Source organism: Coffea arabica, chromosome 4c (genome assembly GCF_036785885.1).
Source record: "Coffea arabica cultivar ET-39 chromosome 4c, Coffea Arabica ET-39 HiFi, whole genome shotgun sequence".
NCBI classification, from domain to species: domain Eukaryota; kingdom Viridiplantae; phylum Streptophyta; class Magnoliopsida; order Gentianales; family Rubiaceae; genus Coffea; species Coffea arabica.
Genome location: NC_092316.1, coordinates 28,800,746 through 28,872,834, shown reverse-complemented (window position 1 = coordinate 28,872,834; position 72,089 = coordinate 28,800,746). Strand labels below are relative to the sequence as shown.

The following is a 72,089-nucleotide window of genomic DNA, read 5'->3' as shown; positions in this document are numbered from 1 at the left end:
GTGGTGTACTACTGGACTGGTTACTTTACTTGAAAATTGATAGAGTGTCAACTACTGCTTGATCAAGCTATGGCGGAGTTAGGTTGTAAAAGCAACTGTATCCTTTTACTTGACATGCGACTTAATGATTGGCTATACGAAGTGTTATTGCTCATTTTCTAGACTTCTTATGCTCGCTACATTGATACTTTCACTTTTAAATAGTGGTCAACTTGCTACTTGGGTCTGCATGATGTTTTGGAACCTCACTGAGCTTTAGATCACTCTATTAGTTTTGTTTTCCTTACATGGGGTACGAGCGAGAGCGTGAGGCTGGTACAGGCTAACATTGTCCAGTTTTTAAAATTTTGGCAATTGTACTCAAGCTAGTGCTCGATTAGGGTTGAATATCTGAAACTCATATCTTTTGTTTTGTTTGGGATTGTATGTGACAGCCCCACCTTCCCCTAAGGTGAACCAAAGAGGTTAGCGGACTGCCTGCCCAACTCTCGCCAGGACTAACGGTGCAGTTTAGAGCGATCTATTACATTCCGGAACTTATAACGCGCGTAAACAAGGCAAAAGGGCAAAATAACCCTAAATAATAAAAAAATTTGGAGTCGGCCATGAATAGTAACCGACCCGTCAGAACGCAACCAAATATCAAACAAACATTCGCATCTTGAACTTGAGCAATTACAACCGAAAGTAGCATATAAAAGTTTTCAAAAGTTAATATATACACGGTTTGCCAAATTGAAAGTGAAAACGGCCCTAAAGACACATTTAGGGTTTCACTTCATATACACTATAAAAGAGATATACATCTAGTTCATTCGGCAACCATCTATCAAGATTCATTCCAAAAGAGTCATATTCCTATAAGGAAAACAAAAGGAACGGTGTGAGCTAATTGCCCAGTGAGATACTATCACTTACGCACCCAAGTGCATATAAGCATCAAGCTTTCATTCAATATAGTAAAAATAAGCAAAGGTACACTTCAACTATGGTGATAAAAGGATACAGATGGCTCTCAAGAGCCCTTTCCTCGTTTGCATTTCTTGATCGGACGTCATTGACTCTCCGTCAATGTTCAAAAGTAACCAACCGTAGACTCCACTTCTCTCCCATTCCTTCCACCTAACATCCCCCTACCGGGCCCGCACTCCAAACACTTGCACTGTGGTATTACTCGAGTATACCGGAATCGAGAGTCTCTCATACTACAAGATTCCTTATAACTTTACCCAAGGCTCATTAATTGTCACGACCAAGCCCTTGCCGGCTCGATCCAATCAACTACCAATGGGATTGAGCTCGATGATAACATTTGTAGTCGTTGGATACTCGTCCGATCGACACCAAGTCAAGTACTTTCATTTCATGTAACATTCCAATAACATGACAACAATGATATAAGGCATATAAGTGAGAGTGATAAAGTACACTTTCACTTCAATCAAGTCACATTCAATTCACTTCAAGCAATTTACATTCATAGCCATATAGTAACACACAAGTGAGTAGTACACTCACCAGGGTCAGTGCAGATACCTCCCAAAAGAGAGCTTTAACCACCAAGAAACCCTAAAATAATCTGTGATACCCCAAATTTTAGGATACTATTTTTGTTTAATCTCAAAGAAAGGATTACGGTTTCTTTATTTTATTTTTCTTAAAACATTGTTTTATTTTAATAAAAAACTAGAAACCTTACTTGTACTTTAAAACCCTAGTTTACTTGTGACTAGCAGGTTATGTTTAAATCCCTCATATTTGATTCAAAACCCTAATTTTATTCTATGAAATTGTAAAATTCATCACACTTTTCTTAAAATTCCTTTTATTTGGAAATTATTCATTTAATATGATCCTACTACTCAAGTACTCCACAATAAGTGCAAATGAATCTAGAAAGTAGGGTTTCACTCTTCGTTTTCAAGATTGGAGCAAATTAGGGTTTTCGCGATTTTCCGCCGGATGATTTTTCGGTACGGAGCAAAGATCAAATTTGGTGATTAAAAGTGACTTTTAGGTGAGAAATAATATGTGATTAGATGCAATGATATAGAGTTAGTGAATAGGAAGAAAAAAACCCTAGTACGTGTGTTTTAAGAAAATCGGCCCGAACCGACGGGTACCGTTTGTTACCAAGTGAGTACACCACTTGACCACCACTTTATTACCTTAATCTCCTTGTTTTAGTTGAGCTAATTAGCTCTTAATTAACCCTTAAGCCAGCCACCATTATTGACTAAGGAAAAGAGAGATATTTTGGTGGACATATTTGGGATTAAGCCATGTGTCACAAATCCAACCAAGGTCTTGACCAAGACCTTTGACCAAGACATTTTCCTTCCTTTTTATCTTCTTCTTGGCTCCATTTTCTTCCATTTTTCTTGAGCTTGGCCGAAATTTTAGGGGAGGGAAAAAACAAGAGAGAAACTTTCAACTCCAACTTCAACTTGTGCTTGAATCTTGAGTTCCAATCAAAGTTTGTACCAACTACTCCATAAAACTTGCTCACTAAGGAGATTTAAAGGCTTTGGTGGAGTGATTTTGGAGAGAAAAACTCTATGCTACCATCTTTATTGAGGTATTGGCTGTCCCTTATCTTTGGTGCTTTTATTCTTGCTCAAGTCGCTATATAACTCAAGTTTTGATTAAATTGGTAACTATACAAGTTGTTGTGGTGATTTTTAAGGTGATATATGTAAGTAAGGGTTTGATGATTTCTGCCTATACTTGCTATATGGATGCGATATGTTGTATCTAAGCTTATATAGGAGGTTGGGGTGGTGGATTGAGGCAAGAAATGAAGAAAGTTTCATTGAATCCCAAAATTTCCAGATTTCTGGAAATTTTCATTTCAGTTCTGACCGGTTTTTTTACCCTATGTTAGAGGCCGAATTAGGCTTAGCACAAAACATGAAAGTTGTAGATAATGGTATTTTATAGGTGCCTACAAAAGTTCAGCTCAATCGGAGCAACATAGCCTGTCAAAAGACCGAAATACCCCTGCTGCCCTGTTTCTATCCGAACATGCTAATCAGCTTCTGTAATTGGTTGTTTTGACCAGGAATACTACTGATTTGGTTATTGATGTCTTACTAGGAATTATAGATTTGTATCTTAGCTTTCAAATGGCTTTAGAATCACTTGAATTGGAGTTGTATATTCTGAGATATGACTGAATGAGTCAGGACTGCCATAAGAATCTTCGAATTGGAAAATCTGGAGTTGTTTTGGTAAATTTGACCTAGATATACTGCAAAATGGACTGAGTGACCTTCTTCAACCTTGTAGCCCCCTATCTTAGCTTCAAAATGGTATAAGTTGAACCTCAATCCGATAAGCGTAGCCTCGGATGTACCCATTCCGCAAAACCCGTCAAAACTGTCTTTTGTAATCTTCGTTTCCACACTTGTTGTTAGCTTAAATTTTTGTCCTTGTATTGTCTTGAGCATATTGAGTGGCTGTTTATGTTGTGTTTAATGTTGGGATTGATTGAGGAAAATAATGAAGCCATAAATGGTTGGAAAATAGGTAAATACAAAGGGCGTGCTGCCCAAATTCTCTCTCGAGGACTAATTTTCTATTTGAACTTGTATATTTTCGTTTGGCAAATACTATGACTGTTTTTCCATCTTAAAACATGGTCCTTCTTCAATTGGAAACTCCAAATGTTTGCTTACTCTTGCCAAATAAAGAGAAGTGGTTTAGGGTTTTCTTGGGTACTTTGTTCTCCTTTTTACATGAATTACATTAAGACCTTTAGTTTATAACATCTACTTGAATATGAGATGATTTTGAACCATATAAATGATTCCGAAAACAGTATTTCTTAGCCTATCTAGTTGGATTCCGACTTGTCTTTGGTTCAAGTGTTTTCATTGGAAAATTTTATAATCCTTTTGAGTTTGGTTTTACATGTGGTCTACGAAACCCTAACTATTTTGTCTACGGGTCTAAATGTCCTCGTTTCACTTTAAATACCTAATTGTTTGTGCTAGATGAACTAAAATATTCTGTCTCGTTAACTTTAGGTTTTCTCAGTGACTAAGGATAATATCCGGAAGGATATTTTGCAAGTTGTTTTGCGTACATAGGTGAGTGTTCCTTGTTTGCTATATTTTACTTGACTTTATGACTTGTATTCTTGTTCGATAACGTGTTAAGTGCTTTCAAGGATTTTCAAAAACGAGTTTCTAGGCGAGCGTGTACTTTATCGCGCTCGACCTAAATGAAACGTGAAATTTTCAAGGATTTAATGATTGATACATTAGTTGCGCATGATGTAAGCCTTTTGGGCTGAACTGGCCATTGCCCCTTGTTACCGGTCGTCTCGAGCCAGAAGCGGACTCGGTCGGGCGATTAGGGACCTGGGTGAACGTTCCGGTATACTCGAGTATTACCTTGTAGGTTGGTGGAGCCTGGCCAAAAACCAGGGACGGGGTGAATGAAATGAACAAATGAGAGAATGAACGGGGGTTTTACTTACAAAAATGAAATCTTCAAAAGAATGAAGGAATAAGGGGGAAATGTCAGGAGAACGAACGAACGAACGAACATATGGCTCCCTGCGAGCCCGTATCCTTTTCATGAATGTGTTTATCGCTTTATTTGTACTTGTATCTTGAATTATGGATTATATGAAATGAATGCAATGAACTTCTTGTTTGTCTATGTGTTCGGAACCTCACTGAGCTTTTAGCTCATCCCTTTAGTTTTGTTTTCCTTAGCAGGGGAAGGCGAGCAAGGTCGAGAGCCTGTATAGACTAGCTGGGTCTAGCTCTTGGTTTTCTTTTGTAATGGTTCTCGCCCTAGTGCTTGGCACGGACTGGTTGTATGGTGAATTGAGAACCTCTGTATATCTGACAGTTGTACTTTTTTTTGAGATAGTAATGTATATAAGTTTTGTTTTAAGTTGGACCGTTATTATGATATTCTTATGGTTTTTCGATGGTCGCTTGGAGTGATCGACTGAGTCCCGGCGAGAGCTGGGCAGGCGGTCCGCCGAACCCTCTGGTTCGCCTTAGGGAGAGGTGGGGCTGTCACATAATCCAAGGAAAACAATTGAAGGTTCCACTTTCAAAATTGAGTATACAGAATGCACATGTGAGGCTCGACTACCAGTCGTATGCCTCGCCAAATAATTACTAAAGCAAGGGTGCAAAACATGATTTTTGGTAACGAAAAGGTAACATGAAGACCTAGGCTCAAACAACCCAAAAGCCCTTCGTTCAAATCACAAGTAAATCCAACTAGCCTTCAAGAAAAATTTCGGCAGCATATCCCTTGTTTTTACCTATTTTCCAGCCATCATGGCTTCATTATGTCCTCAAATCAGTCCCAACATCTCGTACAAAAATAATCTCATTCCCAAAAGCCGTTCACTAGGCTTAATGGCATTCAAGTACAAAATTTAGCTAGGAAATAACCGGATATGAAAGTCAAGCCCTAAACTATTCAAATGAACACAATAAGACTCGATTACAAGTCATAAACCAATTCTATATACTACCAAAACAGGGTTCCCTAAGCATACACAAACATTAAAGGAAACCAGAAAATTTGGAAATACAATTAGCTTTGGCCCTGAAAAAAAACAGTTTTTGTCCTCATTTTGCGGTAATGGCACCAATTTCACTATGATTATCGGATGAGGGTGCAAGATCCACCATCTTGTAGATAAAAGTCAGGGTTACAACATCACAGAAGATCACTCAACCCAGTTTTGAGTGCAAATAGGTCAAAAATGCAAGATACTACATCAAAAACGTAAAACAGATTCACCAAAACGCATTCTAGCGGAAACATCATAACTCAGGCTCTCCAAGTCCAAATCCAGAAATTCGAAAACCAGCTGAAAGCTAAGAAACAGGGATAAATTTCATCAGAAGGCCTCAACAACCAATTCGGAAGCAATTCCATCCAAAACAACCAATTACAGGCGCAATTCTTACATTCGGGTAAAACCAGAACAGCAATAGTAATTTCGACTTATCTCATTCTACACTACTCCGATTGACCTGAAATTTTGTAGGAACCTCTAAAATATCATTCCCTACAACTTTCATGTTTTAAGACAAGGCCAATTCGGCCTCTAACTGGGAGCTATAAATTCGGGCAGAATGTTCCTTCATGAACCCTAGGTTTTTCAATTTTCTCCCAAAACAGAAATTACTTGCAATCTTCCACTTTTTCCACCTTCTAGAATCATTATATACCATTTCCAATCATCATATATAGCCACACAATCATGCTTATATGAAAACAGAAAAATCCCCAAAAATAATAAAACTTCATCATTTCAACCACAAATCAAGAATTAATCCATAAACTTGCATCTTATACTACCACTAAGCATGATTTAAGCATCAATTAAAGGAGGAGGGTGGTTCTTCACAACTTACCTTAAAAACAAGAGAGAGAGAGCTATTGATCACCTTAACTTTCCAAATAACTTCACACAACAACTCACAAACACTACTTGAAGAGGTTTTATGGAAGGAATTCAAGATTAAACGGTTAGTTTGTGAGATTGGGCAAGATTGGAGCAAGAAACTTGGAAGCTTTTCTTTCCTTTCTTGTAGGAAGAGGTTCGGCCAAAAGGAAAAGAAGAATGAGGGCTTTTTGGTGAATTTTAAGATATTTAAGTCAATTGGTAAGACCATGAATAGTGGTCTTAAGGTTGGACCACTCAAATGGTGACACTTGTCACCTTTTAATAAATGCTCACCAACCTTGTCTCTCTTATATCAATCCACTTAACACCCTCTACTTATCTCTTAATACTCGGTAAATTAATTCCAGTATTCAAAACTTAATCTAGTTGGCCGAATTTTTCCGAACTTTTCGCACTAGTGGGTCCCACGTCCGGTATACACTCTTCATTTCTCAAAATCTATTCGATATTAGAAAAATCATCTAAAAACTATATTTACTCATAAAAATTATCTAAAAAATTTTCCGGATACAGAAAGTGCAGAAAACAAACCATTGAAGATAAGAAAACCTAGAAATATAATAAAACCTAGAAAATGGAAAAATTACGGGTTCTCACATTGTATGAATGTTTGAGATAGAAATGAATATAAATCTACGTTCGATGTTTGGGAACTATTATTTCATTGACTCTTGAGGTTGTAAACTATTTTACTTGAAGTAAGTGAGCAAATCCTCACGAGAGTTGGGCAAGCAATCCGTTAAACCCTAGGGTACGCCCTAGGGGGGTGGGGTCATCACAGGTGGTATCAGAGCCAAAGTTTGAATTTGTCTGGGTAGATTGAGTGACTTATACATGATATAACTTGTGTATGATTGTCTAAGTGTGAAACCCTAGAGAAAAGGTGTTTAACTTGGTGTTACTTGTTTCAATTGCTTATTTTGTGATGTTACTTGTACTATAGGCAATAGAAGGAAATGGCGAGAAAGGGAATGGCGAGAATGGGAATGTCGAATGACCTCGGTGACTACTTAACTACCTAGAGCATCCCGGAGGGCTTGTATGTCGGTGGGCTCCAAGACGTAGGGTCTGACACTGTGACTACTGGCGGACCTATTCCTACCCCGATAGGGTAGTTCTTGCTATAGCCGACAAGAGGAGACAATTGAGTAGTGCCAATCGTAGATGCCAGACAGAGATTGAGTGTCTGTAGGCTGTATTGAGGATCCAACCGGCTAGGATCGATGAGCTTGAGGTTTTTATTCTTGAGGAGCAAGAGCGAGCTAATGCCTTTCGAGAGCACGGTCAAGAGGCTAATGGTCGCCTTGCTGGAGTGGTAAGGGAAGTAAAAGACCGAACCGTGAGAGAACCCGTAATTTTTCCCATTTTCTAGGGTTTTTCTCGTTAATGTCATGTTTTCTGCATTTTCTTTATTAGGAAAATTTTTCCTGATAATTTTTATGAGTAAATATAGTTTTTAGATGATTTTCCTAGTATCAGTTAGGTTTTGAGAAATTAAGAGCGTATACCGGACGTGGGACCCGCTAGTGCAGAAAGTTCGGAAAAATTCGGCCAACTAGGTTAAGTTTTGGATACTGGGTTTAAATTACGGGGTGTTATGAGATAATTAGAGGTTGTTACATGGATTGGTGTGAGAGGAAACAAAGAGATATGTATGCATTAAATAGGGTGACAAGTGTCACCATATGGTAGGTTGTACTTTATGACCACTATTCATTTTCTTACCAATTGACCAAATAAATCAAAAAATTACCAAAAATTCACCATTTTTCTCCTCATCTTGGCCGGCCACTTCAGGCAAAGAGAAAGGGAAAAGCTCTTCAAATTCTTGCCTCCATCTTGCTCAAATTCAACTAATCAACCATTTGATCTTGCATTTGTTCCATAAAACCTCTTCACTTAGTGTTTGTGAGGTGTTTGGTGAAGTTGTTTGGAAAGCTAAGGTGACTAGTTGCTCTCTCTCTTGTGTTGCTAAGGTGAGTTGTGAAGGAACCTCTCTCCTCCACCTAATGATGTTTAATCCATGATTTGTGGTAGTCTAGGATGTAATTTTGTGGGTTATATCTTGATTTTTGGTTGAATTGGTGAAGTTTTATAATTATTGGTGATTTTTCTGTTTTCATATGATTCTTATTATGTCGTCATGTATGATGATTGGGAATGATAATTAAGGAAACTAGAGGGTGGAAAAAGTGGTTAATTGCAGAAAATTTCTGTTTTGGAAGAAAAATTGAAAGTTAGGGTTTCATTATTTACATTCTGCCCGGCACGGTACCTCATAGTTAGAGGCCGAATTGGCCTTGGGTTAAAACATGAAAGTTGTAGGGAATGATATTTTAGAGATTCCTGAAAATTTCAAGCCAATCGGAGTAGAGTAGCCTGTGAAAAGACCGAAATACCCCGGCTGCCCTGGTTTCACCCGAACTTGAGAATTGCTTCTGTAATTGGTTATTTTGGGTGGGAATACTTCTGATTTGGTTGTGGAGGTCTTCTGAGGAAATGTAGCCTGATGTCTTAGCTTTCGGATGGCTTTGGAATCACTTGATTTGGACTTAGGTAGCCTGAATTATAGTTCGTTAACCAGAATGTGGTTTGTCCACCTATTTTTGCGGTTCTGGTTTAGTATCTTGCATTTTTGACCTAGTTGTGCTATGAACTGGACTGAGTGACCTTCTGTAATATTGTAACCCTATCTCTTAGCTTCAAAACGGTGTATTTTACACCTCCATCCGATAATCGTAGTGCCATTGGTGCCAAAACCGCAAAATGATGTCAAAAACTATTTTTTTGGATTGAAGTTTAATTCCATTTCCGGATTTTCCTGGTTTACTCTAATGCTTATATATTCTTATGGAATCTTATTTTGAGAGTATTTAGAATTGGTTATGACTTGTAATCGAGTCTTATTGTGCTTATTTGACCATGTTAGGACGTGACGGTGGTGCAAGACACTCTTAGGCGGAAGTGCATGAAATATCATTTGCTTGATTGGTGAATGTACTACTCACTTGTTTGTTTACCATGTGGATTTGCTATATGTGAACGTGATGCCTTGAAGGCTTAATTGTCCATTGAAATTGATTGAAATGGGGGTGTACTTGATCGCCCTCACCTCCTTTGATATTATTTATGACTGTCTACTGTTTCACTGTGATACTGGAAATGTTCATGGAAAAACTGGTGTTGGTGTCGTTTGGACGAGTATCCAACGACCTTTACTGTACTACTGAGCTCAACCCCATTGGTAGTCGATTGAATCGAGCCAGCGAGGGCTTGGTCGTGAAGGTCGACGAGCCATGGGAACTGTTATATGGAATCTTGTAGTAGTGAGACTCTTGATTCTGGTATACTCGAGTATTACCAAATTGCTATTGTTTGGAGTTCGGGCCCGGTAGGGGTATGTTGGGTGGAAGGAATGGAAGTAAAGTGGAGCCTACGGTTGGTTACTTTGTAAACATTGACGGAGGGTCAATGAAGTCCAATCAAGTATACGAGCGAGGAAAGGGGCTCTTGAGAGCCGTCCGTATCCTTTTACCATCTTGTTAATGTGTGATCTTGGTTTATTTCTTTCTTGACCGCTTTATGCTTATGTGACTTGGTTGCTTATGTGATAGTATACCACTGGGCGTAAGCTCACTCTGTTCCTTTTATTTTTCTTACAGGAAAATAAATACTTTTGGACTGGATCATTGATTGAAACCCTAAATGTACTTTTGGGTCCGATTTCTCTTTTGATTTGGCAAACCGTATATGTATAAACTTATGGGATAATTTTGTATGCCATTTTGGTTTGTAAATGTTGAATTTCAAGATGTGTATGTTTGCGTGATGTTTGGCCGGATTTTGACGTGGCCGGTACTATTCATGACCGGCTCCAATTTTCATTTTTTTTTTATTTTGTGATTTTGACTGGTTTACGCGCGTTAGTATGTTCCGGAACGTATTAGATCGATGTGAACTGAACCGTTAGTCCTGGCGAGAGCTGGGCAGGCAGTCCGCTAACCCCTTTGGTTCGCCTTAGGGAAAGGTGGGGCTGTCACAAACCGATAATATTTTGACTGAGTGTGGGGCTCTGGTAGGGGAAGTAGTATGGAACTTGGCTGAGGGAGGTCAAGGGAATGCCGCCCCTAGTGATCCTAAGGAAGATCTTGATGAGGACCCTGAGGAGGAGCTGGCTGCACCCAAGGAGGAGGATGAGTCGGTCGGGTCGGTGACTAGCTAGACTAGGGATCTAGGGTTTTGAGGGACAACGTGAGATAGTTAGGGACATAGTTAGGGGTAACACATCATCTTTTGTTTTTGATATTGACGTATTATGTTGATATACATAGCGCTTACTTTTGTTCTATGTCCCTTGGCTGTTATAAGTTTTTGACTGTATGAGGTTGGCATGTACCATGTACAGTATTCTATAACTTGTTATGTGACTTATTTTGATATGTATATAAAGGAAATGTTAATTTAAACGTGTTTTATTGCCTTTAATTTATGATTTAGAAAAGTTTTACTGAACTTTATAGCTACTTTATTTTGCTTATATCTATATAGTCTATTGTTCAATAGAAGCATGGAAGGTAGGAGAAGTCAGGACCGGGGAACTGCTGGAGGACGCGGTTCTAGCTGTGGCCGTGGGGTTAGACAAGTACAAGGACCAGCACAAGAATCGAGAGAGGAGAGAGGTACAACAGTTGAGCCACAACCTAGACCCCAAGCTGAAGGAGGGGATCATATGGCAACGGCGATTCAGCAAATGACCAATATTCTCGCTCGTTTAGTAGAGTAATAGGGTCAAGCCCCTGTAAATCAGCCTAGAGACCCTGAAATAGGAGAAGATAGGGCCCTAGAGCGATTTCAAAAATTTTATCCTCCCAAGTTTCTTGGAGGACCAGATCATGAGATAGCCGAGAAATGGCTAGAGACAATGATTAATATTTTCACTGCCTTAAACTATACGGAGGAAAGGCAAGTGCATTTTGCTGTATTTCAATTTGAGGGACCAGCCAGAGCCTGGTGGAATGTAATTAGGGCCAAGTGGGAGAGAAAGGGGATAGCATGGACCAGATTGAATTTCGTGCAAAAGTTTAACAAGAAATATCTCCCACGATAGTCCAGGAGAAGAGGGGGGACGATTTTATTAAGCTCTATCAAGGAACCCTAAGTGTATCTGAGTATGAGACTCAGTTCACCAAGTTGTCCAAGTTTGCTCCTGAATTAATAGCTACGGAGCAAAGAAAGGTAAGGCGGTTTGTACAGGGACTAAATGTTGAAATACAAGAAGCCTTGGCGGCGGCACAAATTAATACCTTCACGAAGGTTTTGGAGAAAGCCCAAAGGTTAGAAATTTCAAGGGCACATGTGAAGACCTTTCATGCGAAGAAGAGGGGTGCACCTAGTGGGAGTCAGGGGCAGGTACAAGGTGATCGGGGTATGCCACCTCCTAAAATGGGTCGAGGAGCTAGCAGTGGAAGAATGTCAAGGACATCTAGAGGAGTTACTCTAAGAGGAGCCCTAGGTGGAAGGGGACAGGCGAGAGGTGCCTCGCAGGGAGGTCAGACATCCACCCCTCGAGTGTCTTGTGGGTACTGTGGAAAATCCAACCACACTGAGGATAATTGCTGGCAAAAGGCTCGAAAGTGCTTACAGTGTGGAAGTACTGAGCATCAGATTGGCAACTGTCCACTGATTAGTGATGCCCAGCCAGCTGGTAAATCAAACCCTAAACCAACCAATGTAGGAGGGACTAGGCCAAAGGTGCCAGCCAGAGTGTACGCCTTAGACCAGCAATTAGTACCTGAACCATCGGAGGTAGTGGAAGGTACAATTCCTATTTTCCATCGTTTGCCCAAGATTTTGATAGATCTTGGTGCAACCCATTCTTTTGTTAGCCCTACTTTTATGTGTAGAATTGATGTGAAGGTTGAGAGGCTACCATATGACTTAGAAGTAAAAATACCTACGGGTAACCAATCCCTACTTGCTAATATGAGGTGTATAGAAACTGGACATTTGGATTGGTGAGCGAAAATTGGTAGTCGACCTTATAAGTCTAGCCATTAAGGGGTATGACATTATTATAGGGATGGACTGGCTAGCTCGTTATCATGATCGGGTAGATTGTCGCACAAAGGTGGTCAAGTTTTGCATACCCAGTGAGACAACCCAAAAACTAGATGTGAGGGGTATTTTAGCATCATCTACCCTTATTTCAGGAATTAAAGCTAGAAAATTATTAAGTAATAGGACACGGGGGTATCTAGCTTTTCTAGTTAACACCCCAAGAGAAAATGGTAAACTAGAAGAGATGCCGGTGATAAGTGAATATCCAGATGTATTCCTGGACGAATTGGTGTCATTGCCACCCAAGAGAGAAATCGAGTTTAAGATTGATTTAACACCTGGAACTACTCCGATCTCAAAAACCCCGTATCGGATGGTGCCCGCAGAACTTAAGGAGTTGAAATTTCAATTGCAAGACTTGCTAGAACGGGGATTTATACATGAGAGTGAGTCACCTTTGGGCGCTCCAGTGCTTTTTGTCAAGAAGAAGGACAGAAGTTTGAGGTTGTGCATTGATTATCGAGGGTTGAATGCAGTGACCATTAAGAATAAATATCCTTTGCCCCACATTGACCTCGACCAGCTAAAAGGGGCTATGGTATTTTCTAAATTAGATCTTCGACAAGGATATTACCAATTAAGAATTAGGAAGGAGGATGTGCCCAAAACTACCTTTAACACTCGATGTGGGTATTATGAGTTTGCAGTGATGCCTTTTGACTTAATTAATGCCCCAGCTGCATTTATGGATTTAATGCATCGGGTGTTTAAATCTTATTTGGATCGATTTGTGGTGGTGTTTATTGATGATGTTCTGGTGTATTCTAAGACAAAGAGGAGCATGAGCAACACTTGAGAATAGTATTACAAACCCTGACAGAGCACCAGTTGTTTGCCAAGTTTAGTAAGTGCGAATTCTGGCTAGAAAAAGTATCGTTTCTACGCCATATAATCTCAAAAGATGGACTAACTATAGATCTGGCTAAAGTTGAAACTGTTGCCAAATGGAAACGGCCGGAGAATCCTACTGAGGTTCGAAGTTTTTTGGGTCTAGCGGGGTATTATCGCCGGTTTATAAAGAATTTCTCAAGGATTGCGGGACCCCTAACGAACTTGACAAAGAAACAAGGAAATTATATTTGGGATACTAAGTGTAAAACTAGTTTCTAAGAGCTTAAGAAGCGATTGACCATGGCTCCAGTGTTGGCTTTGCCAAATGGAAATAATACAGTATATATCGACGCTTCGAGAGAAGGATTAGGGTGTGTTTTAATGCAAAATAGGTATGTAATTGCCTATGCTTCTCGGAAGTTAAAATCTCATGAGCAGAACTATCCAATCCATGATTTAGAACTTGCGGCCGTTGTGCTTGCTTTAAAGAAATGGCGGCATTATTTGTATGGGGTGACATTTGAGGTATATACAGACCATAAGAGTCTTAAGTACTTATTTTCCTAGAGGGAGCTAAATCTGAGACAACGTTAGTGGGTGGAGTTCTTAGAAGATTATGATTGTACCATTAACTATCATCCAGGAAAGGCCAATGTTGTAGCAGATGCTTTAAGTCAGAAGGCTCAACTAGCAGGTTTAATGGTGGGAGAGTGGAGCCTGTTAGAAAATATTTGTGAATAGAACCCTCGTCTTGAACCGCAGAGAGTTATTTTTGGAAATATTGAAGTGAAGTTGACAATATTGGATCGAATTAAAGAGGGTCAAAAGAAGGAGCCAACAGTACAAAAGTGGGTGAAAAGAGTGCAGAAAGGAGAATTACCCGATTTTAACCTAAGTCCTGATGGAATTCTAAGGTTCCGAAATCGCGTTATTGTACCAAAGGATGAGGAACTGAAAAGGAAGATTTTAAAAAAATCTTACCGCTCTAGGTATACAGTGCATCCAGGCGGTGGTAAGACATACCAGAATTTCAAAAGTCCGTATTGGTGGGACAATATGAAAGCGGAGATTGCTCAGTTTCTACAAAAGTGCCTTACTTGTCAACAAGTGAAAGTTGGGCATCAAAAACCGTCAGGTCTGTTACAGCCTTTAGAGATACCTGAATGGAAATGGGAGCACATAACGATGGATTTTGTATCTGGGTTATCACAAACCCAAAGGGGTCATGATGCGATTTGAGTGATAGTGGACCAATTGACTAACACCGTACAATTTCTGCTAGTGAACATGAAATATTCTTTGGAAAAACTTGCCAAACTTTATATGGACGAAGTTGTGAGTTTACACGGGGTACCAGTGAGCATAGTATTAGACAGAAACCCTAGATTCGTATCCCGATTTTGGCAGAAGCTCCAGGAGGCTCTAGGAACTAAGTTGAACTATAGCACGGCCTGTCATCCTCAAACTGATGGACAGTCAGAGAGAACCATTCAAACTCTTAAGGATATATTAAGAGCTTGTATTATGGATTTTGGAGGGAATTTGAGCCAATATCTGACACTGGTTGAGTTTGCGTTAACAATAGTTATCACTCTTCCATTCAAATGGCTCCATATGAAGCACTTTATGGACAAAGATGCTGATCGCCTATTCATTGGGATGAAGTAGGAGAGAGGAAAATTATAGATCCGACAACAATATCGTGGGTTGAGGAAGCCTATAAAAAGGTAAAAGTGATATGTCAGAGGCTTTAGATGACCCAAAGTCAACAAAAGAGCTATGCTAACCATCGAAGAAAAGATTTCGAGTTTGAAATAGGAGATAAGGTATTTCTTAAGGTTACTCCACTGAAAGGAAAGATCAAGACAGGAAAGGGGAATAAGTTGCAACCAAGATACATAAGACCTTTTAGTATACTCCAATGGATAGGAAAGGTGGCTTATCGACTAGAGTTACCAGCTAGTTTATCTCGAATCCATGATGTTTTCTACATTTCTTTGCTTAAGAAATATCACCGGGATCCAACTCATGTTTTGCCACCAGAAGATATTGAACTTGACGAGTCTTTAACCTACGAGGAATCACCCATTCGAGTACTAGATCGAAAGGTAAAGGACTTGACAAATAAGCAGATTCCACTGGTTAAGGTTCTATGGAAACACCATGAGATGGAGGAAGCAACCTAGGAGCTAGAAGCGGACATGCGAGAGAAGTACCCTGAGCTATTTACAAATAAAGGTATAAATATCGAGGTCAAAATTCTTTTTAGGGGGAAAGAGTGTGAGGACTTGTAAAATTCTCCATATTTTCTTAAAATTTCCTTTTATTTTGAATAAATTGCTTTATAATATCTTTATTACTCATTTACTCCCTCAATAGTTGTAATAAATAATAGAATCGAAAGTTTTACCTTTACTTTAATAGTTAGGGTAAACTAGGGTTTTTGCGTATTTTGATAGTGTGATTAATTGGTGAGGTGTGTATACTAAATTTGGTGGTTAAGAGTGAGTTTTAGATAAAAGGAAGTGTGTGATTAGAAGTGCTATACTAAGTTAGTGAATCATAAGTTAAAACACAAGTACGCGAGAGTTAAGGAAATAGGCTTGAACCAACATGCACCGTTTGCTACCGATCAAATATACCACTTGACCACTAATTTGTTGCCCTAATCCTCTTGTTTGTATTTGAGCTAATCTGCCCTAAAATATCCCCTAAAGCAGCTGAAATTCTTGACTAAAGAAAGGAGAGAAAAGAAAAAAAATAAAAAGCCATCTTGTGGTGCCAAGTGTTGGCAATGTAAAGATGGTTGACCAAGCCAATTTCTTTCCTTCTTATCTTCCATTTTGGCTCATCTTCCTCATTATTTCTACTTGGTGGCTGAGAGCAAGAGAGGAAAAAGAGGGAAGAAAACTTTCAATTTCCAACCTTGATTTTAGCCTTGTTTGAGTTGAATCACAAAAACCAAACCGATTAAATTTGCATCTTGGTGCTTAGGAAGCTTGGAGTGGTGAAAGTTTTGGAAGAAATAGCTTGGTTCCTCACTTTCAAGAAGGTTTGGTAAGGTATAGGTCTAAAACTTCCTTTTATCTTTCTTAATCTTGCTAAATATGCTATAGAAGCTTTGAATCTTGGACTATTATGGATGATTTTCTAGTTTTGGGATGTTTAGTGAAAATTTCAGATAGGGTTTTATATTTTTCAGCTTTGATTGTGTTGTTTACCTAGCAAATGTTGGTATTGATCTTGGATATGGAATTTGTGAGGTGATTAATGGCATGATTGTGACTTTTTAGCATTAAAAGATGAAATTTCAGCTTTGGTGAGAAAATTCCAGCTTTGATAGTGGTTGATTATTTGCTAGAAATGACTTATATGTGGATGGTTTGTAGCCTAGATGAAGAGCTATCTTGATATGTTTATTGATGGTGTTTGAATTGGGATGATTTGAGGAAAATCATGAAGCCTTAAATGGCTGGAAAATTGGACAAATACAAAGGGTATGCTGCGCAAATTTTCATTCGAGGGATAAGTGAGTGAACTTGGGCGGTGATTCAGGGACGAATTGGACTTTGGTTGTCTAGGGTATTCAAGTTTCCTTTAGTAGAGGTATATAAGCTGAAATTTTGCCAAAGCTCGTACACTTTATAGGGCGAAAGTAGCGACCACTCTAAATACGATTTCTTAGTTTTAACAGCAAGTTGCGAACTTATAAGTGTTAATTGCTTCTTTATCAACACCAAAAGAGCGAGCATGAATTTTCTAGGGTTTGATAAGTAACTTAAATAAGTTTCATTTACTTGATTTTCTTTAAGCAAAACCCTTATATTTTGGACCCCTAATTTATTTTAAACAGTTAACTGGAATTTTATCACAAATTTGGACTCCAACCAAGGAGTTGCACCTGAACGTGGTTTTGAAATGCAATAAGCCATTGGTGAGTGCTTCCAAGTGCATGATTGAACTTGATACTTGATTTAAATGCTTTACCAATGTGAACATATAATATTTGATTGGTTTGGTCGGGTAAGGATGCACTTTATCGCACTTGCCCTAATGTGAGATATTATTGTTCATTGGTTGCAATTGACTTAATATACATGCATATGACTTGAGTACTGTTTGGAATTCCAGAACCCTATAGCTAGTTAATCGAGTCGAGTTGGCAAGGGCCTGGTCGATCAGATAATGAACCTTGGGTCTCTAGTTTTGTCGTGTGGAGTGTTATCTCTTCGACTAATTGGTATGCTCAAGTATTACCACCGGTGTTTATTTTAAAGTTCGGGCTCGATAAGAGGTTTGATTGGTGGACGGAGATTTGAGTTAAGTGGTGTACTATTGGACTGGTTACTTTACTTGAAAGTTGACAGAGTGTCAACTACTACTTGATCAAGCTATGGCGGAGTTAGGTTGCAAAAGCGACTGTATCCTTTTACTTGACATGTGAATACTTAATGATTGGCTATACGAAGTATTATTACTCATTTTCTTGACTTCTTATGTTTGCTACATTGATACTTTCACTTTTAAATAGTGGTCAACTTGCTATTTGGGTCTGCATGATGTTTTGGAATCTCACTAAGATTTAGCTCACTTTATTATTTTTGTTTTCCTTACAGCGGGTACGAGCGAGAGTGTGAGGCTGGTATAGGCTAGCATTATCTAGTTTTTGAAATTTTGACAATTGTACTCACACTAGTGCTTGATTAGGGTTGAATGTATCTAGAACTCATATCTTTTGTTTTGCTTGGGATTGTATGAATGTTTGAGATAGAAATGAATATAAATGTACGTTCCAAATTTGGGAACTATTATTTCATTGACTCTTGAGATTATAAACTATTTTACTTGAATTAAGTGAGCGAGTCTTGGCAAGAGTTGGGCAGGCGGTCCGCTAAACCCTAGGGTACATCCAACGGGGAGATGGTGTCGTCACAGTCTTTGGTGGTGGAAGTATGGTAATTTTTTGCTTGATAGTTTGGCATGTTAATTATGAGGTTTAGAGGAGATTCATTGATGTTGATTGCATGGTTTACTTCACACAAGTTTGCAGCTGGCGATCATATTCAGATTGTCATCCCTTGGCTCATTCTATGGTTCATTTGGAAGGGGTGTAATCAGGCTAGATTCTAGGGGGTTTCCTTTTTCTATTGTCAATGTTATTTGTGAGAACCCGTAAATCCCTAATAATTTTCTTAGGGTTTTTCCCATTTAAAGGCACAATTTTTGCATTTTCTGGCTTAGGAAAATTCTCCTGGTAAATTTTATGAGTAATTATAGTTTTTAGATGATTTTTCTAGTATTGGAGAGTTTTTGAAAAATTAAGAGTATATAATGGACGTGGGACCCACTAGTGCGAAAAGTTCGGAAAAATTCGGCCAATTAGGTTAAATTCCGGATACTGTGTGAAATCTATCGGGTGTTAAGAGATAAGTAGAGGATGTGAAGTGATTGATGTGAGAGGAAAAAGAAAAGATAAGATTGCATTTAATGAAGTGACAAGTGTCACTCTTCCATTGGATATGACTTGGTGACAACTATTCATGTTTTTTTGACTTTTGACCCATTGATTAAATATTTCAAAAATTAACCAAAAATCACCATTTCTTACTCCTTGGTGGCCGGCCCTCTCTAGCAAAGAAAGGAAGAAAACCTCTTCAAGTCTTGATTTCCTCTTGCTCCAATTCCATAACTCAACCAACTAAATTAGTTTCTACTCCATAAAATCCCTCCCTTTGGTGCTAGTAAGTGTTTTTGTGGTAGTGTTCAAGGAAGCTAAGGTGTTCTACAACTCCTCTTCTCTTGTTTACTAGGTAAGTGGTGCTTGAACTTTCCCCTACACCTAATGATGCTTAATTTGTGCCTAGTGGAAACTAAAGTGATGATATTTGTGGTTTATTTCTTGGTTTGAGATGAATTGGTGAAGTTTTCAATTTATTGGAGATTTTTCTGGTTTAATGTGTTCATGATGTTGTGGTTATTTATGGTGGTTGGTAATGAGGGGTAATGACTCTAGTAGGTGTGAATTATTGATAATTGCAACCAATTTTGGATTTGGATTGAAATGTGAAAAGTTAGGGTTTCATAACCCCCTTTTCTGTCCGGTTTTATATCTCATGCTTAGAGGCCGAATTGGCCTTTTCTTAAAACATGAAAGTTGTAGGTATTGATGTGCTTGAGGTGTCTGTAAAATTTTAGGTCATTTGGAGTAGTGTAGAGTGAGATATGTCGATTTTACTGTTGCTGTTCTGGGTTGATCAGAATGTGCGAACTGCGCTTGTAATCGTCTGGTTTGACTGGAATTGCTTTGGATTTAGAAGTTGGTGTCTTCTGATGAAATGTAGCTGGATGTCTTGGCTACCGTATGCCTTTGGAATCAATGCATTTGGACCTGTATAGACTGAGTTGGACTAATTACAACATAGTGTGATTTTTAAACCTGCAATTACGGTTCTGGTTTGGTATTCTGCATTTTTGACCTAGTTGTGCTAGGATTTGGACTGAGTGGCCTTCTACATTATTGTAGCCCTGTCTTTTAGCTTCGAGATGGTGGTCTTACACCCTCATCCGATAAGCGTAGCGCATTTTGTGGCATTACCGCATAAGGAGGCCAAAACTGTTTTGTTGTTAGGGCTAATATAGTTACATTTCCTGATTTTCTGGTTTGCTATCATGCTTATATATGCATATGAAACCCTATTGGGGTTGTGATTGGCATGGCTTTATGACTCGTTATCGAGTCTCATGGTATTTGTTTACATGTTCTAGGGCGTGACGTTAGTGCGCGACGTATTTTGGACGGCGGTGCATGAAACCTCACCTACGTGAGTGGTGAGTATACTACTCACTTGGATGTTTATAATGTGGCTTTGCTATATGTGATTGTGATGCCTTGAAGGCTTGTTTGGCTATTGGAAATGATTAGGGTGAGGGTGTACTTGACCGCCCTCATTCCTTTTATTCCTGTGAATGACTGTTTACCGTTTCACTGTATTACTGTACTTGCTATATGAGTTATTGGATTCCATTCATGGGATATTGTTTGGGTGTCGGTTGGACGAGTATCCAACGGCCCTACTATATTACTGAGCTCGACCCCGTTGGTAGTCACTTGAATCGAGCCAACGAGGGCTTGGTCGTGAAAATTGACTAGCCACGGGGACTGAAATGGGAATCTTGTGGTAATGAGACCCTTGGTTCCGGTGTACTCGAGTATCACCTAAAGTTACTGCTTGGAGTGCGGGCCCGGTTGGGGTATGTTGGGTGGAAGGAATGGAAGTAAAGTGAGGTCTACGGTTTGGTACTTTTAACATTGACGGATGGTCAATGAGGTTGGATCAAGAATATAAGCGAGGAAATGGGCTCTTGAGAGCCGTCAGTATCCTTTCACTGATTTGATTTACTTCTTATTTGCATACTTGAACTGAACGGTAATGCTTATGTGATCTTAGTTGCTATTGTGGTAGTAACTCACTGAGCTTTAGCTCACTCCGTTCCATTTGTTTTCCTTACCGGAAAATGATCACTTTTGGGGAAATGTTCATACTTGTCGGTTGCTAAATTGAGCTTTTGTATATGTATCTTTTGAATAGCTTTTGAATGAAACCCTAATGTGTATTGGGTTCACTTTCTTTTGGATTTGCAAACCGAATATGTATATTCATGTTGAATGGTTTTTGTGGCATGCCATTTGGTTGTAAATGTTAAATTTCAATGTATATATGTTGGATTGATGTTTGGTTGAACTCCGGATTCTGACGTGTCCGGCACTGTTCATCATCGGCACGTTTTCTTTTTTTCTTTATTTTGTGATTTTGACTTGTTTGCACGCGTTGGTTTGTTCCGGAACTTATTAGATCGATGTAACTGATCTGTTAGTCCTGGCGAGAGCTGGGCAGGCAGTCCGCTAACCCTTTTTGGTTCGCCTTAGGGGAAGGTGGGGCTGTCACAGGTGGTATCAGAGCCTAGGTTTGAATTAGCCTGGGTGTTATAGGACTGCTTGATTTGAGGATTTGTTGTTTATGGCCTGTAAGCTTATATTTATGGTTAATTGTTCTTGTGGTGTAGGATGGCCGGATAGGGTGACCCTAGTGCTAGTCCTTCGGGAGTGAGACCTCGCAGAGCACTCCCCGTGATCCCATATCAGATACGGCCAGGAGGGGCCGTTATTCGTTGGAGCCCGTCTAACTGTCTCCGACGGTGCGCATGTAAAGAGAAGTATGCCTATCCGAATGCTCTCGTGTTTGCTCTGGACAAGGAGCGTAAGGTGTTGGCTAGAGAGAATGCTCGACTTGAGGTCGAGGCGATCCAGGATAGGGCTACCAATGAGAAGCAAGCTGCACGTATTAAAGAGCTAGAATACGACGTGCTCGAGGTCGAGGACAGAGTTGATGACCTATGCAACCAACTGAGGGAGGCACGAGAGCGCGAGCTCAAGCGAGCTCACAAAGTCAGGGGTCGCGCTGAGGCGATCCTTAATTTGTGTGATGATGGGCTCGAGGAGGATAGCGATGAGGCTTCGTGTGCGGGGGCTGAGGCGGGGGAGGAGTCTACCCCGTCGCCTGGATCCCAGACCCCGGCAACTGACTAGGCCTTGACTTCTAGGTTTCTTTTGGGATAGTTTGGTGGTTTTTGTATGTACATAGGGATAGGGATAGAGCCTTAGCTAATCGTTTTGGTTGTTGGATTAGCTACGTGTAAATTTCTTTTGATAGGCCAATCCTCGGGGGGATCGTTTATGTTCGTACGTGCTTTGGCCGTACTTGACTTGACTGATTGTATATATGTGTGTGGTTTGATCTTGTTTGGCTTGTATATAGATGTTTGTGATCATGTTTGCAATGTATCAATATGTGTTATTGTGAAAGTTTTGCGTATTACTTACATGCCTTGTTACTACTTTGGTTTAGTACTCTTGCCTAGACCAAGTAAAACTTATGGAAGGTACTCGGAGTGGTCGGGGACGTGGGCGCGGAACTAGACAACCCACACCGGTTAGGGGTACGGGGGAAACCTCGACTGGACCCGATCTTGAACCACAAGCCGACCCTAATGTGCAAATAGCTGCTGCTATGCAGCAAATGACAAATCTGCTAGCACAGGTAGTGCAGCAACAAGCCCAGAACCCAAACCCTAATCTTGGAAACCCCGGAAACCCTGGCCATCATATCGAGAGCGAAGATAGAGCTCTCGAACGTTTTCAAAAGTTTGCTCCGCCGAAGTTTGTTGGGGGACACGACCCGGACGTTGCCGAGAGGTGGATTGAAAAGATGGTTGACATATTTGCAGCCCTACACTACCCTGACGAACGGCAGGTGACTTTTGCCGTGTTCCAGCTTGAGGGGGCGGCCCGTTCCTGGTGGAACGCGATCCGACAGAAATGGGAACGGGAGCAGACGCCCAGGACTTGGGTGAACTTTATTCGAGAGTTTAATGCGAAGTTCTTCCCTCCTCTAGTCCAGGAGAGGAAGGAGGACGGGTTTATTAGGATCCACCAAGGGGCTCAAACTGTGGCGGAATATGAGAGTCAATTCACCCGCCTGTCCAAGTTTGCGCCTGAGTTAATCATGACTGAACAACGACGGATTCGGCGCTTTATTCAGGGTTTGAATGTTGAAATTCAGAAAGGCCTCGCGGCGGCTCAAATCACTGCGTTTAGCGAGGCTGTAGAAAAGACCCAACGAGTTGAAAGTGCACGGTTGTAGGTCCGGAACTTCCAAGCGAAGAAGCGTGGCTTTCCTGGGAGTAGTTCTGGACAGGGTGAGAAGAGCACTCCCTCTAAATTTGGACGCGGAATGGGAGGTGGTCGACAATCTGGTTCAGGCAGAGGTACTCCATTCAGGGGTGGTCAAGCTGGGCGAGGACAAAGGGGAAATGCTCAGAGTCGCCGGCTTCAGCACCTCGCGGTCCCTGCGGGCATTGCGGGAAGTCAAACCACAACGAAGATAATTGCTGGAGGAAACAGGGTAAATGTCTGCGATGTGGAAGCGCAGACCACCAATTGGCCACTTGCCCAGTTCTGAAACAAGATGGAAAGGGAAGCCAACCACTGCCGAGGACCAATGCTGGACCGGCAAAGAGAGATGGGTCCAAACCTAAAGTACCGGTTAGGGTGTATTCCTTAAAGCCCCATCAGGTCCCAGAGTTTTCGGAGGTCGTAGAAGGTACGATCCCTATTTTCCACCGCTTTGCCAAAGTTTTAATTGATCCTGGTGCCACTCATTCGTTTGTTAACCCTGATTTCATATGTGGCATCGATATAAAACCTGCTAGTTTACCATATGACCTAGAAGTTAGTACACCTACGGGGAATCAACGTTTGGTGACTAGTATGATTTATAGGGATTGTGATGTATGGGTAGGTGAAAGGAGATTTTTAGGGGACCTGATTAACTTGTCCATTAAGGGGTACGATGTGATTCTGGGTATGGACTGGCTAGCCAAATATAACGCCCAACTAGATTGTAAAACAAAAGTAGTAGAATTTCGCATTCCTGGCGAGGCAACCTTAAGGTTAGATATAAGGGGTAGGTTAGCCTCATCTGCATTAATTTCGGGCATTCGCGTTAGGAAACTGATTAGTAGAGGGGCGTAAGGATTTTTGGCCTTTTTGATTAACACCCCTACGGATAAGTTAAAAGTGGAAGATGTGGCCGTAGTGAGGGAATTTCCGGATATATTCCCTGATGAGTTAGTAGCCTTACCTCCGGAAAGGGAGATAGAATTTCGAATAGACCTGTTATCTGGAACCTCACCTATCTCAAAAACCCCTTACCGAATGGCGCCTGCAGAACTTAAGGAGCTTAAGTTGCAATTACAAGATCTTTTGGAGCGGAGATTCATTCATGAGAGTGGGTCTCCTTGGGGAGCTCCTGTCCTATTTGTGAAGAAAAAGGACGGAACCTTGAGGATGTGTATTGACTACCGGGGCTTGAACAACGTTACGATCAAGAATAAATATCCACTGCCCCACATAGACGAGTTGTTCGACCAGCTGCAAGGAGCAGTGGTCTTCTCAAAGTTGGACCTCCGACAAGGATATTATCAGTTCTTAATTAGGAAGGAGGATATTCCGAAAACTGCTTTCAACTCGAGATACGGGCATTACGAGTTCGCCGTTATGCCCTTTGAACTGACCAATGCTCCCGCCGCCTTTATGGACCTAATGCATAGGGTTTTTAAACCCTATCTTGACCGATTTGTCGTTGTGTTCATTGACGACATTTTGGTCTACTCTAAGACACGCGAGGAGCATGAGGAGCATTTAAGAGTGGTGTTGCAGACTTTACGGGAACATCAACTGTATGCCAAGTTTAGTAAATGCGAGTTCTGGTTGGAGAAAGTAGCATTCCTGGGGCACGTAATCTCCCACGAAGGCATTTCGGTGGACCCGGCGAAGGTAAAGGCCGTGACAAATTGGAAGAGGCCAGAAAATCCCACGGAAATTCGCAGCTTTCTAGGGCTAGTTGGGTACTACCGAAGGTTCATTAAAGATTTTTCCAAACTAGCAGGACCTTTAACTGACCTGACGAAGAAGCATGGTCGATTTATCTGGAACGCCCGATGCGAATCAAGTTTTCAGGAACTAAAGAGAAGATTGACCATGGCTCCAGTACTAGTTCTGCCAAATGGAGTGGACGGGTTTGCGGTGTATGCCGACGCGTCACGAGAAGGATTGGGGTGCATATTGATGCAGAACCGGAATGTGATTTCTTTCGCCTCTAGGAAATTGAAGCTTCACGAGCAGAACTATCCGACTCACGATCTGGAACTAGCCGCAGTTGTCTTTGCACTAAAAAAGTGGAGGCATTACCTATATGGGTTGACCTTCGAAGTGTATTCGGATCACAAAAGTCTTAGGTACTTTTTCTCCTAGAAGGAATTGAACATGAGGCAACGAAGGTGGATGGAATTCCTGGAAGATTACGACTGCACAATCAATTACCATCCGGGAAAGGCAAATGTGGTAGCAGATGCTTTGAGTCGTAAGGTGCAAATAGCAGGGTTGATGATTAAGGAGAGGGATTTATTGGAATCCGTGTGTGAGTAGAGACCCTGTCTTGGGAGTCATAAGGTGATATTTAGCAATGTTAGGGTAACCTCCACTCTACTGGAACGTATTAAAGAGGCGCAAAACGAAGATTTGATGGTACGGAAGTGGGGAGAGAAAGTGAAAAAGGGAGAAACAACGGACTTCAATTTTAGTCCTGAGGGCATTTTGAAGTATCGAAACCGAATAGTGGTACCAAAGGATGAGTCGTTGAAAGCAGAGATTCTGGAGGAAGCTCATCGGTCTAAGTATACAATCCATCCGGGCAGCAGCAAAATGTATCAGGACCTGAAAGGAACCTATTGGTGGGACAATATGAAGAAGGAAATCGCTCAATACGTACAAAAGTGTCTCGTTTGCCAACAGGTGAAAGCCGAACATCAAAAACCATCGGGTCTGTTACAACCCTTGGAGATACTCGAATGGAAGTGGGAAAACATCACAATGGACTTCGTTTCAGGTTTACCGAGGACGCAAAGAGGACATGATGCCGTTTGGGTGATCATGGATCGATTAACCAAATCGGCCCATTTCTTGCCGGTGAACATGAAGTATTCAATGGACAAGTTGGCTCGACTGTACATGGACGAGATAGTAAGACTACACGGTGTTCCTGTGAGCATCGTCTCCGATCGGGATCCACGGTTTGTATCTCGATTTTGGCAGAAGTTTCAAGAAACCCTGGGGACGAAACTCAATTTGAGCATGACCTATCACCCTCAGACGGATGGACAGTCGGAGCGGACAATTCAAACTCTCGAGGACATGCTACGAACTTGCATTCTGGATTTTGGTGGCAACTGGGCAGCACATGACCTTAGTAGAGTTTGCATACAACAACAGTTTCCATTCGTCGATTCAAATGGCTCCGTACGAAGCCCTCTACGGACGCAAGTGCCGGTCGCCGATTTACTGGGACGAAGTTGGTGAAAAGAAAGCACTAGACCCAGCAACTATTCCACGGATGGAAGAGGCTCAAGAGAAGGTCAAGTTGATACGGCAATGAATCCAAACAGCTCAAAGCCGACAAAAGAGCTACGCAGATAATCGAAGAAAAGACTTGGAGTTTGAAGTTGGAGACCACGTATTTCTCAAGATCACACCTTTACGAAGTATCACAGCGGGCAAAGGAAAGAAACTTCAACCACGGTACGTCGGACCCTACAAGATCCTTCAGAGGGTAGGAGCGGTCGCGTATCGATTGGAACTGCCATCCAGTCTCTCTCGAATCCATGATGTGTTTCACGTCTCGATGCTAAAGAAGTATCATCCTGACCCATCCCATGTCTTACAACCGGAGGAGATCGAAGTAGATGAATCGCTTGCCTATGAAGAGAAACCGGTCCAAGTGCTTGATCGGAAAGTCAAAGAGCTCCGAAACAAGAAAATTCCATTAGTGAAAGTGCTATGGAGGAACCATGGGGTAGAGGAAGCTACCTGGGAAGTGGAAGAGGAAATGCGAAAGAAGTATCCAAACCTTTTCGGGAATTAAGGTGAGAAATTTCGAGAACGAAATTCTTTTAAAGAGGAGAGAGTGTGAGAACCCGTAAATCCCTAATAATTTTCTTAGGGTTTTTCCCATTTAAAGGCACAATTTTTGCATTTTCTGGCTTAGGAAAATTCTCCTGGTAAATTTTATGAGTAATTATAGTTTTTAGATGATTTTTCTAGTATTGGAGAGTTTTTGAAAAATTAAGAGTATATAATGGACGTGGGACCCACTAGTGCGAAAAGTTCGGAAAAATTCGGCCAATTAGGTTAAATTCCGGATACTGTGTGAAATCTATCGGGTGTTACGAGATAAGTAGAGGATGTGAAGTGATTGATGTGAGAGGAAAAAGAAAAGATAAGATTGCATTTAATGAAGTGACAAGTGTCACTCTTCCATTGGATATGACTTGGTGACAACTATTCATGTTTTTTTGACTTTTGACCCATTGATTAAATATTTCAAAAATTAACCAAAAATCACCATTTCTTACTCCTTGGTGGCCGGCCCTCTCTAGCAAAGAAAGGAAGAAAACCTCTTCAAGTCTTGATTTCCTCTTGCTCCAATTCCATAACTCAACCAACTAAATTAGTTTCTACTCCATAAAATCCCTCCCTTTGGTGCTAGTAAGTATTTTTGTGGAAGTGTTCAAGGAAGCTAAGGTGTTCTACAACTCCTCTTCTCTTGTTTACTAGGTAAGTGGTGCTTGAACTTTCCCCTACACCTAATGATGCTTAATTTGTGCCTAGTGGAAGCTAAAGTGATGATATTTGTGGTTTGAGATGAATTGGTGAAGTTTTCAATTTATTGGAGATTTTTCTGGTTTAATGTGTTCATGATGTTGTGCTTATTTATGGTGGTTGGTAATGAGGGGTAATGACTCTAGTAGGTGTGAATTATTGATAATTGCAACCAATTTTGGATTTGGATTGAAATGTGAAAAGTTAGGGTTTCATAACCCCCTTTTCTGTCCGGTTTTGTATCTCATGCTTAGAGGCCGAATTGGCCTTTTCTTAAAACATGAAAGTTGTAGGTATTGATGTGTTTGAGGTGCCTGTAACATTTCAGGTCATTTGGAGTAGTGTAGAGTGAGATATGTCTATTTTACTGTTGCTGTTCTGGGTTGATCAGAATGTACGAACTGCGCTTGTAATCGTCTGTTTTGACTGGAATTGCTTTGGATTTGGAAGTTGGTGTCTTCTGATGAAATGTATCTGGATGTCTTGGCTACCGCATTCCTTTGGAATCAATGCATTTGGACCTGTATAGACTGAGTTGGACTAATTACAACATAGTGTGATTTGTAAACCTGCAATTACGGTTCTGGTTTGGTATTCTGCATTTTTGACCTAGTTGTGCTAGGATTTGGACTGAGTGGCCTTCTACATTATTGTAGCCCTGTCTTTTAGCTTCGAGATGGTGGTCTTACACCCTCATCCGATAAGCGTAGCGCATTTTGTGGCATTACCGCATAAGGAGGCCAAAACTGTTTTGTTGTTAGGGCTAATATAGTTACATTTCCTGATTTTCTGGTTTGCTATCATGCTTATATATGCATATGAAACCCTATTGGGGTTGTGATTGGCATGGCTTTATGACTCGTTATCGAGTCTCATGGTATTTGTTTACATGTTCTAGGGCGTGACGTTAGTGCACGATGTATTTTGGACGGCGGTGCATGAAACCTCACCTACATGAGTGGTGAGTATACTACTCACTTGAATGTTTATAATGTGGCTTTGCTATATGTGATTGTGATGCCTTGAAGGCTTGTTTGGCTATTGGAAATGATTAGGGTGAGGGTGTACTTGACCGCCCTCATTCCTTTTATTCCTGTGAATGACTGTTTACCGTTTCACTGTATTACTGTACTTGTTATATGAGTTATTGGATTCCATTCATGGGATATTGTTTGGGTGTCGGTTGGACGAGTATCCAACGGCCCTACTATATTACTGAGCTCGACCCCGTTGGTAGTCACTTGAATCGAGCCAACGAGGGCTTGGTCGTGAAAATTGACTAGCCACGGGGACTAAAATGGGAATCTTGTGGTAATGAGACCCTTGTTTCCGGTGTACTCGAGTATCACCTAAAGTTACTGCTTGGAGTGCGGGCCCGGTTGGGGTATGTTGGGTGGAATGAATGGAAGTAAAGTGAGGTCTACGGTTTGGTACTTTTAACATTGACGGATGGTCAATGAGGTTGGATCAAGAATATAAGCGAGGAAATGGGCTCTTGAGAGCCGTCAGTATCCTTTCACTGATTTGATTTACTTCTTATTTGCATACTTGAACTGAACGGTAATGCTTATGTGATCTTAGTTGCTATTGTGGTAGTAACTCACTGAGCTTTAGCTCACTCCATTCCATTTGTTTTCCTTACCGGAAAATGATCACTTTTGGGGAAAAGTTCATACTTGTCGGTTGCTAAATTGAGCTTTTGTATATGTATCTTTTGAATAGCTTTTGAATGAAACCCTAATGTGTATTGGGTTCACTTTCTTTTGGATTGGCAAACCGAATATGTATATTCATGATGAATGGTTTTTGTGCCATGCCATTTGGTTGTAAATGTTAAATTTCAATGTATATATGTTGGATTGATGTTTGGTTGAACTCTGGATTCTGACGTGTCTGGCACTGTTCATCATCGGCGCGTTTTCGTTTTTTTCTTTATTTTGTGATTTTGACTTGTTTGCACGCGTTGGTTTGTTCCGGAACTTATTAGATCGACGTAACTGATCCGTTAGTCCTGGCGAGAGCTGGGCAGGCAGTCTGCTAACCCTTTTGGTTCGCCTTAGGGGAAGGTGGGGCTGTCACATTACTGATCAGGTGGATCATTTTATTAGACAAATGGGAGTGGCTAGGTGTCTTCGCTTAGAGCATTTTAGAAGAGATTGTGACCATCCTTGGAGTCAGTTGGCTTTTACCATTCAGAAAGGAACATAGGTTGGATGTTGTAGTTTGGACTAAACCATTACGGAATTCTTTCAACCTGAATACAAATGCTATTGTGGTTTTTGTAGGAGCTTTTGGGAAAGGACTTTTGCACAATTATGAAGGCAAATTAATCTTCGCCTTTTATAAGAAGTTCGGGGAGGTGGATGTGTTGACGGCTAAAGCTGTAACATCCCGAATATTAGGAGGTTGTCTATGAAGAAAATATTAAAGTATATTTCTTCGGGTTTGATTTAAAACCTTATTTTGTTTTAAAAGACTAGAAACCCTAATGTTTTAATCAAAAAAAAAAACCCTAGTTTACTTGTGACTAAACGGATTCTTAAATCTCTCATATTTTACTAGAGATCCTAATGTTAATTATTGAAATTGTAAATTCCTCACGTTTTCTTAAAAATTTCCTTTTATTTGAAAATTATTATTTATTAAGGCCCTACTACCCAATTGTTCAACAATAAGTGTAGATGAACCTGGAAATAGGGTTTTACACTTCGGTTTCAAGATTTGAGCAAAATTAGGGTTTTCGTGATTTTTCGCCGGATGAATTTTCGATACTGACCAAGGATCAATTTGGTGATTAAAAGTGACTTTTAAGTGAGAAATAATATGTGATTAGTAGCAATGATATAAGGTTAGTGAATGGGAAGTAAAAACCCTAATACGTGTGTTTTTAAGAAAAACGGCGCGAACCGGCGGGTCCCGCGCACTACCGGTTGAACGCACCACTTGACCACCACTTTCTTACCATACAAGCTTATTGACTTTTGAGCAAAATATCTTCTTGTTTGGCAGCTGCTTTGACCGAAAATTTGAGGCTAGAAAATAGCAAGGAAGAAAGAGAAAAATGAAAGGTGGTGGTGGCGACAAGTGTCGCCACCCTAGAGTTTCTTGGCCAAGTGATTAACTAGCCTTCTTAAACCAATTTTCTGCACTTTCCTCTTCATTTTTCCAGCAGCTGGTCGACCAAGAGGGAGAGAGAAAGTGAGAGCAAGAAACAATTCCTTCTTCTTGATTCTAACCAACCAAGTGACAAATTAAATTTCTAAACCGATTAAACTTACCTTTGAGTGATTAGTTAGTGATTGTTGGTGAAATTTTGGAAAGAGAAAGCTTGGGCTACACTTGGAGAACTCTAATCAAGGTAAGGAAGATGATATCTCTAAATTTTACTTTCAATCTTGTTTAAATTAAGGTTAGTAACTTGATTTGTGGTGGAATCATGGATGCTATCATGTTTTGGAAGTTTTTCCCTTTTTATATGATGAACTAGGGTTTGAGGAATTTCTGCCCAATTTGGTGTATGATGCATATATGTTGTAATTAATTTTATAGAAGGGGTTTTGGTAGTGATTGAAGTGAGAAATTAAGGAAGATTGCATTAAAAACTAAAAATTCCAGATTTCTGGAAATTCTTGCTTCCATTCTGTCCGGTTTTGTAACTGTATGTTGGAGGCCGAATTGGCCTTAGGTCAAAGAATGAAAGTTATAGAGAATGGTATTTTATAGGTACCTATAAAATTTCAGCTCAATCGGAGCAACGTAGGTCATGAAAAGTCCAAAATACCCTTACTGTTTTAAGTTTTTCCTCAGCAGTCCGTTTCTTCAGTTTGTCCAGTTTATTACGTTTTTTCACTAGAATGCGTACTGATTTAGCTTTTTACCAAAACATGAAAGTTGTGGTACTCTGACTTAGCTTTAAAATGCCTCTAAGAACACCTGAATCGGACTTGTGTACTCTGAGATATGACCATTACAGTGTAAGGCGGTTATCAGCCGACAAATTGGATTTTGGTTCTGTAATTTGAGGATTTGACTAAGCTACATTAGGAACTGGACTAAGTGACCTTCATGAACATTGCAGCCCTATATCTTAGCTTCGAAACGGCTTAGGTTGCGTCTCAATCCGATAAGTGTAGCCTCGGATATGTTATTTCCGCATTCATACGTCAAATCTGCCTTGTGCTAGATTGTATTTCTGCACTTGCTATTATTGTAATTCCTATTCTTATGATATTGTAAGCCTATGGAACGGCTTTTGACTTGAATTGCTGATATTTATGATGTTGGATTTTGGTTGAAGAAAAATAATGAAGCCTAAATGGCTGGAAAGTAGGTAAACACAAAGGGCATGCTGCCCGAATTTTTACTCGAGGTCTAGAAAACTATCTTTGCAACTTGAGTATGAGTTAAGAGTGATTACTGCTTGAACCATCTAGGGTACTTAAGTCTTCTTGTCCCAAGATATATAAATAAGGACTTGGCCGAACTTGTACCCTTGAGAAATGAAATAATGATTGTTCAAAGTACGATTTCCTTGTACTTTCGACTCGCATGACCATTTCAAGTATAAATGTTACAAAGTTTTATCATTTAAAAAGTGAGCGAGTATTTCACGAGTATTCTCCAAGTGAATTTTCATTTCTTGATTCTTATTGAACGAAACGTCTAAGTTTCGAACTCTAATCATGTTTCAAAGTTCTCAAATTGAGTTTTATCGCAGATTTGGACTCCGAACTCGGAGTATAACCTGAAAGTGACCAGTAGCACTATATCTTTTGGGTGAGTGCTTTCAAATACCAAATTGAACTTGATACTTGAACTTGATACGTGACCAATCTGATTACATGTTATATACGTGAATTGTAAGGGCAAGAGTGTACTTTATCGCACTTGCCCTTACGTGATATACTTGTTTATTGTTGCAATTGACTTGATATACTTGATTATGATGCGCGCACTTCCTGGAATTCCAGAAACCCTGTGGCGAGTTACTCTAGTCGAGTCGGCAAGGGCTTGGTCGATTGGGTAACGAACCCTGGGTCTCTTGTATTGTCGAGTGGAGTGATATCTCCTCGACTAATCGGTATACTCGAGTATTACCACCCGTGTTCTTGAGGATTTTGGGCCCAGCTGGGGGTTGAACGGTGGACGGAGATTCGTTTAAGTGGTGTTCTACTGGATTGGTTACTTACTTGAAAGTTGACGGAGTGTCAACTACTATGTGATCAAGCCCTGATGATGAATGGAAGTTGGCTCCTGAGAGTCATCCGTATCCTTATGCTTTGGAATGATTATTGTTTATTGGATTATTGTTTCTTTTGAAAAACTTCTACACTCGCTCATTTTAAGATTGTTACTTGACGTGTTATTGCTCACATTTATGAACTCTTCATGCTCGTTACTTTGCTATATCAAAAACTTGTACTTATAAATAATGGTCAATTTGCTATTTGGAACCTCACTGGGCTTTTAGCTCATTCCACTCCATTTGTTTTCCTTTCAGGGGTACGAGCGAGGTGTGAGTTATGTAAAGTCTAGCATAGACTAGTTGTTTGATTTTTGACTTGTACCCGCGCTATTCCTCGGATGGAACATGTTGTACTTGGATTGTATACGTTTTGAACTAGTTTGGTGTATTGAGACTTTGTACCTCGATTTCTATCAATGTAAATTATAAGCTTGAATTGGGAATGTTATTTATGGTTCATGGATGTGTGTACATGACTCGTTTCGACCCCACCTTCCCCTGAGGCGAACCAAAGGGTTGGCGGATCGTCTGCCCAGCTCTCGCCAGGACTCAAGCACGCATTTCAAACCTGAATTCCTCCGAAGAAAAGTCTAATCTATTACATCAGCAATTCGTCCAAGTAAAACTTTATAACTCCACAGTAACTTCAGGGATAACAGTGACATAAGTCAGCCTTTCGACGGCTCTTAAAACTATCGTTCACGCGCCTTACAAGAACAAAGTCGTACAATCCTAACGTACAAAAACCCAAACAGCGGAAACATAAAAATACCCCAGCCATAGGTCACCACGAGAGCCACACATTTTCCAGCTTCAGGTGGTAACACAAAGGCGAAAGTACGCAAGCAGGATTACACGTTACAAACTGAAATTTACAATTCTTAAAAACCACATTGTCCAAACACACGCGTAACCAAATAAAAACAGCATCCAACTTCTCAAGCCTCAAAACCTGTAAGGAAAACAAATAAACGTGGGGTGAGCCGAAGCTCAGTGGTGCCCCAAAACATGCATCCAAATAAACATTTAACAGGTAGAAATTTGCAGCATTAAACAAGTAGGAAAGCGAGTAACAACACAGGGTAGGATACAGGGCTCTCAGGAGCCAATTTCCACGCTTGATTAGATACCATCGTAGTTGACCCTCCGTCAACTTTCACTACTTATAGTCCATGTAGATCCACTTATTTTAATCCTAACCCGTCACCATTCATACCTCTGCTTTGGGCCCAAACTTCATCTACCGACGCAGTATACTCGAGATATACCCGTAATAAAATTTGTCGAGGGATTCACCCAACGACTTTATTGTAGATCGATTCAGATGTCGAGGGATTCACCCAACGACTCACTACAATTAGATTCAAGGGTTTTGTAGTTAGATTCAGATGTCGAGGGATTCACCCAGCGACTAACTACGTTTAGGTTTAATGTTTTTGTAGTTAGATTCAGATGTCGAGGGATTCACCCAGCGACTAACTACATTTTGATTCACAGATTCAGATGTTATGGTAGTTGGATTCAGATGTCGAGGGATTCACCCAGCGACGCAACTACATTTAGATTCATTAGAAAATGTTTCACACATGTCACCACTCGAACGGCTAGTGCGATAAAGTACACACTGCTCACTTCGATGGGTCAAAATCATTTATTGCATTTTGGCAATCATCACATAGCGAATTGATAAAGTGCTTAACCACGTAACATAGAACAAGCAGGGACACTCACCAAGAGTGAAGTTCAGATATTGGATTGAGGATCGAGTTCCGCGTCCTCGTAAAATCCTAGAATATCAGAATTTAAGCCATAAGTTTTCTATTGGAACTGTTGGCTTGCACATGTAGAGTTTTCTAGCATGTTGCTAGCTTACTTTTCTCAAAATATTTACTTGGAATCAAGCTTGTGAGATCAGTACCATATCTCTCATCGTTCTCCTGAAATACTTTTCCTTAAAGAAAAATACTACTATTATTTTCTTAAAATAAGTCGGAAAGCTATTTAATATCGAGGCTAAGAGTATACCTTGAGAAAAAGTTCCTTTGAATGGCGGTGCTTGCAAAATTTATTGCTAAGGCTTCAGGATAAGGTTTCTTATACAATTGTTGCTAAAGCTGCTTGTTAAAAGGAAATAAGGTCTTTCTTGCCGAGCGAGTTTTCTATGCATATAGCTAAGGTGATCAAGACTCACCTTTTAAACTTTTCCTTAGTTACAACTAGCCTTAGACGATTTATAAAGAAGGAAGGAATTTGAAACAAAACTAAGGTTTTGAGTCTGGGGAAATCATTTTCCCAAATTAATAAGGCTAGTCTAGCTTAAGGGGTAAAAGTCATGTTGCCCAAGTTTCTAAGGCAAAAATAGTAGATACTATGTTTAGTAGTACGATGCTAGATCTGTACCGTTCAAAACTTGAAGCAAAATATTTTTCATTTACTTAGTCAAGCGTTTACTTGGAGTCACAAGGTCGGTACACTTCTCACATTTTCGATTCCAATCCAAAATCACATTTTCTCAATATTGCACAATTAGAATTTAAACAGTAATAACACTAGAGCTCATCAATTCTTAGCCCTGTGTTCCAACAAATTTATATCTAAGCATAAGCAGGAAAATTTACCAAGGCTTCGTCAATACTTAGCACTTGGTAATCAGCACTTATATCAACTCACAGTTTCACAAAATAGTAGCACAGATTTCTAAGAATTTCAGCAATTCAGTTATCCATTCAGGGTGGGAGTTCATAGAGCCCACCATCAGCCAATTTCCAATAACTCAACCATCAACTCAAAAGTGGGAATTCATAGAGCCCACTGTCCACAATTTCAACACATGATATACTAATGAAAGTAAATTTCAACCATTAGCTTTTCAGGCATTGAAATACGAGTAGAAATTGTTTCACTGGCCAGGCTTAAACATACGTTTAGCAAGTACCTTCTTACATCTAACTCTTTGAGAATTTCATGAACGCAATAGGGTCAAACCACAATCATTAACATCAACATTTTCCATGTGTTTCCAATCATTAAGTTTCAAGGAATAACTTCGCAATTTAAGTTGGAAATTCGTACCCAAACTTTGGTAACTACAAGGAAAATTTCCAGCATTGGCATGCCCATATCTTTGGTTAGACCATCCCATATATTAAATATCACATTGCTACCCAACTTGTATCTCTTAAAATTTGCATCTCGCATGCAGTTTTGACCCATTATGATCCAAGGAAAATAAAATAAAATTCCCGAAACTGATTACAATTTCCAAAGACAACTGAAATTCTGGTTGGTACCACTCGGATATCAACAAAATTTCCAGCAGCTAAAGGTTTACAAAAATCCAAGCTTTCCTTAGTTTAAACATGGTGTTAGGGACTCAAATTCAGCAATCAACCACTTAGCTGGCTATTAAAATTTTCCATTTCAAAAATCAGATTCATTCCATAATTAAAAGCATCCAGAAAATTCAGAACTTTTATCCATCAGCCACGGATGAACATGCATGAAGAGACGTCCTGTTTTCATCTTGTTTTTCTGGGTTAAAACATGCTTTAAAACTCTCAGCTTCCTCATGAAATCTCTTAGCAAAACAATGCACATTTCCAGATCAGGAGTTGAAATTAAACTATGATTACAAACCCCCAAATATTTCCAGGTTTAAATCTCACGGCTCTTTCTCAAAATTTCTGGCAATAACAATGGTTCTAAAACAGGATTTTCTTTGGTTAAAATAGAATTTTTGGTACTCTATTAGGACATGTACACACGTAGCTAGCTAGTAAAGGTTTCCAAATCCAATCCAGATTCAAACTACAATTGTACTCATCTAACCCAAATCCAGAAATTATATCAACTAGTGAAATCCGGAAACACTTCAATATTTTCAGCTCAATCATTTGGTTAGCTAAATTTTCCAGCAACCATTTGTCTTGTATAAAATTCTTCCTTGGCTTATTCAGGGATTTAAATACTCAAATTCGGCATACGGATACTTAATTAACTGAGTAACATTTCTAGTTAAAAATTTAGGTTCGAATCATAACCCAAATCGTCGAATTTCCAAGAAAATCTCCAGCTAGCCTCGGTTTGAGCTGCACAAAAATCCGGTTGCATCTTATTTTTATTTTCAGTTCTAGCTCAACTAATTAACTACATGCAAAGCTAAAATTTCTTGTCATTAGCTAGCTAAATATGATTATAGGCTCAAAACAACAAAATTAAACCAAATCAAGATGCATTACTTCCAAACAAACTCACGGCAACATTACTACATCAAAACAGAATTTCTTATGTTCCTTGGTTCATCATCCGATATCTCTTCAGTTAAAGCCTTTTATTGCCCTTAAAGTCTCACATGCACAATTGCTGAGTTAATTAGCTAACATCCAGACCAGAAAATCAGCTCGGCAACAGCAAAACACCTTCATAAATCCAGAACTAGGTGAGACTACACTCGGATGAGTTTGCATGTGAAAAGTTCTATTTCATTTTTATTTCCAAAGTAATCCAGGCTAATTAAATTCATGCATGACCCTAATCATAATAATCATCCGAGATTCGATTAGTTAATCACCATTTCAGGCTCAAATCACTTCAGAAAAACACATTAAAGCTGCACTATCAGCTCAGCTCCTTGGCAGAACCATCTAGCCGAAATAGAATTTTCCACAGCTTTGATTTCAACATCTGATGGCACAGATTAACACATGCAAGACCACGGCTAGCTTAATCTACCTCTGATAAACTATTTTCATTCCAGAAAATTTACCTCACAGCAATTAAATTCACGCACGAAATCTGAAAGAAAAGTTTCTGCTCCCTCTCGGCTTACACACGCACGGCAGTGGTCCTGGTTGGGTTTGCAGCTGGAAATGGTGTTGGTGAAGATGGTTGCAGCTGATGGTGTTGGTCTGAAGTGAACAAGGATGGTGAGGTCCAGTAACTCCTCCAACTTCCACCAGCTCTCCCTACTCCCTCCTCTAGCTTACGGACAGGCAGAGATGAAATGGAAGTGCAGCCCGCGGCTTCTTCCTTTGGTCCTGCTTTGTCGATGGTAACTAGGCAGAGAAGGAATGTGTTTGTGGTCTGGGATATGGAATGAAGATGAATGAAGGGTGCCGCGGTTTTGAAGATGTTGAGCTGCAGAAATTGTTGAGTGTTGAGTTGGTTTAAGCTTTTGATTGGTGGAAATGGGCGGTGGTGGAAGAGCTTGTAAGGAGTGTTTGGTTCGGCTTTGTAAGGTTATGGTGAAGTGAGGATTTGGTGAATTTCTAAAGGCATTTTGGCCTATTCACTTCTCCTCCTATTATCCCCTTAAATCCTTAGTTCTAACTTAGCTCCAAAAATTATCCCCAAGTGTGATTTGATCGCCTAATTAAATCGCTAATCTTGCAAGACTTTGGTTATCGAGATTTTCCTCAAGTATGATTTAATGGCCTAATTATACTTTGGTATACCTAAACCATTTTATCGAATTTTTATAGATTACAACTTAGTATTAAGGTTCCCAACATTCATACTTCATTAGTTTCTTATTAAAATCAAGTTTGACCTTGTAATAAAAATCTAACATTTTATTTTAAGGCGAAAATTAATCTAACTCAAGAAATATTAATTTAATATAGCAAAACCGAATAATTCAATATTAGGCACAATTATATTATTTATTTCATAAAAATTATCTTTACGCTTTATTTCAAAACAATTAATTACAATACTAGAATTCAAAGAAATTAATTGTTAGATCAATGAAATAGTTTACCATTGAAATATGAATTTAAGGTAACAAAATTAAGAAGTTTAGTGGTTTGGCACATTTCTTATATTTGCACCTAACGTTTATCTCTACGCACTTATTTAACAATAATTAAATCTTAGTGCTACAATTTATTAAAGAGTTAAAATGCAAGTGAAATCATTTTCCAAGAATAATGAAGCTAATTTAAGCCAGGAAAAGAAATAACTAATTGGCAATGTGTTTCAAATCCTCATTTCTCATATGATCGTGCAACAAAATGAATTTTTGTAGTTTAGTGCATGAGGTAAAATATATTCACGTAGCCCAATTTGAAAATACTCAATATTTTGCACATTTAACGTGTTTGCGACTTTAAAATTGTTTTTACATATTTATTCAAAGACAAAATTCATTTTCCTGAGGAAACGGGACATTTAAGCAGGATAGCCTACTTTTTGAGCAAATTAATAATTTGTAAGTGATCACTTATCATACTCCCTTTATTATTTAACTATTAAAATCAAGTTTGGCCTTAATATATGAATTTAACATTCATAATATTCATTTATCCCTTTTATCTCGACTTATTAACTTAATCGTTTTCAAACCGTAAAACATACTTGACTTCAAAGTTAACTTGTATGTTCATTTAATCTAATGAACTTTCTCAATCCAATATTAATTATGTCTTATAGGTACTCCATTTCCCCTTACCCCGTTATTCTTAATTATATCAAGATATTTTTAAATTCTAAATTTTGATAAGAATTCAATTAGGCATTTAATTAACCACTTATTCACTATATGAAATATTTCTAATCTCAAGGTAAGTAACTAAAATAAATGCAAATGAAATACAAAATGATATTTATATATATATTTTTCAGGGTTCTCACATCCTTCCCCCCTTAAGAAAATTTCGTCCTCGAAATTTCATATTTTTAATCTTAAAGGTTCTTGGTATTCTTTCCGTAATTTATCTTCCATTTCCACGTCACTTCGTCTAATCATTCATGTTTACTGCAAAATCTTAACCAAAGGAATTTGGTCTTAGTGTGTTTTTCCCTTCAAAATTTTTAAGTGTCATAACGACTACTTTCCAAAGTTTAGGTAACTTAAATCCTTTAAGTCCTAAGATTCTATATTCTATCAAAGTATAGCGAGTTAAGGTGATTAAGTGGTAGCTACAACTTACATTTTCTTATGAAAGTGGGAGTCTAGATCCCAAGGATCTTTTAGAAATCAAAGTTCACTAGTTGATGAATTTCCTAGAGATTTCAGCTTAGTATTCATATGAACTTCCTTGATTTTCTCCTATATTTTGGATGAAGTTTTGGTCAGTTTTGATTCGAGTTTGATTTTAGAATTCAAAGTTAAACTCAAAATCTATGCATATGTCTTAGAATGGTTCGAGCAAATTTTTCTACAATAGATAGTCAAGTTACTCCCCTTTAGTTCACTATTTTCTTGCTTGACTTCCTCAAATTCAAGGTACATTTTTCTATCATTCCCTTATAAATTGTTTTTGGTTAAGGCCGAGCTAAAATTTCCAGAAATTTTTGGAGATACAACCAAAATCATCCAGTTCACCTAAATCTGCCAAAACAGCTCTGCATGCCTGACCAGCTACCATTTCTTTTTCTAAGATTCAATTATTTCCTCCCAGATCAGGACAACCACATTATACGGAATAAAACGGAGGGGTTCAATTGGACGCTTGATTTGACCATTTAGTTGTTATAGTACTTCTAATAGCAGAGTAATTGAAATAAAGGATATTCATAGCGTACATATAATTCATAGCGAAAGATTACAACTTCCAAAGTGCTATTCTAGTTTAGGGTAACTATAACCTTTATTCTCGAGTGAGGTCAAACTCTCTTGATTTGCGAAACATTCACTGCTAGGATTCCTTTCATGGCCATTAGCTAGAATTATCTCCATCTGGTACTTGGTCGCTTTGCAGCGGACTTAGTTAGCTGCTGAGTGCTTTCTCTTTTTAAGTGCTCTAGCACAATCCGAAATCTTGTGCGTGGTACTACCGCACCCCAAGCACTTTCCTCCCTTTTTCCAGCATTCGTCCTTAGTATGGCCGGTTTTTCTACAATACCCACATTTTGTATGGGAGGTGGCGGCCTGGACATTTCGGGGATTTTTCTTATGTTTCTTCTCTGGTTCTACGTTCTGGCGTAGTAGCTCAATTTTCTCGGCATATTCTTGTTTCCATCGTCCTTCCCAGTAGTCAGCCAATTTCCTTTGAAATTCTACCTCATTTCGGAGGATGTCCATTTCCTTACGTATTTCTTCTAAAGTTGTCATCTTACTAGTTGGCTTAAGTCAAGTAGCTAGCCTGCCAGACAAATCGTTGGATCAAAATAAGCAACTATTCATACTGGAAGTTTGAGCCGTAATGCTCTTTCATCCTTTTACTAATGGTTACTCCAAAAGATAAACCTCATCTACTCTCTATTAAACTCAGCGAGTTCCTAAGTGTCACCAAGATTGCCATCGTTAATCACTATCACGACAGAATAAGGAAGCCTTATCCCAAAGAAAAATTTCATGTCTTAGTGCACTGTTCAATACTTACCTTCAAAGTTGTTTAAAACAACAGTCATAATTCTTATTCTCACTAGGGCCTTATTGTACTCCTTCGATTCAATCTTACTATTTTGAGGTCAGATTTCCAATGAAACCTAGATAGACGAATTTCAAGAGTTATTCCATTTTCGCAACTCTTTTGGTTCCTAGGTTAGTTGATTGGCCTAGAGCTTTGGTATTCCACCAACCGTTCTAAGATATCAGTCATATGGTCAATAGGGGTAGCTACATGGGTGGGTTCCTTCTAAAATCCCATTGATAGCATCTTTGTCAAAGTCTGTCTACCATTGGCCCTTGCAACAATTATAACATCATTATAGGCTCAAATTTTTTTTTTTTTTTTTCACGTATCTTTCGTACCCAAACTAATAACAGAATATCAAATACACATTTGGAAAAATTGTGGTCTATGTACGTATAAATAAAATGGCTATTCGAATGGAAGACAAGAAGAAAAGAAATTGGTTCTGATCTTGATAGTCAAAATTTCTAAATGCGTTTGACTTTTGATAAGAAGTTTAACATTTGTTATTTGAACGTTTGATCAAGAAGAATCATTTAACCCCACAAATCACTTTTGAGAATAAAATGCTTTTAAGAAAATAAGCAGACATGCAGGTTTGTATATACTTAAACTTTGGTCCGAAGCCTCTACTCTTCACACCTAATCTGAGAATTAGCTTTTATGCCACATAAAACTTAACTATTTACTCTCCCATTTCACGACCAATAGTCATTCTTATTTATAAGAGAAGTTCAAATATTCGTAAAAGTTTAAAACATGCCTATAGGGCCAATCACAAGATATATGTAAAATAATCATTAAGTTCACAAGGAAGAACATCACTAGTTACTCAACCAGGTCAATTCATCATAATACCAGTAGGTCTCATCTCCTTGTTCAGTTTCAACTTAGATCAAGTGCTAGGATCCCATTGGATTGTACAAGACTATCTATCAATCTTTCCTTCTTTTATCTGTACAACTCTTCTAACGGTTTCAAACCATTAATATCCTTAGACGAGTTAACCTTAACTTTTTCTCGTGTCTCTTTTCAAGTTCACATCGGATCAATATTTTCAAATTTAAGGCCATAAAGTTTAAAAGGACACTTTTATTTCCAACTAAACTTGTTTGTATTTTTAAGTTCCATAAATCCAAAAAGCCCCAGTCCTATACCACCCAAAATTCTACATGTGTCCCAAAAGGCATTCTTTCACGATGAAATTTGTAAATAAATGGATCTTGACCTGAAATTACAGCTTTAACAAATAGGAACAACAAGAATGGAATTGACATTTCATTTATCTTAGGAAAATTTCCGATGCTCATAGAATTTAAGAAAATTTGGAAATTTTTACACGGTGAAAAGAGCCATTGTCCACTCTTAAGTCTAAAATATATATATATATATATATATATATATATATTTTTTAACAACATTTTGGCAAAACCAGGTTTAAAAATTATTTCCTTTCAACTTCAAATTTCATTTTCAAGAATCAACGTTTAAAATATTAAGCAAAATTTTGCCAATGATTTGTAAGAAAACAGGGCTAAAGGTAACTAAACATGTTCGGCCAGGAGCGATACTATCAAAAATTTTCACCGATCCTATCATCACTTCCCTATTATAATTCATCAATCTCATAGTTTCTTTACACTACTTTGGTTATCAAATTTTACTCAAGTTAAGAATTATCTAATCCCAAGGACTAATGTATTTTACAACATTATAGCAAAATATACGCGTAATCATCAAATTTCATACTCGCAATATAAGTCACATTGCACACCAACTTCATACAACTTCAAGAGCCAGATAATTCACGAATACATTCAATATTTTCATACATAACTCAAACTTCAATCATCATAAGCATGAAAGGAAACAATACACAAATTCTTATAACCACATAGCTAATAGCTCAACTCTTAGTTTAGATTCAACTTAACCTTCATTAGTTTAGTCCTGAACAATCCCACTAGACCCCCTTGGTAACACTAATCAAATTTTCTTAGTAAATTGTAGATCTACTACGTCTAATATCAAATCAAATAATATGATCATTACTTAAGTACATCAGTGGCTCTAAAATATTCTAAAAGATCTCAAACATTTCCTACCTTGGCTTTTCTAATAACCTAACAACTAGTTATCGTTATCCTTTTGAACATTGGCCCCAATAATCCTCCAATAAAACTTAAAGACCACAATGTCATCTAGAACTCACCTCTAGTTATTTGCAAATGGTAGCATACAAACCACATGATAAATTCATCAAACTTATCTCTTCCCCAGTTTTAAAGCCACTCACAACTGCGTAGCTCTTACTTAAACTGCCGTTTCACTCAGATTCTAGGTCTAAAACCACATTTTTAGGGTAAGGGATGGTATAAAGTTCATTTACTATCATAAAGGCTAGTAAGGCCACCAATAAGGCCTTTTCACTTTTAACTTTCAAAAGCTAACCTTGGTCTCTTTAATTCTTCCTTTCCAAACTTAATCATGGTTTCTAGTCATATCGTAATACAGTATACTGGATTCTTTTCAATTGCAAATACTCCATTAAAGGTAATATTTCATACTCGGGTACAAGAATCCGAAAATGAGATGATTCACAACTCAAGCTGGCCAGTCCCAAGCATGAATCACCTATATTTGAGATTCCTACCCAACGTACATATCTAATTCCCTTAGCAATAGTAATTAATTCAACACTTAATAGGCCATTCCCCATGGTCCGAGAACCTTTTCCCGGTTTGAGCTCGATAGGAGCTCTGATACCACCTGTGGCGACCCCACTTTCCCCTGAGGCGAACCAAAGGGTTGGCGGATCGTCTGCCCAGCTCTCGCCAGGACTCAAGCACGCATTTCAAACCTGAATTCCTCCGAAGAAAAGTCTAATCTATTACCTCAGCAATTTTTCCAAGTAAAACTTTATAACTCCACAGTAACTTCAGGGATAACAGTGACATAAGTCAGCCCTTCGACGGCTCTTAAAACTATCATTCACGCGCTTTACAAGAACAAAGTCGTACAATCCTAACGTACAAAAACCCAAACAGCGGAAACATAAAAATACCCCAGCCATAGGTCACCACGAGAGCCACACATTTTCCAGCTTCAGGTGGTAACACAAAGGCGAAAGTACGCAAGCAGGATTACACGTTACAAACTGAAATTTACAATTCTTAAAAACCACATTGTCCAAACACACGCGTAACCAAATAAAAACAGCATCCAACTTCTCAAGCCTCAAAACCTGTAAGGAAAACAAATAAACGTGGGGTGAGCCGAAGCTCAGTGGTGCCCCAAAACATGCATCCAAATAAACATTTAACAGGTAGAAATTTGCAGCATTAAACAAGTAGGAAAGCGAGTAACAACACAGGGTAGGATACAGGGCTCTCAGGAGCCAATTTCCACGCTTGATTAGATACCATCGTAGTTGACCCTCCGTCAACTTTCACTACTTATAGTCCATGTAGATCCACTTATTTTAATCCTAACCCGTCACCATTCATACCTCTGCTTTGGGCCCAAACTTCATCTACCGACGCAGTATACTCGAGATATACCCGTAATAAAATTTGTCGAGGGATTCACCCAACGACTTTATTGTAGATCGATTCAGATGTCGAGGGATTCACCCAACGACTCACTACAATTAGATTCAAGGGTTTTGTAGTTAGATTCAGATGTCGAGGGATTCACCCAGCGACTAACTACGTTTAGGTTTAATGTTTTTGTAGTTAGATTCAGATGTCGAGGGATTCACCCAGCGACTAACTACATTTTGATTCACAGATTCAGATGTTATGGTAGTTGGATTCAGATGTCGAGGGATTCACCCAGCGACGCAACTACATTTAGATTCATTAGAAAATGTTTCACACATGTCACCACTCGAACGGCTAGTGCGATAAAGTACACACTGCTCACTTCGATGGGTCAAAATCATTTATTGCATTTTGGCAATCATCACATAGCGAATTGATAAAGTGCTTAACCACGTAACATAGAACAAGCAGGGACACTCACCAAGAGTGAAGTTCAGATATTGGATTGAGGATCGAGTTCCGCGTCCTCGTAAAATCCTAGAATATCAGAATTTAAGCCATAAGTTTTCTATTGGAACTGTTGGCTTGCACATGTAGAGTTTTCTAGCATGTTGCTAGCTTACTTTTCTCAAAATATTTACTTGGAATCAAGCTTGTGAGATCAGTACCATATCTCTCATCGTTCTCCTGAAATACTTTTCCTTAAAGAAAAATACTACTATTATTTTCTTAAAATAAGTCGGAAAGCTATTTAATATCGAGGCTAAGAGTATACCTTGAGAAAAAGTTCCTTTGAATGGCGGTGCTTGCAAAATTTATTGCTAAGGCTTCAGGATAAGGTTTCTTATACAATTGTTGCTAAAGCTGCTTGTTAAAAGGAAATAAGGTCTTTCTTGCCGAGCGAGTTTTCTATGCATATAGCTAAGGTGATCAAGACTCACCTTTTAAACTTTTCCTTAGTTACAACTAGCCTTAGACGATTTATAAAGAAGGAAGGAATTTGAAACAAAACTAAGGTTTTGAGTCTGGGGAAATCATTTTCCCAAATTAATAAGGCTAGTCTAGCTTAAGGGGTAAAAGTCATGTTGCCCAAGTTTCTAAGGCAAAAATAGTAGATACTATGTTTAGTAGTACGATGCTAGATCTGTACCGTTCAAAACTTGAAGCAAAATATTTTTCATTTACTTAGTCAAGCGTTTACTTGGAGTCACAAGGTCGGTACACTTCTCACATTTTCGATTCCAATCCAAAATCACATTTTCTCAATATTGCACAATTAGAATTTAAACAGTAATAACACTAGAGCTCATCAATTCTTAGCCCTGTGTTCCAACAAATTTATATCTAAGCATAAGCAGGAAAATTTACCAAGGCTTCGTCAATACTTAGCACTTGGTAATCAGCACTTATATCAACTCACAGTTTCACAAAATAGTAGCACAGATTTCTAAGAATTTCAGCAATTCAGTTATCCATTCAGGGTGGGAGTTCATAGAGCCCACCATCAGCCAATTTCCAATAACTCAACCATCAACTCAAAAGTGGGAATTCATAGAGCCCACTGTCCACAATTTCAACACATGATATACTAATGAAAGTAAATTTCAACCATTAGCTTTTCAGGCATTGAAATACGAGTAGAAATTGTTTCACTGGCCAGGCTTAAACATACGTTTAGCAAGTACCTTCTTACATCTAACTCTTTGAGAATTTCATGAACGCAATAGGGTCAAACCACAATCATTAACATCAACATTTTCCATGTGTTTCCAATCATTAAGTTTCAAGGAATAACTTCGCAATTTAAGTTGGAAATTCGTACCCAAACTTTGGTAACTACAAGGAAAATTTCCAGCATTGGCATGCCCATATCTTTGGTTAGACCATCCCATATATTAAATATCACATTGCTACCCAACTTGTATCTCTTAAAATTTGCATCTCGCATGCAGTTTTGACCCATTATGATCCAAGGAAAATAAAATAAAATTCCCGAAACTGATTACAATTTCCAAAGACAACTGAAATTCTGGTTGGTACCACTCGGATATCAACAAAATTTCCAGCAGCTAAAGGTTTACAAAAATCCAAGCTTTCCTTAGTTTAAACATGGTGTTAGGGACTCAAATTCAGCAATCAACCACTTAGCTGGCTATTAAAATTTTCCATTTCAAAAATCAGATTCATTCCATAATTAAAAGCATCCAGAAAATTCAGAACTTTTATCCATCAGCCACGGATGAACATGCATGAAGAGACGTCCTGTTTTCATCTTGTTTTTCTGGGTTAAAACATGCTTTAAAACTCTCAGCTTCCTCATGAAATCTCTTAGCAAAACAATGCACATTTCCAGATCAGGAGTTGAAATTAAACTATGATTACAAACCCCCAAATATTTCCAGGTTTAAATCTCACGGCTCTTTCTCAAAATTTCTGGCAATAACAATGGTTCTAAAACAGGATTTTCTTTGGTTAAAATAGAATTTTTGGTACTCTATTAGGACATGTACACACGTAGCTAGCTAGTAAAGGTTTCCAAATCCAATCCAGATTCAAACTACAATTGTACTCATCTAACCCAAATCCAGAAATTATATCAACTAGTGAAATCCGGAAACACTTCAATATTTTCAGCTCAATCATTTGGTTAGCTAAATTTTCCAGCAACCATTTGTCTTGTATAAAATTCTTCCTTGGCTTATTCAGGGATTTAAATACTCAAATTCGGCATACGGATACTTAATTAACTGAGTAACATTTCTAGTTAAAAATTTAGGTTCGAATCATAACCCAAATCGTCGAATTTCCAAGAAAATCTCCAGCTAGCCTCGGTTTGAGCTGCACAAAAATCCGGTTGCATCTTATTTTTATTTTCAGTTCTAGCTCAACTAATTAACTACATGCAAAGCTAAAATTTCTTGTCATTAGCTAGCTAAATATGATTATAGGCTCAAAACAACAAAATTAAACCAAATCAAGATGCATTACTTCCAAACAAACTCACGGCAACATTACTACATCAAAACAGAATTTCTTATGTTCCTTGGTTCATCATCCGATATCTCTTCAGTTAAAGCCTTTTATTGCCCTTAAAGTCTCACATGCACAATTGCTGAGTTAATTAGCTAACATCCAGACCAGAAAATCAGCTCGGCAACAGCAAAACACCTTCATAAATCCAGAACTAGGTGAGACTACACTCGGATGAGTTTGCATGTGAAAAGTTCTATTTCATTTTTATTTCCAAAGTAATCCAGGCTAATTAAATTCATGCATGACCCTAATCATAATAATCATCCGAGATTCGATTAGTTAATCACCATTTCAGGCTCAAATCACTTCAGAAAAACACATTAAAGCTGCACTATCAGCTCAGCTCCTTGGCAGAACCATCTAGCCGAAATAGAATTTTCCACAGCTTTGATTTCAACATCTGATGGCACAGATTAACACATGCAAGACCACGGCTAGCTTAATCTACCTCTGATAAACTATTTTCATTCCAGAAAATTTACCTCACAGCAATTAAATTCACGCACGAAATCTGAAAGAAAAGTTTCTGCTCCCTCTCGGCTTACACACGCACGGCAGTGGTCCTGGTTGGGTTTGCAGCTGGAAATGGTGTTGGTGAAGATGGTTGCAGCTGATGGTGTTGGTCTGAAGTGAACAAGGATGGTGAGGTCCAGTAACTCCTCCAACTTCCACCAGCTCTCCCTACTCCCTCCTCTAGCTTACGGACAGGCAGAGATGAAATGGAAGTGCAGCCCGCGGCTTCTTCCTTTGGTCCTGCTTTGTCGATGGTAACTAGGCAGAGAAGGAATGTGTTTGTGGTCTGGGATATGGAATGAAGATGAATGAAGGGTGCCGCGGTTTTGAAGATGTTGAGCTGCAGAAATTGTTGAGTGTTGAGTTGGTTTAAGCTTTTGATTGGTGGAAATGGGCGGTGGTGGAAGAGCTTGTAAGGAGTGTTTGGTTCGGCTTTGTAAGGTTATGGTGAAGTGAGGATTTGGTGAATTTCTAAAGGCATTTTGGCCTATTCACTTCTCCTCCTATTATCCCCTTAAATCCTTAGTTCTAACTTAGCTCCAAAAATTATCCCCAAGTGTGATTTGATCGCCTAATTAAATCGCTAATCTTGCAAGACTTTGGTTATCGAGATTTTCCTCAAGTATGATTTAATGGCCTAATTATACTTTGGTATACCTAAACCATTTTATCGAATTTTTATAGATTACAACTTAGTATTAAGGTTCCCAACATTCATACTTCATTAGTTTCTTATTAAAATCAAGTTTGATCTTGTAATAAAAATCTAACATTTTATTTTAAGGCGAAAATTAATCTAACTCAAGAAATATTAATTTAATATAGCAAAACCGAATAATTCAATACTAGGCACAATTATATTATTTATTTCATAAAAATTATCTTTACGCTTTATTTCAAAACAATTAATTACAATACTAGAATTCAAAGAAATTAATTGTTAGATCAATGAAATAGTTTACCATTGAAATATGAATTTAAGGTAACAAAATTAAGAAGTTTAGTGGTTTGGCACATTTCTTATATTTGCACCTAACGTTTATCTCTACGCACTTATTTAACAATAATTAAATCTTAGTGCTACAATTTATTAAAGAGTTAAAATGCAAGTGAAATCATTTTCCAAGAATAATGAAGCTAATTTAAGCCAGGAAAAGAAATAACTAATTGGCAATGTGTTTCAAATCCTCATTTCTCATATGATCGTGCAACAAAATGAATTTTTGTAGTTTAGTGCATGAGGTAAAATATATTCACGTAGCCCAATTTGAAAATACTCAATATTTTGCACATTTAACGTGTTTGCGACTTTAAAATTGTTTTTACATATTTATTCAAAGACAAAATTCATTTTCCTGAGGAAACGGGACATTTAAGCAGGATAGCCTACTTTTTGAGCAAATTAATAATTTGTAAGTGATCACTTATCATACTCCCTTTATTATTTAACTATTAAAATCAAGTTTGGCCTTAATATATGAATTTAACATTCATAATATTCATTTATCCCTTTTATCTCGACTTATTAACTTAATCGTTTTCAAACCGTAAAACATACTTGACTTCAAAGTTAACTTGTATGTTCATTTAATCTAATGAACTTTCTCAATCCAATATTAATTATGTCTTATAGGTACTCCATTTCCCCTTACCCCGTTATTCTTAATTATATCAAGATATTTTTAAATTCTAAATTTTGATAAGAATTCAATTAGGCATTTAATTAACCACTTATTCACTATATGAAATATTTCTAATCTCAAGGTAAGTAACTAAAATAAATGCAAATGAAATACAAAATGATATTTATATATATATTTTTCAGGGTTCTCACAAAGATGAGTGAGGACCTGCGGGCGTATGATCAAATGTTAGGTTACCATTATGGATGTACTTGAGATAAATAAGCAAACAGATAGAAAACGAGCATGAAGATGTGTATACGGAACGGGAAATAATCCAAGTAGCTACAGGATTTGAAACCACATTAAAATGGTATCCAAAAATGGATCTAAATTTCTAAGGATCCAGGATTAGACAATTTACTAAAACTTCTTGTGCAATCTTGGGTACTTGTATTCGGACAGATACTCCATCTTTTTGTTATATCTTCTCTTGATGCGGATATTGTTTCCAATTAATGAATTTCGTCAGTTTATCCAAAAATAAATAAGTAAATAACGAATGATAAAACATTAAATTTCACGAATGTGATAATAGACTTGCAATAGACTAGAATGCGTAGAAATTGAAAACAACTATAGTGTTTGAGTTCTTGATGGGAAAAAAAGTGAAAAAGACAAATAATTTTATCGTTAACAAACTTTAATGGTTAATGAAGATATGCAGGCTGGAAATAACATTGTTTTGAAAAAACTTGGAAGCAGTTTTGGAACATTATGTAGGTTGCAAAAACTACCTTAATCTCTACGAGTTGAATAGTTGCGAGCCTAGAGTGACTAAGAAAAATCAAAATTGGAATCTTTGCTGGATATGGCTTGCTACGGTAATTTTTTTATATAATTAATAAGAATCCATAGTAGCGAGTGTACGGATTATAATTCAACAATATTATAACTAATAATCAACGAATAGTGCAGGCGAAAGGAACAAATTTACATTAGATTGACGATTTCTGATTCCTGGTATCTCAATTTGCGCTAAGGTAAATTTATTTTACACACTATCGTGCTTTTAATTGATAATTTCCATATTCAATTCAATTATCAGAAAGTATGATTGCGAGCTGATTTTCTTAAGGCCCCAATACTCTGAATCAAGGCGAAGTACTAAGAAGCACATATGCACTACCTTCATGGGGGCAGCTTCAATTCCAGTTTCACTTTGGCCTATTAATTAGGTTTAGGGAAAATATAGTGGATGTTTATTTAATTATCTTGCATATGAAGAGGCAATATCCTATCTTGGAATATGAAACAATCTGTACATTGCCATAGCCAAGTTTAAGTTGTACAGGTAATAACTATCTTTTCACCCTAAATTTCCAAATTTTCCATTTAATTGCTCTACACAATCATTGATGATCTGAAGCTATTGCTTCAACTTTTGAAGTTATATCGTTTGATGAAGATGTTTATGTAAAGAAAGTAGGGAGAAGGATATAAATAGAGAAAATAACATGAATTAGTGATTGATCAACTTAATTTTGAAATCCGTAGAGGGAAAGACTAAAATTTTCAAAATGAGGAAGACCACAAAAAGTGTAAATACTTAATTGATTAATGACACAAATGCAAATTAAGGCATTCACCTACCATTTGTTTTGGAGCACCTATTATACTATCATCTATTTTTGAGACAATCTTTTTAATTATAGAAAGGTAACAACTAATAAGTGATAGCATATATTACAAAATCAAGAAGAAATTGATAATCTTATTGTAAAAGAAGCTGCGGATAAAACATGACAAGTGCTGTCACTTTAAGTGAGGCAAGTAAAAGAAATTCAATAAAAAGAAAAAAACATTGTGACACCTTCCCAAAAGCCAAAGAATACAGATAAAAAAGAAATTCAATAAAAAGAAAAACAATAAAAACAGAATGAAAATACCACAAGCACCATGTCTTAAAAAAAAAAACTCTAAAATGATTCTATTGCAGATAAATGGCATAAACTTACAAGACATATATGTATAAAGTTGTGCTGTGCATATTGTTACTCGTCAAACTATATACTTACCATGTAATCCATGCCATCGATGCCTTATCTGTCTTTCCTTGAAATCTTGGCATTGTCCACAAAAAGCTCTAATATAATGTAAATTCTCTTGGTCGTAAAGCCTGATATCAACTTTCAAAAATGTACACCATTTAGACCACCAAGACAACTTAATGCAGTTTTAAGTAATAATTCAGCTTATAAAACTTTGAACTATGGAACTTTGGTTTAAATATTTGGATGGTATAAGTTCAAATGCCCTCCAATTCATTCAAGAACCACTGTCTCCTTTGTTTGGATGGTTTTTGCTGTTCTCTTGTAAATGTAGAATCTTGGGATTACTATTCAGCGTAAGGGATTTCAAGGGTGAACTGATCAGATGAAGAGTAGGCATCAGAGAATTTGCTTGAACCTGCTGTGTACTTGAGCTCAAGAATTGGAAGTTATTGCTTTGTCTGGGATCACTCTCTACAGAAGCAGTCATATATGGAGGCAATGAAGGAAGAATCGTAGGAATTGTTGCTGCAGAAGGACAGAAACACAGCTGAGAACCAGACGGGAGAGCCATTGAAGATCCCAGAGATAAGGCATTATGACTTTGAGAGTCTTCGGGTTGCATTGGAATATTGGAGTGGCCTCCTAATTGAGATAGAGACAAGTTTGAAGCCTCCCACTGGTAATAAGGATTGTATGGCAACGGATTGGGTAACAAGCTTGGAAAAGAAGATAGATTGGCTACCGGGAAGAAGTTTTGAGCTGTGAGCTGAGCAGCATAACCCTCCATACCCTCCTGCTCATTTGATGCAATCCACTTGTCTTTTCCTGCAGCGGCTTCTTTTTCAGCTTCCTTGCGATTCACTGCGACATCTGGATTCCAACATCTTGATCTATCCAAAATAGTTTGACTATTTCCATGAATATGGTCATTAATCTTTAGCCCCTGCTTGTTAGAGAGGAAACTTGGAGCTCCTACATCTTTCATATACGATGGATTTGCACAGAAGAAGTGGGGCAGATTTGATGAAGTTGCCGATGAGTGCTGAGAAAGTGCAATTGCCTGATGGAATTGACTGAAGCTTCCTGCTTGTATTTGCAGTGGTGGAAGTTTGTCAATCTCACTTTTAGTGGCATCAATCAACCAATCTACGACCTTGCTAGGTTGGCTGAGCCCAAGTCTATCCTGAAGATCGTACAACTGAATTGCAGTGGGCACTGAAAGTCTAATCCTCCTATCTCTCAGTCCCCTTACGGTGCACACTTTGCTATGCCTATCTTTTCCCCCAAAAGAACGCGAAACACGTACTATTCTTGGATTTCTAAAGCCTGCCCATGGTCTTGAAGTAGATGCGCTTTTGGAGAACTTGCTATCATTGACATCTCCTTCTTGCTTTGTTTGAAAAGCTTTGTCCTTTGAATTCATGATCATCTAGTAAGTTCCTTCATAATTCTCCTGCAACAAATCAATCAAACTGAGAATGGATGGCTTCATCTATTGAAGATAAAATGGTTTTGTAATTCTGAGTTTCATAAGCAGGAAATTAAATTTCTCTAGGTTTCTCTGGGTAATCCAATATTTTTAATAAAGTTTTCCAAGATAAGGAAACTGAATATCTTAGCTCAAAAAACTGATAATTGGTTCTCCATAATCTTTGGCACAGTGGTACTTATTTTACCATAAGTTTTTAGCCATTTACATACTGAAAAATAAGTCAGTACACCTGTAATTCAAAAAAGGCTAACATATCAATTAAAGATCTTTTCAGCTCAGCTTCTTCTTGAAGGTTTTGTTTGTGATAGATTAAGTTCGCATATCAAAGTTCAATGAAAATTAAGCTAATTCTAGCTAGGGTTAGAATTTTGAAAAATTTCTCAAGCATACTGCAAACCCTGAACCATTTTGAAGACGGTACATGAAAATATCATCTTCGTCTTTTTAGCTTTCCATTTTTTGGGAACAAATCATGCTGAAAAAAATATGAAAGTGCTTCTATGGCTCTTTCAGATCTGCAACAAAAGAGGTATCATTAGACGAACTCACACCTGGTGTTGCAGCTGATCGACTTGATTCTTGATTGGTTGTAAAGAAGGACCCCGATGACCTTGAAAACTCCGGAGTTTACTGTTGCATCAAAATAAGCTGTAGGGGGCACTGAAAACTCCGGAAATCACTTTCCCATCAATATAAGCTGTAGAAGCAGTTCGAGGTACAAAAAAACCTAATTTATGTGCGGGCAATGAGCTCAATCACAGATTTGTTATAATTTAGGGAAAGAAGAGTGCCAGAATCTTACCATGCCATGTTGCACAGTAAAGGTAAAGGAAAAGGTATGGCACAATTGCAACCATGTGGCATCTATCAGTAGTGACACGTAGTTACGTCTTTTGGGAATAATCAATTTATATGTTCATAATTCGTTTTCTTAAAATTCCATATTAGAAGAATAAAAGAGTACATATTGGAATACCAGTGACAAGATGGACACTTGATCTAGTCATCTGTGAAGTTCACATTCGGTTTCTTGATTGTCGTAGTTTAAATGGTATCTAAGCATAAGGTAGACTGTGTCCTTCAAATGGGACCATCCTATCTATGCCTCAGGAAGGAGATTTGATGCTTTATTGCTCACCACTGGCTGCTTTATGAGCCTGATCTTTTGGCATGAACTGAAGAGTGCATGCCCTAGCTAGCTCCATGAAGAGAGAGGAAAAAATGTGAGCCCTTCCTTCGGATAAAGTCTTTTTATTTGTTACAAGTAGTTCTGATGTTAAGGCCTTTTTCGAAATAGAATGTCAATTTCAGCCTACCATGTGAAATGATAAAATTTAGCTTCATAAATGGTACAAATTCCAGCAAAAGGCTGCTAAGGTTGTGATGGAGTTTGAGTTAGAGCTTCATTAGCTGGACAAGATTATTGGTATCATCTACCTCATAGAGGATGGACCAGTTTATTTAGGTTCTTTAAAAGCTTACACTTAGTACAAACAGGACCACGTACAGTATGAACTGAGATTGCATGTAGCAGTTAGCAATTTTTTTTTCCCTTCTTTTTGTTGCTCTAGCCATCTTATCTTAGTTACTAGCTTAAGCATTCATTTTTCCCCCTCAACAGCATCATGAAATCCATCATCGGAAGTGTATAATCACAGTAAATTCCAGTAACTTTTCTTAATTAAAGGGTTTGCTATTTTGCTACAAAAGATAGTTTCCCTCCATCTCGCGCAAATTTGTCATGTTTGTTACATTTTCTTGTTTCAAATTAATTATCATCTTAGAAAAGTCAACCCATTCTCTTCAATAAAATTTTGTCTTTACTTTTTATGTGGCCTACCACTTATTTCCCACAATTAACAATACGTCAAATATAAGATGTCCCATCACTAAAGATATAAAAGGGAAGTAAAAATTCTCTTTCTTACTAATATCATTTTACATAAATTGCATGTTCTCCGAAAAACAACAAATTTTATGGAAAGGAGGGAGTAATAAAGTTTCTACTAAAAATTCAATGAATCACTTTAAGATCAGCTGGTCTAAGTCAGAACAAATGAGAACTATATTTAATCTAACTTTAGGAGCTTGAAGCTTTAATTGCTTTCGTTTAGACATCATATCTCAGAACTTAGAACCATTGTAGCTTAATAGCAGTGCCATGCAAAATCATCTTCTGTATAGTATCCGTGGTTCTTTTGAATAGTCCTATTCAAGTAAACAAACATGAAATGAGTGTTCAGATAGCCAAAAGGTAACATAAGTAGGTAAATAAGTTTTTTGTTGTTGTATCTTATTTTCGTCATGCGAGGGATGGCTAGGGAGGGCCCTTACTTTGACTTAACTGCCAAAGAACTAGAGAGTTGAGGATTAACCACTAATTAACAGCAATTGTGGGCGGCAGAAAGTATCTTATAGGAATTAAATCGCTATATATTGTACCTCACAAGTCCAACTGCATTATTCCAAAAGGCTAATCCATGAATATACAAGGCCTAAGTATGTACAATCCTTGACACTCTTACCACGCAGATTTTGATAGTCCCTTTTCGCTAATTGAATAAGATGACAACCAAGGATTATTTGACATACACCGGAAAGAAGTTGAAATTTCTTTTTCTTGTTTTTTAGTTCTTGGAAACCCTACCCTCTGGGCTTCACATACGTCTCTGCTGGACATCACGAGAAGATTCGATTCAAACTATCACCATTTTAGTGGGGTACCACAGTAAATAGACACAGCAGCAGTAAAGGGACCCCATATCCGAGACATGACTTCTGTTTTCTGCAGATACAAATGTAGTCTCTGCTTATTCCATTTATATGTAAATTTCTTACAGTGCTGAGAGATTCTCATGCAACATTTACTTAAACTTCTTTTCACTCTCACACAAGTAATAAGAAAAACATAAAAGTCATTTATCCAATCGGGGTTCTCATTTCTTAGTGGAAAGATTCTGAGTATCGTTACTACTATGTATTTTAAATGTTTTCCCCACTATTTAAACTATCTAAGAGAAAATCAGAAACCTAGTCGGATAGAATCTCTGCATTTCTAGGAAACTAGCTTCGGATAAACAAAAATCCCAATAGCTAGTACAACAAGGCTATATTGGGTTATAGAATTTGTAGATATCGATTTCCAAGATTAAGATTTAAATACCCCAACGAGATTATGTGATGTTTTGCAAATACCAATTAGGTACAAGCAGTTAGATTTCTTTTTTTTTTTTTACTTTTTTTTTCTTTTAAACTGCCAATTGAAGTGGTCCTGGTTCGAAGTTCGCAAATCCAATCAGATAGAAAGTCCAGTTCTCGATCAGCAAAAACTGGAATTACAACATGTTACTCCCACTAGACTTCTTTTTTATCACTTTCTTGAGGTTTGTAATCCCGTAGAGAAGATATTACGTTTATTTTCTTGAATTCTCCAATGTTCTTTTGTTCTTTTTCGGATATACATAAACATATATCCACAATTTTTTCAGGATTTGAGATAGAGATGAAGTAGCAAATTATGCTGCTGGTTAGCCTAAAGAAAGTTGAGAAAACAAAAAGGAAAAGGAAAAAACCTTACACATATCCCTTGTTCAGATGGAGATTGAGAGTTTGAATAATTCAGATAGACTGTGAGCTTTCTCAAGGGTTGACAAAATAGTAGGATAATTTTGCTATGTTAGTTGCTGATGGAAGATCACACATCTTGTACTGACTAGTAAATAAGAAAATCTCATACTCTTCTATCCTACTTTTTTGCCTTTACTAGGATTTTCTGTTGAAAAATATGGAAGTCATATAGTCTGCAATTCTCTATCTCTTGTCCTAATTGTTAATTGTTGATGGAAGATCAGACACCTTCTACTAACTAGTGAAGCAGTAAAACTCGTATTCTAATTGTCGGGGAAACCGATTAATTTCCCATTCAAAAAAATTACAACTACCAAATAAATACATAATAAAAGAGATAAGAAGAGAACACACCCGAAATTGACAACGAATTTCGGCCAAAAGTGCCTAATCTCCAAGCACTGCCTAAGCAACCTGCTCTTATTAATTTGGGAGAAGAAAGAATACAAACTTTTTGGTGTCTACCAATTGGGAGGCGAGGATGTTAATTTATAACTCTCAAACACTCCCCCCAAGACCTATCCCATTGATGTGAGATAGAAACTTATGCCAAAAAAGTCAACAAATCTCTACCTTGGCATAATTTCTAGTCCCACCACAAATACAAACCTTCTCACTCAAACAAAATAACAAACGGTCCTTGTGGTACTTTCAAATTTGCGCCCTCAAGCGCCAACTCAAATGTGCAGGATGTTGACCAAGTCTAAACAATGTTCAAACTTGGATCTTATAATCATCTTGGTCAACATATCTGCAGGATTCTCCATAGTCCGAATCTTTTGAAAAAAAATCTCCTCTTCTTCGAGAATTTCCCGCACGAAATAATAGCGAACATCAATGTGCTTCGTTCTTGCGTGCAAGACCTGGTTCTTCGCTAAGTGAATAGCACTCTGACTGTCACAAAACACGTTAATATGTTTTTGACCAACTCCCAAGTTTTCAAGCAACCCTTGAAGCCAAATTGCCTCCTTCACAATTTCGATAATTGCCATATACTCTGCCTCTATTGTAAATAAAGCCACTGTTGACTACAAAGTAGATTTCTAACTAACTGGTGCCTTGGCAAACGTGAACAAGTAGCCAGTTGTAGAACGTCGCTTATCCAAGTCACCTGCATAGTCAGAATCACAATATCCAACTACACATTGACCAAGTCATTCATCCTGCTCAAATACTAATCCAACATCTACAGTATCTTGGATATATCGTAAAATCCATTTCACAGCTTGCCAATGACACTTGCCCGGATCATGCATAAACCTGCTTCCTACACTAATTACTTGTGAAATGTTGGGTCTCGTACACATCATTGCATATATCAAGCTACCAACTGCATTAGCATACGGAACTTTCGCCATGTATGCTTGCTCTTCATCCGTTTTTGGAGATAATAGGCTGCTAAGTTTCAAATGAGGAGCAAGTGGAGTGCTTACAGGCTTTGAATCTCCATTCATACCAAACCGTTGTAGTACCTTCTCTAAATACTACTTCTATGTGAGACAAAGCTTGCCTCTCATTCTATCCCTACTTATCTCCATGTCGAGAATCTTCTTGGCTTATCCCAAATCCTTCATCTCAAACTCTTTACTCAACTGAGCCTTCAATTTATCAATTTCAACTTGGCTCTTTCACACTATCAACATATCATCAACATACAAGAGCAAGTAGATGTAGGACTCATCTCATAGCTTGTGCAAATACACACATTGATTGCATATGCTTCTTGTGTACTTCTGGCCCATCATGAACTGGTCAAATCGTTTATACCATTGCCTCGGTGATTGCTTCAATTCGTACAACGATTTGCTTAGTTTACAAACCCAATTCTCTTTACTAGCAACTTTGAATCCATCTGGTTGAGACATATAGATTTCTTCCTTCAAGTCACTGTGAAGGAACACGGTCTTCACATCAAGTTAAGCTAGTTCCGAATTCAACTATGCTACCAAAGCTAACAGGATTCTAATAGAAGAATGTTTAACAACTGGAGAAAATACCTCATTATAATCAACTCCCTCCTTCTGAGTGTAGCCTTTAACCACCAATCTTGCCTTGTAGCGAGCATCATTCTTGTCAGGAAATCCTTCTTTCTTTGCAAATAGCTATTTGCCTCCAATTGCCTTCTTGCCCTTCGGTAGTTATGTCAACTTCCACGTCTTGTTCTTCTGAAGAGATTGCATCTCTTCTTCCATAGTATCTTTCCATCTACCATTTTTTGTACTTCGAACTGCTTCAGGAAAAGTGGATGGAACATCAACACCTGAAGTGCATAGGCCACCATGTCAGCAAAACGAGCAGATTTTTTAATTTCTCATCTTGGCCTATTGACAACAATTGACTCTTGCTGCTGTTGAGGTTCTCAGGTTGAAACTCTTCCTCATCTGACTCCTCTTCTGCCATCGGAGAGTCACTGATGGTACTGTTTGCTGAGCTCATCATTATCTGCTCAAACTCCACCTGATTCGGCATACACTCCACCTATTGTGGAGTACCACTAATCCCATCTTATCCTACCTTATTCAACATGGCAGATTCATCAAAGGTAATATCCCCGCTGATAATGGTCTTCTTTGCTTCTAGACACCACAAACGGTATCCCTTAACTCCTGTATTAAAGCCCATAAAGAGAGACTTCTTTGCACGTGGATCCAACTTTGATTCATTTACATGATGATATGTAGCAGAACCAAAAATATGCAAAGAATCATAGTCTGCTACAGGTTTTTCAAACCATACCTCTAATGAAGTCTTGCCACCTATTACAGATGATGGCAAGCAATTGACTAGATGTTGAGCGTATGTCATAGCCTCAATCCAAAACTTTCTGCCTAACCCAGCATTAGACAGCATGCAACGAACTTTTTCCACTAATGTCTTGTTCATACGCTCTGACACCCTATTCTGCTGCGGTGTTCTTCTAACTGTAAAGTACTGAACTATGCCACACTCTTGGCATATCTCCTAGAAGGGATCACTCTTACATTCTCCACTGTTGTCTGTTCGAAGAATCTTGATCTTTCTTCCCGTCTGGTTTTCAACCTGAGCTTTCCATTTAAGGAAAACCCCTAGCACATCATCCTTGTTCTTCATAGTAAACACCCAAACTCTTCTGGAAAAATCATCAACAAAATTGACAAAATAGTACCTGCCTCCAAGGGATGGAGTCTTGGCAGGTCCTCACACATCTGAATACGCATAATCCAAAATACCCTTGATATTATGGATGCCAGTGCCAAATTTCACTCTTCTCTGTTTTCCCATAACACAATGCTCCCAAAATTCTAATTTGCAAGTTTTCATACCTTTCAACAATCTTTGCTTGGCAAGATTTTGCAAGGATTTTTCACCAACATGTCCCAACTGCATGTGCCACAACTTTGTTGTCTCCGCATCCTTCTTGCTACTGGAAGATGTTGTTGCTGCTGCTATCCCAACAACTGTACTACCTTGGTAGTAATACAGATTATTCTTCATTACACCTTTCAACATCACAAGTGCTCCCGAAATTGCTTTAAGAATTCCATCTCGCATCATCACAATCAAGCCTTTTGACTCCAAGACCCCCAAAGAAATGAGATTCTTCTTCAAATTCAGCACGTGCCGAACATCCTTCAAGATTCTAGTGGATCCATCATGACTACGCAGCTTGATTGAACCTATCCCAACTGTTTTATATAGATTGTCATTTCCTATATAAACAACTCCACCATCAAGTTTTTCAAATTCCAAGAACCACTCCCGCATGGGAGACATATGGTAGGTACAACCTGAATCCAGAATACACTCATCTGGGTGGGATGTTGAAGGTGATACAGCCAAAGAGAAATATGATTCCGCATTACTTTTGCACTCTGCAACATTTATGTCTTGAGGAGCTTTCCCTTTCTTCTTCAACTTTGGACAGTCTTTCTTCCAGTGCCCTTTCTCATGACAGAAAGCACACTCATCTTTTGCAACTCTGTTTTTCGATTTGGATCTTCCTCTTCTCCTCTTTGATTGGCTTTGCTGACGACCTCTTGCCACTAACGATTTATTTGCTATAGCTACTTTGTTTTTTATTTTATCCTGCTTTCTCAATTCGTGACTATACAAAGCAGAACATACAACATCTAAAGACACATTCTCCTTCCCATGAAATACTGTAATCTCCAAATGTTCAAATTCATCAGGAAGGGATGACAACAATATCAAAACCAAATTTTCATCTTCAAATTTCACGTCTAAATTTAATAGGTCCACTACTAACTAATTAAATATAGTGATGTGTTCATTCATAGAAGTACCTAGTCGGTAATCAAATCGGAACAACCTTTTCTTCATAAAGGGTTTATTTTGACCACTCATCTTCAGAAACTTCTCCTCCAGTGCCTTCCACAATTTCTGCGCAAAAGTCTCATTCTTGAAAGCATACTTTTGCTCTCTGGACATACACGATCGAATAGTTCCTCATGCAACCAATTTATGGTACTCCACTCCTTCTCTTCTATGTCATCTGGTTTCTTTTTTTCAATGGAAATGTCAATGCCCTGTTGGAAAAAAGAATCTAAGACCTCGCCTTGCCTCATGCCGAAATGGCCAGTATCATCAAATATCTCCACCGCTAGCTTCAAACTTGATATTGGAATCCTCAACCATGTGGATGAGGAAACCAATGCCCCAGATGTAATTTTTTACATGGACTCGTTTATCGATGAATCGTCTAACACCATTTCAGACTCAAATGGTAGTATTCAATATAACAAATTACACACAAGCCAACGGATGAACCTTCGGCTCTAATACCACTTGTTCGGGAAACTGGTTAATTTTCTGCTCAAAAAATTACAACTACCAAATAAATGCGTAATAAAAGAGATAAGAAAAGAACACATCGAAACTTGATAACGGAGTTCGGACAAAAGTGCCTAATCTCCGAGCACCGCCTAAGCAACCTACTCTTATTAATTTGTGAGAAGAAAGAATACAAACTTTTTGGTGTCTACCAATTGGGAGGGGAGAGTGTTAATTTATAACTCTCAAACACTCCCCCCGAGACCTATCCCACCAATGTGGGACAGAAACTTATGCCAAAAAAATCAACACTAATATCTGACTTTGCTGTCCTCTTCTAAAAATTATGAGAGTTACAGAGTCTGTAATTCTATTTCCCTTGTTCTAATTGTTAGGTATATCAACCCCTTATTCTTTAAACACTTGGTTGTCTAACTTCTTATGCTAAAGCTTAATTAACAAGTCAAACATTTGTTGTGTTTATAACTCTTCTAGCTGCTATTGGCACCACTACATCATCTCTTATTTAACAGTGAATGTATATATTGATCTATCTAAGATGCAAGTGATAAATGTGAGAATGCATGTAAGGAGAGGGTTGAGACAAGAACTATTTCATTTTTGGGTTTTTTTTTTGTTGGGGTATTTTTGTTGGGGTAAAAGGGAGGGGGAGGGAGGGGGAGGGAGGGGAGGGGAAGGGGATTGGATGAGGTTACTGTCTTGATTGGGGAGGGTTATTCAATGTGGGAACTATTAATGACACTGAACAACATATTTGACAAAATTGAAGTGGCCCCAAAGAGTCCTGCTAGCTATATACTATCACCATCACCATCACCAAAATTATTTTCAGGCTATCATCATCTCAATCATCTCTGATTCGAACAATCAGTGGGATATGAGAAGCATATAGGACTCAGAGCAAGAGAGAGAGATTGGAGTAAATGTGAGGGACGGACAGGCTTATTAGTCAATAACAAATACATAACGGAAAATGATCAAAAATTTATCATCAGGTGGATACTGGATAGTATTGTAAAAAGAAGAACAAAAACCAAAATCACACAAGGGAATGATCTTTTTGGTATCCTAACATAAAGATTTGATCAAGAAGAAGTATAGAAGAATCCAAAATTCTTCTCTCGTTTGTAGAGTCACTATCTGTTCAGACAGTTATTTCACTCTTACATGCTACGTGCTGGCTTTGTCAGTGCTACACCCTTTGGCGATTAAGAAAGGAAGGAAGCAAGAAAGCAGACGTGCGGAAGCCAATGATAAATGCGTGCCACCAATAATGCAAAAGGTAGCAGAAAAGTAAACTCTATGTTATTGTTATGTCCTAATCGTTGCAGGTGTCTCGTTTTCTAGCACACAAGCCTACCTTAGAGAAACATCAACATGCATTTTGCTTTTCCCTTTTTTTTTCTTTATCTTCTTCTTAGCAGATTTTAGCCTAGAATTTTGTATGCATGAATCTTTTGGTTCATAAGTTAGCAAATTTGCAGCAATTTCATATGAGGTATAGAGTGAACAACTTGTTGAAAAGCCTAAGGGACTTCCCAGTTTCAACTTTCAGTCTTGTTTGGCAGACAATAGAGATACGAATCTTGTGCGAGGGAAGAATGAAAGGGTTTGAAGAAGTTCGTTTTCCAACCTTATTGCCTTTATCAATTTAGTCAAATTATCAACATATTTCCGGTGGATCTTATGTTCAATAGGAAAATATCATGATTTATTTATTTATTTATTTTGCCTTTAGAATCATAAGGACCAGGGAAATCAAGTTTGACCATGAATAAAAGACTATAAACTATGAAGCGCGGGATCAGTTGTTAAATTGATGACTTGACTAGAGTTAATGGTGAGCCAGGGAAAAGTGTGCAGTGGGATTATTCCTAGACTATTAGTGCATAAATGTCAACATCAAGTGTAGTTTTGACTTCATTTTTTGAGGTGGTTTCTTTGCAAATCAATTTGCTTGTTTTCCTCCAATCTATGCAAGCCGACTAACTATACAAAAAGGAAGAATAATACTCCAAAAAGAAAAAGAAAGGCATCTGCATTATCCATTTCCATCTTCTAGAAACAAACCTCCTGCCAGTTGACTGCCACAAGCATATTGTTCCCAAGATTAACTCGTTGTCAATTTAAAAGATGAAGTCATTTCTGAATCTACAGCTTGATCCGTAGCTACACATGCAGTTCTGAATTCTTTTGACTTCCTGCTTTTCCTCAAATTCAAATCATGCGATTGAGTTTCGCATATAGAAACTCTCTCTCCATTAATCATTCACAAACTGTGAAAACTGAAACTGATGGTATATCGAGAACAACTAGAAATCATTAACAAAGCCAAAACAGATGAAAAGAAATTAAAGATCTATGGTGAAATCTACATTCTGGATCTCTCTATCGTATAATTTGTATAACAAAATGTGCATGCACGCATAAAGATTATGCATGAAAACTAGTAATCTTTCAAGGCATGCAAGTATCGAAAGTAAAGGGATAATTTCAGAATCCCCCTAAGGTTTCTAAGAATTTCATTCACCTCCCCTAAGATTTATAAAATAACACTAACATCACCTAACAGTATTGTGGGTCCAATTCTTATATCACCTAGGGAAAAATTACTGATATGCCCTAAGATATTGTGTCTTATTGAAAATTAATATATGATAATTAAGCAATTAGGGCACTAATTAACTGTTAGTAACTAATTAATGAAAATAACCGTTGAGAATGTTTTCTAATGATAAACAGTAACCTGCAATTACAAAATGGTGCCAATTGATGTACCGAATATTTGTTTAGCCTTAGAAATTAATACACTAAACAGTAATTTGTCTGGATTTTTTTCACTCTAAAAAACTTTACAGTTGCCTTGCTATTACACTTACAATATTTGTTTTTGTTGCTAAAGGATGTAAGTGAATTTCATGATTTCCCCTTGTAGATTGACAAGGCCATAGTTTCTGCACCTACTTCACTTTGAACTTGCAAAATCCACACAAAATCACTATATTTCCCCTCAAATTGTGCTTCTTCAAGTGAAAATGAGATCCATCTTACTGATTCTTGTTGCCTATATATGCAAAATGGCAAAGAGCTGAAAAATAGCTGCTGTAATCTAATGCACTAGTTGTTGGTTCAACTTTGTAGAGAAAGTCAATTGATACTTATTTTTGGTTTTTCTCTATTTGCATTTACTTTCTCTCACTTTTATTAATATGTTTTACTTTCCTTTACAGTACAACTTGTATGCAAGCATAAAGGGCATTTATTGAATAAAAGTTTATCTCTCCCCTCAAACTACCTTTTTAATGGTACTTTTTTTTATTTGAACTAATTTTGTTACCAAACCATTAACTTCAGGAGAGGTTAGTGTAATTTTACAAATTTCAAGAGAGGTTAGTGAAATTGTTGTAAATCTAAAGGTAGGTTTTTGAAATTATCGCCAAAGTAAATTGACGATACCTACAACTCGATACGAATAGTCTTTCATTTCATAGCTTGATTTCATATTGGAAACGTAGGCTTGAATATTTTCTCCTTTTTTTTTATTTTTTTGTCTCGAGTATGCATGCCATGTTCAGTTATGTCTCAAAAGAATTGAGTCGCGTTGATAAAGATGCTTTACAAACTTGTTAGCAGCTTTCTTCCTCAATTAGTCACTCATCATAATACCTCTACAACTTCTTTCTCAACTTTATGATTAATATTGTCATGTTGTTTGCTGAAATATATCGCATGCTCAGAGAGCAGGGCAGCCTGGTCACCAATAATGACCACAACTGGGAAGTCTTGTGATTTTCAATGCATTAATTATCTTCAGATAAACTGACACGGTAGAGGACCCCTCCTTCATTTTGCTGTACCGTGACAATTATACATAATCTCCTATATAAATGAAGCAAATGGATTTTCAATTGATGGCTAATGTTCATGAGAAAGGACAGGATAGAACTTTACTGTGCCTCACATAGGTTGCATGCTAATATTCTGTCCTCTATACACTGGCCATCGTCGCCCAAAATAGTGATGGAATCAGGGAGAGAGACAAGAATGTAAAACTAGTTTTATTACTTCGTCTATTGGAGGAGAAGATATTTCTACAATTAAATTGTAAGAGGCCTGCCTAAAAAAATTTTAAGTCTAAGAAGTCAAGTTTTGCGCTTTTTATAGATATTAAAAAAGAAAAGAACCGGAAAGAAAGAAAGAAAACAGAAAGATTTAGAGCATCGACTTGGAAAGAAATGCAAAGACTCACAACCACCCCAAATCTCCAGCGCCAAGTTTATGTAACCATTTTCTCCTTCCCCTCTTGAGAAAAAAACGCCCACACACACAATTACGAAAATGTGAAAATGCTCAACTTGGAAAAAAAAAGAAAGAAGATAAAGATAAAGAACATCAACTTGGAAAGAACTACAAGTCTCACAACCACCCCAAATGTTCAATGCCAAGTTTATGCAACTATTTTCTCCTTCTCCTGTAAGGTTTGGAGTTTCCTCTTAAAAAAAAAAAAAAGCATATGCACACGCAATTAGCAAAAATGGAAAAGGACGAAATGCAATTTTAGTCCCCAGTGTTTCAATCAAAATAATTCTAGTCCCCAAAGTTTGTGATTTTTGGTAGATTTAAAACAACTAAAGGAAATGAAACAATGATTAACGGTCGACATTCAATTGCCGTTAGTCAACAACTTTGACTTTACACTTTTGATCCCCAATATTTTGAATTTGAACCATTATATTTCTCTAAATTTTAAATAGCGACATTAAATGTTTTAGCATGAATTTAGCTGCAAATTAAAATGAATTTGAATTTGAAATGAATTTGGCATTTTGAAATGAATTTGGCATTTTATACACATTATATGAAACATTAAATGATTATCAAAGTACATATGTATTAAAATAAATGCTTTAAAACTACATTATTGGAACCTTAGATTTTAATTGGCAAGAAAGATAACAAAATGACTTTACATTTGTACTTGCCTTCACTAGTTTTTATAAGTAGAATGCCTAACATTTAATTAAGTTTTTAATTATCATTAGAAATAAAAATAATAAAACTCATTATCAATTAATTATTAATAGTGAGAAACAATAATATACATATATTATATCAAATTTGAGACTAACTATGCAAAAGAAAAGATACATATGATATATTATTGTCATGAATACATAAAATAAAAATAAAAAAGAAGAAAAATATAACTATTAGAGAAATATAACTATTTCATTCTAATTTGTCATGCTAAAACCCTTAAAATATCATTATTTAAAATTTAGAGAAATATAACAATTCAAAATCAAAACATTAGAGACCAAAAGTGTGAAGTTTTGATTAATGGCAATTTAATGTTGACCGTTAGTCACTGTTCCATTTTAGTATGTTGTTCTAAATACGCCTAAAATCACAAAGTTTGGGGACTAGATTTGTTTTAACTAAAATATTGGGAACTAATTTGACGCATAGGCTAAACAATGGGGATCAAAACAGCAATTATCCCAATGTGAAATGTTCGGGACCTTCTTATTGCACATTTTCAATCACTTCGTATGGAAAGTTCACAATTGATGTGATTTTTTAGCGCTTCACATCATATTAGCAAGCCATTGTGATTTTCTTTTTTCCTTTTTTTTTTTTATAAAACTTCTCCTAGTCTGTATATCCTAAATTGTGCATAGACATTTTGGTAAATTCATTAACATGCCAAACTTTAGAGAAGATTTTGTGGATATACATTGTGAATATGTTCATTATTTTTAGGGCGAGCTAATTTATTCTAATTGACTCTATTTATTTTCTGTTTTCTTCACACTAACAGACTACATGACTCCATTCCTTTTTTCGATGAGTTTCTCAACAATATTCACGTGCATCCTTAGTTTAATGATCAAGATTGAGAGTCTAGCATTTATAGATATGGGTCCAAATCCTTTTTCCCTTTCTGCTCTTCTTAATCTATTCCTCTTCTACCAGAAAAAAATTTAAAAAAAGAGAGGAGACAATATGCCTAAAATCCTCCCATTTGACTTTTGTGGTGAAGATAAAAATTTGGTGAAGTGCTTAAATGTTGGCTATTTTTTTTTTAATGAATTATTGTTTTATAAGTTCAAGAGGAAATCAACATGGTTACACAATTTTCCAACATCCTAGATTCCACCAGCCCGCAAAGTTATCCTACTTTCCTCCTCCTGATCGAAGGCATACCTAACCTATCTATGCGAATTTTCCGACACGCCAACCTTGGAATTGCACTGAACTAATCATAGATGCTCATAGTGCGGTTGCGAACAGAAGCTCCCACATTTGTTAGTCTGTCTACCACCCTGTTAGCTTCTTGATAACAATGCTCAAACTCCGCCGCATCCTCAGCCAAGCCCCAAATCTGTTCTATCTGCCTTCGTATCACCGACGGGCACTACAACCATCGTTGAATAATCCCAACCAGGGTAAGTGAATCCACTTGTATACTGACATTGGTGAACCCCTTTTGCTTGCACAGGCTGAGACCCATTAATAGGGCCAATGCCTCTACCCGCAAACTAGTAGTTTCTCCAAAATACGCCAAAAAAGCAAATAATGGCAATCCAGAAGAATCATGTAGAATTCCTCCACTACCACTCACTCCTGGGTTGCCCTTGGAGCATCCATCTGTATTTAATGTTAAAATCTCCGCCTCCCTCGCCTTCCATCCCACTAGCTGGTAGCCATAGCAAGTTGGCGTTTGCGCTGTCCACTCGTATAGTTGAGGAAAGGTCTGCACCGCAACCCTTTGATTGAACAGGACTTCTACCACCGCTTTCACATCCAGCAAAATGTCATGACAAATCCTCACCATTCGCATCTGAATCCCCTCATAATACGCTTGATTCCGAGCCTTCCAAATATACCAGCAAATATAGCTTGGAAGAACTAAGAAAAGGAACCGTCTTTTCTCTGTGCGTCGCACAGACATCCACCATCCCGTTATCTGTGTCTGTAGTGAGGAGCCTAGCTGTGCCAGCCCACACAAACTACCAAAATAATCCCATACTTCCTTTGCAATCTTACCCTCCAAGAAAACATGCTCCAAGGCCTCAATCGATCCCTCTTGGCAGTACAAATATTTTCAAGCCAGTTGTACTCCCACCCTCTAGAAAGCACCAGTTAGTGGCAATCTCCCAATAGCAGACGCATCATGAAGAAAGAGATTTTCAATGGAATATGATTAGAGTATATTTTACGTAGTTTTAGTGTGCTTTATTAATTAGTTTTAGTGTGTTTTATTTATTTTATAAATAATTAACTAAGATTCTAGTGAAAATATGCATTTTGTGGTTAAAGTGTGAAAATTGTATTTCTATGGATTTTTATGGTAAAAATTTCATATTTTACAGGTTTAATGATTCAATCATCAAATGGAGACCATTGAAAAGATATTTGGATGATTGATGATGATTTAGAGTGATTAAAATAAAATATGAAGTGTAAAAGGAGAAATGCAATTTGAGAACAAAAGAATCAAACAAAAGTCAGCTTTGGCATCTGTTAGCATTTTGTGTGAGAACCCGTAATTTTCCCTAATAATTTTCCTAGGGTTTTTCCCTTTAATGGCACGTTTTCTGCGTTTTCCGGCTTAGGAAAATTTTCCTGTTAAATTTTATGAGTAATTATAGTTTTTAGATGATTTTTCTAGTATTGGATAGTTTTTGAAAAATTAAGGATATATAAAGAACGTGGGACCCACTAGTGCGAAAAGTTCGGAAAAATTCGGCCATTTAGGTTAAATTCCGGATACTGGTGGAAATTTATCGGGTGTTAAGAGATAAGTAGAGGGTGAGATTTGATTGATGTGAGAGGGAATAAAAGGATAGAGTTGCATTTATGAAGGTGACAAGTGTCACCTTGTGAGTGGTGGCACTTGTAGACAACTATTCATGGCTTTTGACCTTTTGACTAATTGGTTAAATATCTCACAAATTAACCAAAATTCACTCTTTTCTTACCTCCTTGTGGCCGGCCATCTCTCTAGCAAAGAAGGAAGAAAAACCTCTTCAAAGTTTGGCAATTATCTAGCTCAAATCCTCCAAAACACTTGCTTGATCTAGTTTCTACTCCATAAAATCCCTCTAGTTGGTGCTAGTAAGTGATTTGGTGAAGTTTTTGGAGAAGCTAAGGTGTCCAACAACTCTACCTCTCTTGTTTTCTAGGTGAGTGGTTATTGAACTTCCTCCTACACTTAATGAAGCTTAATTTGTGTCTAATGGGAGCTAAAGTGCTGAAATTTGTGATTTATTTCTTGGTTTGAGATGAATTGGTGAAGTTTTTAATTTAGTGATGATTTTTCTGGTTTAATTTGGTCATGATGTTGTGGCTGTCCATGATGGTTGGAAATGATGTTTAATGACTCTAGTAGGTGTGAATGATGGGTAATTGCAACCAATTTTGGATTTGGAAGGAATTTGAGAAAGTTAGGGTTTTATATCCCCTTTTCTGTCCGGTTTTGTATCATATGGTTAGAGGCCGAATTGGCCTTTGTTTAAAACATAAAAGTTGTAGGTATTGATGTGTTTGAGGTGCCTGTAAAATTTCAGGTTATTTGGAGTAGTGTAGAGTGAGAAATGTCGAAATTACTGTTGCTGTTCTGGGTTCATCAGGATGGCAGAACTGCGTCTGTAATTGGCTGCTTTGACTGGAATTGCTTTGGAATTTGTTGTTGAGGTCTTCTGATGAAATGTAGCTTGATGTCCTAGCTACCATATGCCTTTGGAATTTCGGAATTTGGACCTGTATAGACTGAGTTGTACTGATTACAGCATAGTGTAAATTGTAAACCTGCAATTAAGGTTCTGGTTTGGTATTTTGCATATTTGACCTAGTTGTGCTAGGAATTGGACTGAGTGACCTTCTACATTGTTGTATCCCTGTTTCTTAGCTTCGAAACGGTGGGTCTTACACCCTCATCCGATAATCGTAGCGAAATTGGTGCCATTACCGTAAAATAAGGACAAAACTGTTTTTTATTCGGGGCCAAAGCTAATGCCATTTCTTGAATTTCTGGTTACTCTTGATGCTTGTATATGCATATGAAACCCTATTGGGGTTGTGATTGGCATTGTTTTATGACTCGTTATCGAGTCTCATTGTATTTGTTTGCATGTTCTAGGGCGTGACGGTAGTTCACGACGTACTGGTGACGGCGGTGCATGAAACACCACCTACTTGATTGGTGAGTGCACTACTCACTTGAATGGTTATAATGTGTCTTTGCTATATGTGATTGTGATGCCTTGAAGGCTTATTTGGGTATTGGAATTGATTAAGGTGAGGGTGTACTTGACCGCCCTCACCCCTTTTGATAGTATTACTGATTGTTTACCGTTTCACTGTATTACTGAACTTGATATATGAGTTATTGAATTCCATTTTATGGAAACCTGATTTGGTGTCGTTTGGACGAATATCCAACGGCTTTACTGTATTACTGAGCTCAACCCTGTTGGTAGTCAATTGAATCGAGTCGGCGAGGGCTTGGTCGTGACAATTGACATGCCACGGGGACTGTACTGGGGAATCTTGTAGTAATGAGACTCTTGGTTCCGGTATACTCGAGTATTACCAAAAGCTACTGATTGGAGTGCGGGCCCGGTTGGGGAATGTTGGGTGGAAGGAATGGAAGTGAAGTGAAGTCTACGGTTTGGTACTTTTAACATTGACGGAGGGTCAATGAGGTTGGATCAAGACTGTAAGCGTGGAAATGGGCTCTTGAGAGCCGTCCGTATCCTTTTACCGTTTTGTTTCATTCCTTAATTGTGTACTTTAATTGAAAGGTCATGCTATATGCTCTTTGTTGCTTATGTGGTAGTAACTCACTGGGCTTAAGCTCATTCCGTTCCATTTGTTTTCCTTACAGGAAAATGACCACTTTTGGAAAAGATTGTGTTAGTTGGTTGTCAAGTTGAGCTCATGTAAATGTATCTTTTGAATAGCTCTTTGAATGAAACCCTAATGTGTATTGGGTTCATTTTCTTTTGATTGGCGAACCGAACATGTATATTTATGATGAATGGTTTTGTGGCATGCCATTTGGTTGTAAATGTTAAATTTCAATGTATATATGTTAGATTGATGTTTGGTTGAACTCCGGATTTTGACGTGGC

At 38.0% G+C, this 72,089-nt stretch overlaps 1 protein-coding gene and 1 long non-coding RNA gene across 5 annotated transcripts; both read right to left on the bottom strand.

The window, feature by feature from the left end:
- Positions 1-33,479: 33,479 nt before the first annotated feature.
- On the bottom strand, positions 33,480-38,485 carry LOC140005335 (uncharacterized). The gene is made up of 3 exons (XR_011813158.1): positions 37,685-38,485; positions 34,651-34,706; positions 33,480-33,871 (listed from the first exon to the last, which is right to left on the bottom strand). It is a non-coding gene; the product is annotated as an uncharacterized lncRNA (long non-coding RNA).
- A 5,796-nt stretch (positions 38,486-44,281) lies between these two features.
- LOC113723443 (transcription factor TCP5) lies at positions 44,282-54,330 on the bottom strand. 4 transcript variants are annotated; one of them, XR_011813155.1, is made up of 4 exons: positions 54,084-54,330; positions 52,065-53,493; positions 45,300-45,355; positions 44,282-44,520 (listed from the first exon to the last, which is right to left on the bottom strand). XR_011813155.1 is itself a non-coding variant. In XM_027246529.2 (2 exons), the coding sequence occupies exon 2, from the start codon at positions 53,467-53,469 to the stop codon at positions 52,315-52,317; it is 1,155 nt and encodes a 384-aa protein (XP_027102330.1). In that variant the 5' UTR covers positions 53,470-53,493; positions 54,084-54,330; the 3' UTR covers positions 51,812-52,314. The 4 variants fall into 4 exon arrangements, 1 of the variants encoding a protein (XP_027102330.1); XR_011813156.1 differs by lacking the exon at positions 45,300-45,355; XR_011813157.1 differs by lacking the exons at positions 52,065-53,493; positions 54,084-54,330 and adding an exon at positions 48,334-49,090.
- Between the last annotated feature and the right edge of the window lie 17,759 nt (positions 54,331-72,089).

Bases quoted from the DNA above. Each gene is read 5' to 3' on its own strand.
- LOC113723443 (XM_027246529.2), bottom strand. From the start codon at position 53,469: ATGATCATGAATTCAAAGGACAAAGCTTTTCAAACAAAGCAAGAAGGA.